We start from the raw sequence: 53,735 nt of genomic DNA, 5'->3' as shown, positions 1-53,735 counted from the left end.
GGCAGGAGCCAGCTCCCTCACCTCCTCTGTCTCCCAGAACTGGAAAGCAGTTATGGCTTATTAATTTTCAACGTTCACCAAAGACCCAATATCACCGGAACAAGCAGGTGACTGAAGGTGGTATATCTCGTGCTCTGGCTGTTTGCAATCGATGTGGTGGAGGGAAGGTGGACTCACAGGGCTGGGTTAGGTCTTTCAGGAGACTACTTTAAGAATTCTTATTGTGAAAATGTAAGGGGAAGCCCAGAAATGAAATGAGGAAGTATTATTCCTTTTTTTGTGTGTGGTCTTTTTATCTGTACTTGTTTTCTTTAATAAAATAGAGGGGGGGGGGGGGGAAGTATTGTTGATAGACTAGATGAGTTTGATCCTTGAAGGGTTTGGGGTCCAGTTCAATTCAATATGGTGAGGGAGGACTACCTCTTGGCTGATAATCTCTGCCACATGGTTCCACCCGCAGCTCCCAAGTGGGATCAGATGCGCATGCAGACCTGGGGCCCCCACCCCAATTTGCTTCTACTTCCACCCCAAAGGACAGCTCTGCCAGTCCCTGTCTTTCTAAGACTTTTCAGCTGATAGTAATTGCAGCCAAAGGAAATGAATTTTGGTGTTTTCACTGAAAAACTAATTTTAAAAAAGTGTCACAGGAGTCGGAGACTTTCTCTAACTAACAAAGATCACTTTACATACAGACAACTACATCACTATTGGTACAGTTTAGATCAAGAGGCATTGGGCACAAAATTAGGACAAAAACTCAGGAATTCTTAAAAGGGGATGCACATGGTCACGCTTCCATATCTAGTTTGCACCGGGCCCTGCTGTCGCTCTGTCCACCCCGAAACTATGGAGCACTCATAGAGGCTTGGAGCAAAGACCTGGGATTTGAATTGAAGGGAGTAAATTTTGCAAAATTGATAAAAGATATCCCCAGGCAAGTTAGCGGGGCAGAGCTACAGGAAAGCCAGTATAGGATATTACATAGGGGATACATGGCACAAACACAGGCAGCAAGAGCTGGCTGTGCACCGGATGCTCAGTGTGTAAAGTGTAGACGAGAGAGAAATACACTTCTGCATGCATTTTGGAGTTGTATCAAAGTGAAAATATTCTGGAAAAGGATCCATAATTACCTTGAGACTCTCATAGGCCACAGACTAATTCCCTCGTGGAGAGGGGTGTTATTAAACAAAAGGGGGGGCTATGAGCTATCAGACAAGAACATGGATCTATTACTGGGTAAGGCATATGCAGTGGGGAAAAAGTGTATACTGAGGCATTGGATGCAAGAGGAACCACCCACCATCTGGTTTTGGAGGAATACATTTCATGAGTTGATGTTATGGGAAGCTAGAGCGGCATGTGGCACCCCGAAGAAAAGAAAAGCCTTTATTTCAATTTGGAACAGATATTTACACAGTATCTCACATAAAGCGAGAAGCGCAATGCTCAATAATCTGCCCCTATTATAAGAGGAGCACAGTGCCAAAAGAAGCAAGACCAATATTTTACACTCTGGTAGGAATAGCATGTGCAGAGGTAGAGGTAACTAACCATGATGTGTAGAGAACATTTTATGTGAGTAGAGGGGAAGGGAGGTTGGGGGGGAGGGGGGTTTAGGCGTGGGAAGGGTGATGTTCAATGCATAATAGATGGACATGTGTATTATTAGATAGGAAAATAATCCTTTGAAGGAGCACATCAAGAGGACCCACCAGTAAATATTGTTGGGATAATACACTGAGTAAAACACGAGTCATAAATATTGGAGTTTCATATAAAAGTTATTATTATTATTATTATTTATTGCATTTGTACCCCACATTTTCCCACCTATTTGCAGGCTCAATGTGGCTTACAGAGTATTGTTATGACAAAGTCATGACAGGATATTGGATACAATCAAAAGTAAGCAGAAGATGGATGAGGAGTTAGAGAAGATGGTGTTGGATTGGATAGTTTAGGAGGTGATTTGTGTCTTTATGGGTTCTTTTTGTAGGCTCTATTGAAGAGATGTGTCTTCAGAGATTTGAGAAAGTTGCTTAGGTTGTCTATAGTTTTTAGGGCTGGGGGTAACCCATTCCATAACTGTGTACTTCTGTAGGAGAAGGTAGTGGCGTATGCCTGCTTATATTTAAGTCCTTTGCAGCTGGGGAAGTTCAGATTAAGGAATTTGTGGGCTGATCTCTTGGCATTTCTGGGCGGTAGGTCCACGAGATTAAACATGTACAGTGAGGCATCTGCGTGAATGATCTTGTGTACGATCGTGCAGATTTTGAATTCGATACGTTCCTTGAATGGAAGCCAGTGAAGTTTCTCTCTTAAGGGTTTCGCACTTTCGTATTTGGACTTTCCAAATATGAGTCTGGCTGCGGTATTTTGGGTTGTTTGGAGTTTCTTAATAGTCTGTTCTTTGCAGCCAGTGTACAGAGTGTTACAGTAATCCAGGTGACTAATCTACACCTCTTCCCTGGGCTCCCTGATCTCATCTCATGGTTTCCAGTATCATCTCTATGCTGATGACACCCAACTGTATCTCTCCACACCAGACATCACCGCGGAGACCCAGGCAAAGGTATCGGCCTGCTTATCCGACATTGCTGCCTGGATGTCCAACCGCCACCTGAAACTGAACATGTCCAAGACCGAGCTTATCGTCTTTCCACCAAAACCCACTTCTCCTCTTCCTCCACTTTCTATCTCAGTTGATAACACCCTCATCCTCCCCGTCTCATCTGCCCGCAACCTCGGAGTCATCTTTGACTCCTCTCTCTCCTTCTCTGCACATATCCAGCAGATAGCCAAGACCTGTCGCTTCTTCCTCTTTAACATCAGCAAAATTCGCCCTTTCCTCTCTGAACACACCACCCGAACTCTCGTCCACGCTCTCATTACCTCTCGCCTGGACTACTGCAACTTACTCCTCACCGGCCTCCCACTTAGCCATCTATCCCCCCTTCAGTCTGTTCAGAACTCTGCTGCACGTCTCATATTCCGCCAGAACCGATATACTCATATCACCCCTCTCCTCAGGTCACTTCACTGGCTTCCGATCAGATACCGCATTCAATTCAAGCTTCTCCTTCTTACCTACAAATGCACTCAGTCTGCTGCCCCTCACTACCTCTCTACCCTCATCTCCCCTTACGTTCCCGCCCGTAACCTCCGTTCACAGGATAAATCCCTCCTCTCAGTACCCTTCTCCACCACCGCCAATTCCAGGCTCCGCTCATTCTGCCTCGCCTCACCCTATGCTTGGAACAACCTTCCTGAACCCTTACGCCAAGCCCCCTCCCTGCCCGTCTTCAAGTCTTTGCTTAAAGCCCACCTCTTCAATGCTGCGTTCGGCACCTAACCCTTACCGTTCAGTGAATCCAGACTGCCCCAATTTGACTGCCCCTATCGGACCGACCGTTCACTTGTCTATTAGATTGTAAGCTCTTTGAGCAGGGACTGTCTCTCTTTGTTAAATTGTACAGCGCTGCGTAACCCTAGTAGCGCTCTAGAAATGTTAAGTAGTAGTAGTAGTAGTAGTAATTACCATAGATTGTACCAAGGTACGGAAAATGTTTCTCGGGAAGAAAGACTTAACTCTTTTGAGTTTCCACATCGAGTAGAACATCTTTTTTGTCATGTTCTTCACGTGGGTATCGAGAGTGAGGTTTCGGTTGATGGTAACTCCAAGAATCTTCAGGTTTTCTGATATAGGAAGGGTGCAGTATGGTGTGGTTATAGTGGAGTAATTGTTTGTGTTGTATTGAGAAGTGAGTACTAGGCATTGAGTTTTTTCTGCGTTGAGTTTTAGTTGGAATGAATCTGCCCAACTATGCATGGTTCTGAAGCTTTTGTTGATCTCGGTGATTTCGTTTAGATTGTGTTTGAACGGGATGTAGATCGTGACATCGTCTGCATATATGTAAGGGTTAAGGTTTTGGTCGGCTAAAAGTTTGGCTAAAGGTAATATCATTAGGTTGAAGATGGTTGGTGAGAGGGGGGATCCTTGAGGAACTCCGCATTCTGGTATCCATGGGGGTGATCTTTCGGCGTCTGTTATTACTTGGTAGGATCTGGTGGTAAGGAACCCCTCTTAATACTGTTACTGTTAATAGTTATGCAACTGCACAGTAATTATACATGTACACATTATAAATATAGGAGAAGACAAGAAGGAAGGGATAGGGGTAAAAAAGTTTGGAAAACATTGATGGGCATTTCAGGTTTACTAATGTGTACTAGACTTCGATGTTATATGATTTATATTGACTAAGATGGAATTGTATACCATGTGACCTCATCAATAAAAAAATTGTTGAAAAAAAAGTGTCACAGGAGTGAATCCACACAGATTAAGAGTCCTCAGGATCTAAGGTGGTCGACAGACTTAATTCTGTTATGGTTTTTGTATCTTGCAATGTATTATCCTTAGTGATCACTGGGGCAGCTGTGCTTCTCTCCAAAAGAAAAATATTCTTAAAGCAGTCATTTACACAATATGTCAATGTCTTTTATTTAAACTTAAGTAAGTCTTTAAGGCTGCATGCATCTGTGTGGCTCCATACATCCCTGGTCCCACATAAACCAGTGACTCTTCCCAGCAGGGTAAAGTTGCCCCCCCCTTTGAATATGTTTCTCCAGTTTCAATGTGGGCCTGTATTTTGCCTGTAGGAGGATTGAATTCTCCGCCTCTTGAGCTGTGACTAGGATTATTGGAGTTTAGGAGATGCTAGAGAAGTATCATTTGATTTGAATTTGATTCTCCAGGACATCCTTTTGGTTTTGTATAGAACGTATTTATCTGATCTTACTGTGTTCTTGATTATTACAAATGTGTTATTTTAATCTGCCTAGAAGGTTCAATTGGTGAACTATAAATTTTGTTAATAAATATTGTAGGACAATTTAAGCTGTCCTGTGAGTTTTCATCTCTTCTGTGTTCTTTTCCTAATGATGTGTATTTCCATTTCATGGGGGCAGTATCTCCAAATAGGTTCATTCCTGTCATGGGATGTACAAGGCTCACTCTTAAACCAGGGCATGTGGAACATAATGTCAGTCTCTCAAATTTACCGCTAACACCCACCATAGTACTTGCATCGTACAAGAGAACTTCCCTCTGGAGTTCATAAGATGTAATATGTATAGGCCACTTATGCAGATGTGCTTAGAAGTTCTTTTTGATGAAGCCTGTGGCACCCAAAACGATGGGAAATATTTCTGTATCTTTCTGCCGGAGTGAAGGTCATCTGTTTCAATGTGTACGTCAATTTGATTTCTAAAATTTAGCTGAGCCTCCTGTTATAACATAGTGCGCTCTTGTACATTCCCAGGGACTGTTTAGCTGCATCATCTACATCGCCGCCCTTGTGGGCTGCTTTGGTAATTCTCACGTTCAGAAGGGCATGGGAGGACAACAGGGATTAGTTGAGGTTACCTGCATTGGTTAGCTCTCTGGAACCACTGCAGAGGAGTGACCCCTCTCCCACCCCTTCATATTGTACCTTTTCTGTTTTCTTGACTCATTTAACAAGGGGGAGGGGCTAGTTCCACCTTTTCACTGGAGTTTATTTTTACTATTCACAGCATTGGTTGGTAGACCCTGGCTGGTGTGTGTTCTAAGTGGGGGTCCCAGAGGGGTCTGCATAAATCCCATTTGTCAGTCATACTGTAAGAGAATCATGGAAATAGAACCCCATTTTGTGGGGTATCATATGTTCCTCTTTAGCTCTTATTATCATTTTCTAGGCAACACAGAACCAAACTTCACACTAAGTGAGACCATGCAACACAGTAGTGCTAACATTTTAAGTTTTTTTCTTTTAATACAATTATTTTTTGTCTATTTCTAGATTCAGAACACAGCTTTTCCCATTATGCTGTTGTGCAGGGTAGAAGTGGAATTAGAATCTGGATCTGCAGGAATCACAGGCTGACAAACACTGAGACCCAATGGGAGAAGCGGGATTGGAGCTCAAGTGTGCAGGTGGGACAGCAGTGGGATTGGCACCTGGAGGTGCAAGTGTCACAGTAGTGGGATTAGAACCTGGATCTGTAGGTGTCCCAGTGGTGAAATTAGAACCCAGATCTGTAGATATCAAACTGAAAGTTATCAGTAACTTTGGGCTTTAAGCCAGGGTCTATGGTTGTCACAGCTTTCTGCATTAGACTGTCACACTGAATTTGTGGTGTCAGTGGGACTTCAACCAGAATCTACTAGCTCTGTGCTCTCATCGCTGACTGCCATGTTAACAGCAATAAGACATGAAAACAAAATGTAATGGTTCGACCATTCAGTTTATTCCTTCAAGCATGGATACAGCTTGCTGCACCTGAATACAGTCATATTTAACCATGTCAGGAGTTCTGTTTTATTGCTTCCACTGTGGGCACATGGATTTGAGGATACAGTGCTGCATCCTTACCCTCCCAAGCCTCAGCTTCTCTCTATAGTTTTTCCTCCTTGTATTTGTGCAATAATTCGCTGACATCATCCTTACTGACCTTGATCCAACCGTCTTCCTTCATGTGGTACACTACAAAGGAGGAGAGAAAGTTTCAGCAACAGTCACAGATAACTTTTCATACAGAGCATAGACAGTAACTAAGAGACACTTTTCAGGTGCAGCTGTGACCTAAGGGAAATGGAAACAGGTTGGAGGTGGGAGAATCTGCAGAACCCTTTCCAGCTGCAATTTTGACCTCCAGACACTAGGGGCAGAGCATAGTCAGTACAAGCTGTGGTGATCCATCTTAATAGTTGTTTTGAACTCTGGATATTAATTAATGATTGATTAATATTTCTTCATAATTGAAGTTAATAAAGTCCAATCAAAGGCAAGAAATGTGTGACCCTTCTCAGATGCAGTTCTGACCTCCTGACACTAGGAGCAGCACACAGGTAGAACTTTTCTATGCTTGGAATTAATGCCCTACCATAAAATACAAAAGAGCTCCTGTAGATGGTATTAAGGCATCTATTAATCAGGTTACTCACGGTTCACTACACCACCAGAGTATGAGTCACGATGAGTGGCATAGGCGATTGCCCGACGTCCTAGTGCATACGCCTCTTCTATGGACAGGTCGTGCCGGTAGCCGCTGTCCATCACTCCATAGGCATAACTGTTTCCAGAGCCTGTGGAAAACATGTTACCAGAAAGGCGGGTTCCATTATCATCAATATAGTAAAGTCCTGGACCCTGGGAAAGACAGCAAAAGAGAAACAACTTCAGCACTATGCTAAATACAGAGCTGTGAGGTTACCCAGTTCCAGGAGGGAGACTTTGTGGCCATTCGTGGATGGAGACAGAACCCATGGAGACGGGGTGGAAACAGGGACAAATTCTGTCACTGTGTCATTAGTACATAAGTATTGCCATACTAGGACAGACCAAACGTCCATCAAGCCCAGCATCCTGTTTCCAACAGTGGTCAACCCAGGTCACAAATACCTGGCAAGATCCCAAAAAAGTACAAAACATTTTATGCTGCTTATCCCAGAAATAGTGGATTTTCCACAAGTCCAATTTAATAATGGTCTATGGACTTTTCCTTTAGAAAGCTGGCCAAACCTTTTTTAAACTCTGCTAAGCTAACCACCTTTACCACATTTTCTGGAAACGAATTCCAGAGCTGAATTACACGTTGAATGAAGAAAACTTTTCTCAGATTCGTTTCAAATTTACTACTTTGTAGCTTTACCGTATGCCCCCTTGTCCTAGTATTTTTGGAAAACGTAAACAGACGCTTCACTTCATTTTCTGACTGGTATTTACACCATTTTACTTGGTGAAAATGGACACGCCTAGATTTTGGCGCTGGCATGGCCACTAGGGGTCTTCTATAAACTGTGCCTAAATCTAGTTTATGGAATATGCTTAGGAGGAAATTTTTTTTGGCACCGATTTTTCTGGCACCATAAGTAGAATCTAGTCCTATACCGAAACAGTACTAGTTACTCTCATGAATAAGTTCAAACAAACGATTGCAACTGGCAAGAACATACTACTTCTACAATTTGACATGTCTAGCGCCTTCGACATTGTTGATCATGGAATACTATTACATATCCTCGAGTACTTCGGAATTGGAGGCAGCATTCTCAGTTGGTTTAAGGGGTTCCTAACCTCACGATCATACCAAGTGACATCTAACGACTACATCAGCCACATGGATACCTGAATGCGGAGTTCCACAGGGATCCCCCCTCTCACCGACTTTATTCAACCTAATGATGATACCTTGGCCAAATTACTTTCAAACAAAAACCTCAACCCATATATATATGCAGACGATGTAACGATTTACATCCCATTTAAACAAGATTTAAAGGAAATTTCCAATGATATCAACCAAAGCCTACATATTATGCATTCATGGGCAGATGCATTTCAACTGAAACTCAATGCAGAAAAAACCCAATGCCTAATCCTCACCTCTCAACACAACACGAACAAATTCACCACCATTTCCACATCAGAACTGAACCTTCCAATTTTGGATACCCTAAAAATTCTTGGAGTTACCATTGATCGACACCTAACTCTTGAGAGTCACGCGAAGAACACAACCAAGAAGATGTTCCACTCAATGTGGAAACTAAAAGAGTAAGACCTTTCTTCCCAAGGACTGTCTTCCGCAATCTGGTACAGTCAATGGTACTCAGTCAGACTACTGCAACGCACTCTACGCTGGCTGCAAAGAGCAAATAATCAAGAAACTTCAAACAGCTCAGAACACAGCAGCTAGACTCATATTCGGCAAAACAAAATATGAAAGTGTGAAACCCGTACGAGAAAAGTGACATTAGCTCCCACTTAAAGAATGCATTGCGTTCAAAATATGTACCCTAGTTCACAAAATCATTCACGGAGATGCCCCAGCCTACATGTCAGACCTGATAGACCTACCACCCAGGAATGCTAAAACATCATCCCGCACATTCCTCAATCTTCACTTCCCCAACTGTAAAGGTCTAAAATACAAACTAACGCACGCCTCTACCTTTTCCTACTTGAGCACACAGTTCTGGAACGCGCTGCCGCACAGCCTGAAAACGATCTATGAACTAACTTCTGCAAACTACTGAAGACCCATCTCTTTAACAAGGCATACCATAAAGATCAACAAATGTGAACTCCTACAAATATACCCAGAATTGTCTTACAGCATTTGCTTGTCACTCTACTATCTTATTTCATCATTATCATGTTAAACAAGATCCTTATGTAATACTAAATGTATATTCTCTTATACATTTCCAACATTCATGGTGTATTGTTAGCCACATTGAGCCTGCAAAGAGGTGGGAAAATGTGGGATACAAATGCAATAAATAAAATAATAAATAAAGAAATGTCAATTCCAAAACACCTTAAAAACTCTACCCTCTATCTACTGAGACTGAAATGTGAGATAATTATGAAACATCACCCCCAGTATTTTCATTTTAGACTCCAAAAAAGTCATTCCATCAATATTAAGATCTTTATCATTAATGGGGTTAAAAGAACTAAAAACGTACACCCCTCTTTACAAAGCCGCACTGCAATGCCGAAGCAGCCCATTCAAAGTGACTAGGCTGTGTCAGCATTAGTGCACCAGCAGCTGCCAGCGTGGCTTTGTAAACAGGGGGGGGGGGGGGGGGGTGTAAGTTTTCTCATTCCCTTTGCTTAAAAATATAGGGATTGATATTCAATCACTTGTATGGTCAGGCTCCATAAGTTATGGGTTATGAATGAATTGGAAGTTTGAGAATGAGTTTTTAATCTTTATACTTTATAAACCACTGTGAATGACTTTTATCCAGCTTGGTGATATACAAGTGTCAAATCAATGAGATCAGGCTGGGGTTTCCAGAAACCCAGGAGTGGCCCACAGTCTCCCTCCTGGAACTGGGAAACCTGGCAGCTATGTAAATGAAGGACAATCTCATGGGGCACATGGAAAGCCACTGTGTCACCTACCTTCTTGTCCCAGCCGCAGATCATGCTGCCCACGGACAGCCCCATCCCTCGGTATTCCAGCATCATGTTGGCGAGTAGCTTGGAGGCTGCGGATACTGAGATCCGTTCGTTGTTCCTCAGCCTGTACAGCCTGAAGGGGACACAAAGAGAACCCCTGGGTTTATGTCTTTTCATAGGGTTTAGTTTCAGGCCTCTGGGAACAGAAAAATACCTGATGTACCTAAATGTACATCACTTCAATAGCTTTTGGGCTTGCAGAGATAACATTTAAAATAAAAAAATAGCAGACTTCAATAAAATTCATTTAACGTTCACTTCAAATCTCCTCTCTCAATCTATCCAGTCAATAAAACCAATTTAATTCCATCTTGTTACACATATGACAAGCTGTGTGTGCAAGAGGCTGTTCCACACAGGTCATTAACACCTCAGAACATGGTGTACCTGCACTCCTTAGCTAAGACCCGCTCCCAGTACTGGCAGTCCCCAGCACTCCCTGACATGGTGCCCAGCAGGTAGGGGTTAATCTCATTCACTTTGTTGAACTCCAGCGTAGCTGCAAGAGGCAGAAACAGATAATGAAAAAAGAAAGTCACACATTCAGAAATGTCTGGTCAGTGTTTACAGCACAGAATTAAACATGTACACGATTATCAGTTGGCCAATGCAACATTTGGTTATAAAAAAAATCCAGTTAGGAATGTAACCACTGCCCTGAGGGGCTGGAGGAATGGAAATCTTCCAGTTCATACAGACATTTTAGCTTGCCATCAACAATCAGCTATAGACAAAAAAACACATCCTGTGCTTTGTCTTCTAGTGTCACTCTGCAGTAACTTATAGACTGTAGCTAGATCTCAGCCAGAGTCCCAGGGGTAGTTGTACACCCACACAAGCAGCACCCAAAGGAATTATTTATGTATAGGAATATCAGCTACAGAAAAAAAATACATATCTCAGGAACACAGCCCTATCCCTGGAGTAAGAGGAGATGCTCTTACATATATAAGTCCCAGATGATGCCCGAGAATCCACCGCCACCACCACACCATGCTGGAACTTGAAGGCTAAAGTGGTGGTTCCATGCCAGAACTGGATTTTCACTCCAGTGCTGCCATCCACATATGGTTTCAGGAACTCAGAGGGCTGGAATGGAAGAACATGAGAACATGAGACAGGAATATCCAGAAATAAACCACACAGGCCATGCGGTGCTCCATTCCCTGAGCGCCTCCTATCTGTCCCTCATCCAGGCACATCTTTCTGTCAGTCTTCAATAAACTTACATATAAAGCAAAGACAGATTGTTAATAGTTTTAGTTCTGCTGCCCTGCAGTTATTCACATTAATAGAAAGATTCCTTCAATGTACCAGGATTCAAGGCCAGACCCTACCATTCAGGAATCATGTTTGCACATGGTCCCACTTTTGAGCTCCAATACACTTTTGCAAATGAGATGAGACCCCCAGTGAGTCTGTTTACAGGGCCCCTGCATTGCCCAGGGCTGCCCCCAAGGGTTTTAGTCTGTTAAAACACTGAAAGAAAATGAGTACTGTAACCCCCCCCCCCCCCCATGGAGTAACCCAGCAGGGAATGAGCTTGGGTGCATGTCTGGTTCCAAAAGCTAAAAACTGAAATTTGTCCTTGAAAAATCTCCACTTAAACTCCCTTTTTCCTCTCAGTGTGCTCATCTCCCAATATATACCTCATCAGATGGGGCAGGAGAGCAGATCTGCTCTTTGAATGCTCCTGCTCGTGTCACATGTACCTTAGATTCTAAACTCTTCCTTTCAACCTGTAAGCTCTCTGGGACAGGGTCCAAATAAGCAGGAGAATGATTCTGTGCCACTTTGTGTGCACTGATGGTACTTGGGGTTCTCCCCATTCACCCTAGTCCTAGATTCTGCCAACAGACTGGCAGTCTATGACTGGTTCTGCTGTCTGCACTGCCCTGGTTATACTTATTGTTTGTTTGCTTATGTATTTATTTTTCTAAGTTATTCCTCATGTTTTGCATCCTGCAGGGTTCACTGGCCATCCCCAGACAGAGAGTTGAGCTCTGTCCAGGACAGAACGGGAGGTGGGGGTGAGGTCACACTAGCCTTTTAAATACATTACTGTTTAATATTCCTTAGAGGGGGAGGGGAATCTTTAGGCACAGAAATCTCTGATTCTGAGTATACAGGGTACAGAAGATGATGGAGAGAAAAACAATGTACCAGAATTCAAGAAAGCGTGGACGAGGGGCAGAGAATCCTTAGCTGTGCAGAGGTGAGGGGAAAACCAGAACCTAACTGGGGCATGTGTCACCGCACCAGGAAGCAAACTGGGCAGAGATGAGATGCAGGACAGTTCCTAGCAAAATGGCATCCCAGGCAAAGTTTGCTTTTGTTTCCCCTCCCCCTTACATGCTCACACAGCCTCACCAGCTTAGCACCCACCTTCATGCCCTTTTTGCCCATCCCTGCTGATGGCTCTGGCTTTAAGAACCGTATCTGTCTTCAGATTCTAGGTGTCTGTGTTACAGAATCTGTGTCACCCAATAGCACATGCTCATATCTTCCCTGACCCTGGGGTGTAATATAATGAATCCCTCCTCCCCAACTATTCTTGGCCTGTAACATGTTTGTTGGAACAGCATCAGATTTGAACAGAGAAGGAGAAACAGCTTGTCTGCATCATGTGGTCTGAAACGAAAACTGGAGGGGTGGAAATGATCACAAATGAAATGCAGTGCTGGCGGCCAAGCCCTCTCTGTCAGAGAGACAATGCAAACGTAATTTTCTATCCCCCCTGGCCCCACTCTGTGCCCATTTCCAATGCCCGATGACCTTCACATGTCCCCAGTGCCTCTTCTGCCCTCTTTCCAAGTCCCAGGGCTCCTTACCTGAATCCCCTTGGGCAGTGCAAGTCCAGGCTTCTGAATACAAAAGGAAAAGTGGCCGATCCCATCGCCCCTCTGTGCTGGGTCTGGTGCCCCCAGGGGCAGTGCCCAGTCTTGGGATCCCTCACACACATCAAGCAGTGCCATGTCCAAGGACCGAGGAGGTGGGGGTGGGGGGCTCACACAGACACAGGAAGAGCCAGCGCTGGGATTCTGCCTCTCCTCAGATCACTTGCAGGGGCAGCGTTCCCAGAACAGTCTCCTCGGGTCACTTGCAGCGTCTCTCTCGCTTCTCTGACGGCCCTGAGCCTGTCTCAGGCTGCAACAGAAAGTGAAAGCAGAGAGGCAGAACAGGATTTCTCCTCCCTTTTCCTGTCCTTCCAGTGTAGTCTCAAAACTTTTAAACACAAATAATGAGAGCAATGTCCAAAGTAATCTATCCCTTATTTGAAAATTGTCCATTCATTTTGTTGAATATTTTGACACCCAACAAACAGGACTTAATAAGGATCTGGGTTTTCTAACCCATTATAAACCATAAAGCTGTATTTCTCTCTGTTTATTTATTACCCTCCTGTCATCTACCAACACCCATCCTGTTAGAATATCAATGAAATGCTTTGATGTCCCCATGCTTACCCCCACCCTCCCACTCTGTCAGACTGTCAAGGTAATGCTTTGATGTTTCTCTTATATATACTATCTGCTACCACATTTGCTTATTTCTGATCTGACAAAGAAACCTTCGAAAGCTAATCAAGAAATGTATTAAGTTATGTCCAATAAAAAAGGTATCATCTTATTTTCTTTTCCATGTTTTATTTTGTTTGATTTCTATTGATAACCATTTTGTTGATAAAAACATTAATTGTTTGTCTGGATGGTCCTATTGTTTTACTTAAACTGGTTGCTTTTTGCTGCCCCCAAGAAGCTTCTGCCCTTGGCGACTGTCTAGTCTTGCCTAATGGTGGACTGGCCTTTTTGGGATCCTGCCAGTCAAGTATTTATAACCTCAGTTGACAACTGTTGGAAACAAATGTTGGGCTAAATGAAATGGTCTGACTCTACCAGGGGTGGACTGACCATTCGGGCAACTGGGTAACAGGGCCGCCGAGAGGGGGGGCAGGGGGGACAAAATTCCCCGGGCCTCCAAGGGGGGCCTGGCGCTGCAGTCTCTGGTCTCACCCACCCGCCCTCGGCTCCATCGACAGCCCCCCTCCGTCCACCACCGGGCCCCCTGCATTCAAATTGGCAGCGCCTCACCTCCGTGTGAAGGTGCAGCAGTGGCAGATCGCCTCCCTTCGGGCCTTCCCTCCCTGTGTCCCGTCCGAGGGAAGGCCTGAAGGGGGGCGATCTGCCGGCGCTGCGCTTTCACACGGTGAGGCGCTGCCGATTTGAATGCAGCGGGCCCAGTGGCAGATGGAGGGGGCTGGGGGTGGGCGGGTGTAGACTGGGGACTGTGGCGCTGCTGCCGCTGGCGGGGGCCCCAGGGGCAGCCTTGTCCCAGGCCCGGCTCAGTCTCTCGGCGGCCCTGCTGGGCAGTGCCCGAAGGCCAAGAGGCTCTGCCCAGATGTCTGCCGCACACTACAGCCCTTCCCAGTCCTACCATTAAAGGCACACTGCTGGTGATCTAGTGGTCTCTGCGAGAGGGAACATTTACTTTCCTGCCCACTGTGCTGCCACTATTCCCACTGCCTGGCACCGCCGAACTTTACAAATGGCAGCCGAGATTCTCCGAGGAAGTCTCACAAGACTATCGAGACCTGCAAGACTACTGCAGGAAGTCTCAGCCACCATTTTGAAAACAGGCAGGAAAGAACATGCTCCCCCCCCCCCCCCCCACACACACAAAGACCACTAGACTACCAGGACCCTTCAGGTAAGACCGGGCAGTGAGGGCATCGGTGGAGGTGTCGGGCAGCAGCTGGGCGGGTGGTCCAGACCACTCCCAGTGCCCAAGGACTCACTCTGTCTGCCCCAGACTCTACATCCAAAAAAGGGTAGTTTAAGTTTGTCTTTGCCCGTGGTAATTGGAAGTACTAAGAGCTGATACCCCCTACCAAGTTCTCAAGGGTAAAGGAAGGACACTTAATCACAGACTAAGGAGACTGACTAGCAATTTTCGTTTCAACTGTGTCTTTAAGCATTAATTTATCACACATTATCCAAGGGGCTGCCTGCTCCTCAATACAGCCGCTGCTTGGGATTATTCCATTAGCTCCCTGATTTATCACACAACCCCTCTGAGCACAGTGGCACTGGGAATGGATCGGTCAGGTGAGACGTTTTAAAGAAATAACCCCACACCCTTCCCTGAAGTTCCCTCCCTCCTTCTCCCGCGCCACCCCAATCCCCAAGCTGGGCTGCTTTCCACCCCGCCCACTCCTTGTTTGGTTGGCCAATGGAAATGTGGAAGACTGGTGCGTCACGTGTTGCTGAGCAGACAGCATCCGGCGTGCAGGTTGTGCTTGCATATTCCAATAAATTAGTGGCTCCATGACTGAGGACTACTAGCACCTCTGCTGCTCGTTACCTTGTTGCCAGACATGTTTTAGGTTTTGTATGCTGCACCAGCGCCGCCTGCTGGCCAACGGTGGAGCGGCCGGGCAAGCGGTCACGTATTGCATTTGCCAGGCGTATAGTGCGGCTGGCAGTCCTGTAGTCCGGGAACGTTCATAGTCTCATAGAGCAGCTCCTCCAACGTTGGAGAGCGCAGGATCGTGGTGTGGTGACGAGCTGCGGGACAAGGACAAGGCACGGAGCCACACTGCTTTCCTTCATCTGTTCACGCATTTATTTACTCCAAAAGGGGGGGCAGAGAAATCATGTCCGGCGTGGGAGATCCGACAGCGGCTGAAGTGCACACAGGGGTAAGACGACGAACAACTCCGTACAGATCGTATCTAAAATCCGAGACGGCTACGGACAAACTGACTACCCTTAAATGTGAACATCAATATTCCGTTTGCACAGAGTGGCCTTAAATAACTTAAAATAGTTAAAAATTAGAATACTTAAAAATCAGATACAAGCGCACGCTGTAGCTCAGTTTATACGTATATAACATATAGTACACGTGTATCATACTGATGGGAGTACATAAAAATCAATTTTGTTGCTAAAATGTGTAGATTTTAAGTTTTGCTCCTTTCACTTTCGCTTTTATCGAAGTCTGCCAAACAAAAAGATGGGGTGGGGTGTTATATGCAGCAGGTGCCTACCCCACCCTCACCTTACTTTTCTGTGTGATGTACAAGACAGATCTTGAGCCCCCACCCAGAGGGCAGAGGCAGATGCTGTAAAATATCGACTCACGGAAGCAGATATCGCACTGAGAAGGCAGAATCGGTGGGGGGGGGGGGGGGGGACTTATTTTACATACTTTTATTGTGACCTGTTAATGGCATGAATCCCCTGTTCCTAAATGCCAGCAGAAGTGCCCCCTATCTTTTAATTATGGTATCTTTAGTGCTGGAATGAGGGGATTTCCATGTTTGTGGTTACACATCAGCATTTTGCTATTCATTATGCCTGGCATAACATTGAGCCAGGTATATAGACCAGGGGTGGGCATCCTTTATACAGTGAGGGCTGCATGAATGTCATAACTATCCCTAGCAGGTCGCAGTATTATGTACTGTTAGAACCAGAAATGTGCAGAACTCCATGGACCTTCTGTGATAGATAGATAGATAGATAAATAAACACGAAAACAAACTGCTACTGAGGCAGCCATAGGCATAATATATATAAGAAATCATATGAAGGGTTAATTCTGTTAAAAGCTTGGTATTTGAATTGAATTTTTATTTCAAATTTCAACTCTTTACTTTGCAACTGAAGTGAAGGTATGCCAGATGTTTCATATTGTTTCAATGTCTAGCTGCCGAGCTAAGGTTAGGAAAGGTCAGTGAGAAATGCAACTCTGTCCCTTGTGAATTGCCAATGCTAGCTGGCACAGCTGTAAACTATTATGAATGAACAAAGCCAGACATGCTGAAGTTTAAAAGGCTGAAATACTATTTCAGAAGTTCTTGATATGTAGATTTTGTTATAAGGAAATAGTTAGATTCTAAATAATTCTAGATATTCCTGATGTTTAGATATGTCTTATAAGAATGCTTACTTTAGAATATGTTGTATTCTGTGTAAATTAATAATTCTGTGTAGGATGTTTGTTCAACTCTGTGTTACTTTTAAAATGATCCTTTGTCTGCTGTTTAAGACTGCAGTTGAGGAGATCAACATGTGGTTTGACTTAGCCATAGTTCTGGCTGGTTCAATGTATAAGCTGAAGGTGAAAAAGGTCAGAACTAGCCAGCTCTCTTCTCCTTGATTAATTATAGGTAACTGTAGGAATAGTTTTGAAAGTATATCTGTATGCTATTAAGTAAGCCTGGCTTTTGACCTCTTTAATGAATGCCAGAGTTTAGTTAGCAGTTAGTATGAACCAGACTAGGAATATGAGAATAACCAATGTTAGATGGGGCCTCTTGGTCTCTAAGGGAATCCAGTTTAAGCTATAGATGAGACATCAATCATAATGAGAAATGTAAGAGTTCTGGAGACCAAATGTCTGGCTTGAGGGGCCCCAGGTCACAGGTCAGTTTAGGATGTCTGGAACCTATGTAACTGATATTTCAAAAGTAATGATTGGTTGAGGCAAGGTAGCCAATCAGTTTCTTAACCAATTGGGAGTAAAGGGGGCTAGGCTAGGAGGAGGGCTTAGGACCCTATTTAAGTAGGAGCAGAAGCAGTTTACGTCAGAAAGAAAGGAAGGAGCTCAGAAGAAAGAGAAGGACAGAAGGAACAGACAGAAGAAGGAGAAGACAGCATAAGAAGAGAAGCAGCTGAGACAAAGACACAGAGAGCTGAGAGAAAGACCCAGCGAGCTGAGAGAGAGAGAAGAGAGCTAGAACTGATGTCCTGCTTTGTTTGCTGGCAAATAAAGAAGATTTCTCTCTCATTCTGGTGTGTGCTGTCTGACTCCTGAAGTATCACAAATTCCTATCTCAATTCCTGCAACAATTCTTGGTGGCAGCGGTGGGATCCTGAATCCTGCATTAATCCCAGCACCCAACTGACTGGAGAACATTCGCCGGGTATGTATTCTGTATTTTGTATTGTAATTCTAGCTAGAAAATTGTAAACCAGCCCCTCAAGAAGGAGGGAAGGAGAATCTGATCAATTCTCAGCGAAGGCCCTAGTACCTTCTAGTCGCGGGGACTAGAAGCGAAAACGCTTGAGCTTATCTGTATTTGAGAAATCTGAAATTGTTGGGTGGGATTTTCTGTATGGAATGTGTGATGCTTGAATGTTAGAAGAGTGGAGACTCCTTACTGCACTTTCAAAAACTCCCTCCCTTTTTGTGTGTTGTAACTGTAAGCATTATGGGTGGGACATCATCTAGACAAATTGTTACCCCCCTAGACTGTATGCTTAGAAATTTTAAAAAAGGTTTTTTAATTAATGACTATGGACGTACTTTAAGAACCTTGTGTGAAGTTGAGTGGCCATCTATGGGAGTGGGGTGGCCCCCTAGTGGCAGCTTAGATATTGAAGTAATCCGGAAGGTCTACAGCATAGTTGTAGGAGAATCAGAATATTCTGAACAACTCCCTTATATAGATTCCTGGGACAGCCTTGTGACTGACCCTCCCTCTTGGTTGAAAACTTATATGGGATCCCCAGTAAAATTCATGTTAGGCCGTGTTCAAAGAAAGATTAGAAAATCTAAACTAGAAGAGGGAAAGAGCCCCAGGAAGCTTACCACCCAATCGGTGGCTTCCGCCCCTACCCTGTCTGAGAAACCCATACTCTCTGATGATCCCTCAGATCTTGAGCCACCACCTTATGGCCCATTGTTGGGGTTCCGTGCCACCCCTAGAGATCCACGCCGCCCAGCCCAAGCCTCTCCAGCACAGGCTTCTCCGGATAGTTCTTCCCCTCCTGTGCCAAACCTGCCACACCCTAGGTTGGACTTTTCACCTGGCCTCTACCCTTCTGTGCCAAATCCTCTCCTGTTAACCTCTGTAGACCCACTTTGGGCTCCACTCCCTGACTCCTCAACTCCTGACAGCCCAGCCTCTCCCTCTAGCACCCCTACCCACTCATTAGGGGCCCGGCATCCCTTTCAATGGACTGAATCACCTGTGACCACCTCTCAGTCTATGAGTACCCCTCCCCATCCCTCAGGATTTCAACCTACCTCTACTGAATGGGTTAGACCCGCTGCAATTACCTTTGAGCATGATAGGAGGGTAGCTCCTAGCTCTACCTCAGGTTCCATTCCCACCTCCTCGAGAGTTCTGCCACTCCGACAGGTAACTACCACTCGACCGGATCCTAATAATCAGGGTCAGGTTATACAGGCACAGGCCTATCAGTATGTACCCTTCACAACCACTGATCTCCTGAATTGGAAGACGCATTACCCCTCTTATACTGAAAAGCCTCAGGCAGTGGTGGACCTAGTGACTAGCATTATGGCCACCCATAACCCAACCTGGACTGATTGTCAACAACTTCTCCTGACCCTCTTCACAACTGAGGAGAGGCGGAAGATTTTGCAAAATGCTGAGGCCATCACGCGAGAGCGTGTTCCCGACGGGACACAGGATCCAGAGGGATGGGTTAGAGCTCGGTTTCCTCGCGCAGCTCCAGCTTGGGATCCAAATGATGGGCAGCACTATGAACTGTTGTCTGGCTATTGCCGGGACTTACTGGAAGGTATGAGGAAAGGCATAAAGAGGCCCATTAATCTGGCAAAGGTCTCTGAAATTCTCCAAGGGGCAACTGAATCCCCTGGGGCCTTTCTAGAGCGACTAATTGAAGCCTACAGAACATACACCCCATTTGACCCTGAAGCCCAAGAAAACCAGAGAATGGTGAATAGCGCATTGGTGGCCCAGAGTATGCCAGATATCCGGAAGAAGTTGCAGCGTCAGGAGGGATTCGCAGGGATGAATACCACCCAGCTAATTGAGATCGCAACCAAGGTTTTCATTAATAGAGATCAGGAGGTGCGCCGAGAGGCTGACCGGAAGATGCAGAAGAAGGCCGACCTTTTAGCGGCAGCCATTACTAATTCCACCCTTAACCGAGGTCGACTTCTAGCTAATGGGAAGCCAAAGTGGGACCCCGGACCACCAGCCAGGGCCCGAGATTCCTTCAATCAATCCCGGCCAAGGGGGGAGAATCCCAGACCAAGATTGGAGAGGGATCAGTGTGCCTATTGTAAGGAAAGAGGGCACTGGAAAGATGAATGCCCCCAGAGGCACCAGGGACTGAGAAGGGGACCAGGAGATCGAGGAAGCCGAGGCCGAGTTCGAGAGGGAAGATATGAGCCTGCTGAATCTGACATCATCGGGATAGCCGAGATGGCAGAATGGGACGAATAGGACAGACCGGGTTCCTATAAACTGGGCTCCCAGGAACCTATGGTCAAGTTAACTATAGGGAGCCGCTCAATTCCATTCATGATTGATACAGGAGCTGAACATTCTGTTGTGACGGAGCGATTAGCGCCTGTGTCTGGAAAAACTGTCCGAGTGGTGGGAGCCACGGGGGTGCAGAACCGGAGGCCCTTCCTGACAACCCGTAGATGCCAATTAGGCTCACACATAGTCACTCATGAATTCCTGTATATGCCAGACTGTCCAATCCCTTTGTTAGGTCGAGACCTGCTGTCCAAGCTTAGGGCCCAAATTTCTTTTGACTCTGATGGCCAGACTTCAGTCTCCTTTCGGCCTCCGACATCCAGCCCTAAGGGTATATTGAGTTTCTGCTGCCCTCTTGAAGAAGAATGGCGGCTGCATCAGTCGCATGGCCAAGTTGACCTACCCCTGGCAGACAGCTTTCAGGTCAGTGGGGTATGGGCAGAAGATAATCCCCCAGGGTTGGCCCGAAATATTCCTCCTGTACATGTAGACTTACTTCCAAGTGCCCGGCCAATCCATCTTCGCCAATACCCAATTCCCAGAAAGGCTCTGGAAGGGATTCAAGCACATTTGAATCGTCTGTTATCCCATGGAATTATTCGACCTTGCCAGTCTCCATGGAATACGCCACTATTGCCAGTTCAGAAGCCAGGGACTGAGGACTACCGGCCAGTCCAAGACTTACGAGTGGTCAATAAATCCACTATCTCATTACACCCTGTAGTGCCTAATCCATATGTCCTGTTAGGATTGATACCTTCTGGAGCTACCCATTTCACAACACTAGACCTAAAAGATGCCTTCTTTTGTATTCGGGTGGCCCCCGCCAGTCAATTGCTTTTTGCCTTTCAATGGGAAAACCCAGTAACAGGAAGGAAGCTTCAGTATACATGGACCCGCCTGCCACAGGGGTTCAAGAATTCCCCCACCATTTTTGGGACAGCCCTAGGACAAGACCTTAAGACTTTTAAATCTGAGCCTTCCAGGCGAGTTTTACTCCAGTATGTAGATGACCTCCTGATTGCAGCAGTGACCCAGGAAGAGTGTTTTGAGGCTACCAGAGAATTGCTGGAGCTACTCTTGGATGCAGGCTATAAGGTCTCACGCTCAAAGGCCCAACTTTGTCAGTCAGAAGTGAAGTATCTGGGCTTTTGCATTTCCCAGGGAAGTAGGAGACTGGATGCTAGTAGGAAGCAAGCGGTAGCTGCAATTCCCCAACCCAAGTCCAGAAGAGAAGTTAGGGAATTCCTGGGAGCAGCTGGATTCTGCAGAATTTGGATTCCAAATTTTGCATTGATGGCGAAACCCCTTTACTAAGCCACAAAGGGGGGTGAAAAGGAACCATTTGAATGGGGACCTACTGCTCAACAATCCTTCATTGCCATAAAGAAAGCCCTACTCCAAGCCCCTGCGTTAGGCCTTCCTGATGTGGAGAAACCTTTCTCACTGTATGTCCATGAGCGACAGGGGGTTGCTCTGGGTGTGCTGACCCAGATGATGGGATCCTGGCAGAGGCCTGTTGCATACCTGTCTAAACAGCTGGATGGAGTGGCTAAAGGATGGCCAGCCTGCATGAGGGCCATTGCAGCAACAGCCTTACTGGTCCAGGAAGCTGATAAGTTGACCTTGGGGCAAGAACTGGTTGTTAAAGTCCCCCATGCAGTTCTCACCCTCATGGAGTATAAGGGCAACCACTGGTTTACAAATAACCGCATGGTTAAGTACCAAGCTAGTTTGTGTGAGAATCCACGGATACACCTGGAAACAGTGGCTACATTCAATCCTGCCACTCTTTTGCCAGCATCTGAGGGACCACCGGATCATGACTGTATCCAAACCATGGATGAAGTGTACTCCAGTCGACCAGATCTTAAAGATGTTCCATGGAGGGACCCAGATGTAATTTATTTCACAGATGGAAGCAGTTATGTGGAGAACTCCAAGCGACTGGCAGGCTATGCTGTGGTGACAGAGGACAAGGTGATAGAAGCAAGAGCCCTGCCCCAAGGAACTTCAGCCCAGAAAGCAGAACTTGTGGCCCTCATACGAGCTCTGGAGCTAGCAGCAGGACTGGTGACCAACATTTATACTGATTCTAAGTATGCTTTCACAACCCTACATGCTCATGGAGCTTTGTATAAGGAAAAGGGACTTATAAATGCTGCAGGCCAACCTGTTAAGTATGGACCTGAAATACTTCAGCTGCTAGAGGCTGTGTGGGCCCCTAAGAAGGTAGCTGTCATTCACTGTAGGGGACACCAAAGAATAGATACTCCAGTGGCCCGAGGGAACCGCCATGCTGATCGGGTGGCCAAGGAAGCTGCTCGAGGACCCCCAGCAAGTACTGTGACTCCCCTGTTCCAAATTCGACTGCAAGAATGGACGCCTATGTATACCCAAATGGAAGAGAAATGGGCTCAAGAAGAAGGTGCAGTAAGGAGACCTGATGGCTGGTTACATCTCCCTGATACCAGAGTTCTGGTGCCACGCCACCTAGCTTGGCCTGTAGTGTCTCAAGCTCATGACCTATCACACTTAGGGAAAACAGCACTAGCCCGTCTACTCAGTCGAGTAGTGGTGCTGGAAGGATTGGATAGTCTGGTTGCCACTGCCTCTGCCCGATGTACTCTCTGTGCCCAGAATAATGCTCGTCAGGGACCCCGTATTCCACCAGGAGTTCAGTCTAGAGGACTAACACCCTTTGAGTCCCTAGTTATAGACTTCACAGAAATGCCCAGGAGTGGTAGGTTCCGATACCTCTTAGTCATGGTCTGTACCTTTTCTGGGTGGGTGGAAGCATATCCTACAGTCACTGAGAAAGCCACAGAAGTAGCTCGAGCTCTCCTTAGGGATGTCATCCCCAGGTATGGACTGCCCCTTGCCATAGGTTCAGATAATGGTCCCGCCTTTGTTGAAGCTACACTTCAGGCCCTGTCCCGCGCATTGCGCATTACCTGGAAATTGCATTGTGCCTATCGTCCCCAGAGTTCAGGGCAGGTTGAGCGAGCAAATAGAACCTTGAAAAATAGCCTAGCAAAGATTTGTCAGGAAACCCAATTGAAATGGCCACAGGCATTGCCACTAGCCCTCTTCCGCCTCCGATGCACCCCAACTAAAGGAACAGCCCTCTCTCCCTTTGAAATTGTGTATGGGAAGCCCCCAGCCATTTTACAGGGAATTAAGGGAGACATAGGGATTTTAGGGTCTACCCAGGTGCAGGAGCAGGTAGCCCTCCTGGGTAAGGTAATTTCTGAGCTTCAGTCTTATGTGAGAGAAATAAACCCTGTCCCCTTCCAGGCTCAGGTACATTCCTTTCTGCCAGGGGATAGAGTTTGGGTGAAAGACTGGAAGCTTCAGCCTTTGGGGCCCCGATGGAAAGGACCTTTTACTGTTTTGCTTTCTACCCCTGCAGCTGTGAAGGTCGCAGGGATTACTCCATGGGTCCATTGGTCTCGAATTAAGTCTGCTGACCAGACTGAGCCCAGCACGGATCAGACGGAGCCTAGACAGTGGAGAGCAGAAAGAGATCCAGCGGAGCCATTGAAGTTGCGCCTGACCCGAACCAAAGAATCTACTAGCTGAAAAGAAGGGTCAACTGCATACTGCAGGAGCGGCTGAACTTCGGCTTCACACTGAGACTCTTTCTTGCCTGATTCTGGCTTTTTTTGGAATTTGAAAGCTTGATCCTTGTCAGTTGAGGGTCTATCCCAACTGGTATAAGAACTCAAAGACTGAGAACATTATATGAGAGTAATCTGTGATTAGCACAGACTGTTGAAATATAATTGCTTAATTAGTTGCTGTATTTGTTTTAGATTAGGAAGAAAGAAAATGTTAGTAGTTTGGATGCTTTTGTTGTTTTCTACTCCTTGCCTCCTTGTTCCTAATACCCCAACTCGCTCCAACCTTTGGTTACACTCAGTCCAGGAACTAATTAGCCAGGCAAAGATTACTTCCCCTTGTATTGTGTGTTCCCGATTTTCTCCTTATACTACAGATGTCCCAGCCGTTCCTGTCCCTGTGCAACTCCCAGCTCTTATACCTCCCTACTTTTCGAGTTCAGGCCCTTGGAGCCAGGATTATACTTGGTGGTCCTTTTATAATGCTACTTCCCCCTCTGACTCTTCTCTAAGGCCAGTTTTTACGTCCCCCTATCCAGCCTCTGGAGTGTTTTGTTTAACAAGAAGCATCTCAACTGTTCTTCCCATTCCCTGTAACTATACTAATGTTCTCCCAGAGAAGGAGGAACCTGTGTGGGTAGTTTCTCCAGGTACTCCTATGTGCCCTACTACCATACCTGTAGATTATGACCAAGGTGATTATCTGGCTCCTAACTATACTACTGAGAAGACTATAGTGTCCCATCCTATTTTCTACTTTCATAAGTCCCCGGGGGATGAAGGGGTTGCATCATATGAGCGGTCTGTTACAATTGGGGATTGGCACCTATGGTGTACAAAGTCTCCATTTCTTCTTCGTTCCCCCTGGGATAGGGGCTCGCATTATGGGCATCCTAATCTCCATCCTGTGCCTACATTTATTGGGAACTTTCGTCGCCCTCTCCTTGGTCATTACTGGCTCTGTGATAATGTCCTCCACATGATTCTTCCCTCCACATATGATTTTTGTGTATTGGTAACCTTGAATTATTTTCCTAAAGTTATTCCTCTTAAGCCACTATCCCCGCACCGCTCTAAGCGAGAGGCTTTGTCCTTACCCTCCTCCGTTGCCACAGAGGATGAGGCGATTGAATTAGCCCTCCAGTATATTAATTCTACTTATCCTCTGACTAAAAAGAGACTTGTAGCCCTTTCTGCCACAGCCTGGATTCCAATTGGAGGCCCGGTAGCGGGTATTACTGAACTAGGTATGGCTACCCGGAGACTTCAATCCCTACTTCATGTTTTAGTTCATGAGCTGAACGTAGTAGTCAATGCATTGCAGGATCAAATTAATGAATTAAGTATAGTTTCTAGATATAATCGTATGGGCCTTGACTATCTCTTTGCAGCCCAGGGTGGTCTCTGCACAGTGTTAAATTCTTCAGAGTGCTGTACTATTGTCATAAATAGGACGCATGTAGTTAGGCATGCCATGGATAAAGTCCTACAGTTGGCTAGCCTTAATGTGGAGGATTACCGAGGAGGGTTAGATCTTACCTCCTGGTGGTGGTCATTGACCTCCTGGATACATCCCTTGTTCATTTCCCTAATAGTCTTAGTTTTAGCAGGGTTTTTGTTTTGTTTCCTGGCCTCATGTGCTTCGGCAGTATGCCGTCGGACCTTAACAAGTAGGGTAATGGTGGTTCATAAGTCTATTCCCAGTTAGGATCACTATAATCTCCAGAGTTGTGAGACTTATTTCTGCATAAGCTGATTTTAGTCTCAAAGGGGGGAATGAGGCAGCCATAGGCATAATATATATAAGAAATCATATGAAGGGTTAATTCTGTTAAAAGCTTGGTATTTGAATTGAATTTTTATTTCAAATTTCAACTCTTTACTTTGCAACTGAAGTGAAGGTATGCCAGATGTTTCATATTGTTTCAATGTCTAGCTGCCGAGCTAAGGTTAGGAAAGGTCAGTGAGAAATGCAACTCTGTCCCTTGTGAATTGCCAATGCTAGCTGGCACAGCTGTAAACTATTATGAATGAACAAAGCCAGACATGCTGAAGTTTAAAAGGCTGAAATACTATTTCAGAAGTTCTTGATATGTAGATTTTGTTATAAGGAAATAGTTAGATTCTAAATAATTCTAGATATTCCTGATGTTTAGATATGTCTTATAAGAATGCTTACTTTAGAATATGTTGTATTCTGTGTAAATTAATAATTCTGTGTAGGATGTTTGTTCAACTCTGTGTTACTTTTAAAATGATCCTTTGTCTGCTGTTTAAGACTGCAGTTGAGGAGATCAACATGTGGTTTGACTTAGCCATAGTTCTGGCTGGTTCAATGTATAAGCTGAAGGTGAAAAAGGTCAGAACTAGCCAGCTCTCTTCTCCTTGATTAATTATAGGTAACTGTAGGAATAGTTTTGAAAGTATATCTGTATGCTATTAAGTAAGCCTGGCTTTTGACCTCTTTAATGAATGCCAGAGTTTAGTTAGCAGTTAGTATGAACCAGACTAGGAATATGAGAATAACCAATGTTAGATGGGGCCTCTTGGTCTCTAAGGGAATCCAGTTTAAGCTATAGATGAGACATCAATCATAATGAGAAATGTAAGAGTTCTGGAGACCAAATGTCTGGCTTGAGGGGCCCCAGGTCACAGGTCAGTTTAGGATGTCTGGAACCTATGTAACTGATATTTCAAAAGTAATGATTGGTTGAGGCAAGGTAGCCAATCAGTTTCTTAACCAATTGGGAGTAAAGGGGGCTAGGCTAGGAGGAGGGCTTAGGACCCTATTTAAGTAGGAGCAGAAGCAGTTTACGTCAGAAAGAAAGGAAGGAGCTCAGAAGAAAGAGAAGGACAGAAGGAACAGACAGAAGAAGGAGAAGACAGCATAAGAAGAGAAGCAGCTGAGACAAAGACACAGAGAGCTGAGAGAAAGACCCAGCGAGCTGAGAGAGAGAGAAGAGAGCTAGAACTGATGTCCTGCTTTGTTTGCTGGCAAATAAAGAAGATTTCTCTCTCATTCTGGTGTGTGCTGTCTGACTCCTGAAGTATCACAAATTCCTATCTCAATTCCTGCAACACTACAGTGGCTATTCTGAAAATATTTGGAAAATACAGTATTTAAAATTGCCAAAACTCTGGTTAATGTTGTTTTCTGTGTATACCTGTACTACTTCCCTTGGTCTCCCGGCAGCTTAAAATTCAATGGCAGAGGTTGCCCACCCCTGCTCTAGACAAATGGCAAAAAGTGAGAGCTATCCAAGTTTAGAAAAGAAATCTTAAATAATATTATAAAACTAGTGAAAAAGGCCCGTTTCTGTTAGAAATGAAACGGGCGCTAGCAAGGTTTTCCTTGGAGTGTATGTTTCAGAAAGAGCGTGTGTGAGAGATGGAGCGTGTGTGTCAGAGAGAGACAGAGTGTATGTGTTTGTGCGAGAGAGAGTGTGTGAGAGACAGTGTTTGTGTTTCTGTGTGACACTGTGTGAGAGAGAGGGACAAAGACAGTGAGTGTGTGAGTGAGAGTGTATGTGGCAGACAGAGAATGAGTGACTGCGTGTGTGGTATGAGGAACCCCCTCCCTCTCCCCTGCCCCCTTGCAGCCAGGCATGTGCAGCGACCCTCCTCTCCCCGTGTTCCCCCTGCAGCCACCCATGCCCATCAACCCTCCTCTCCCCCTGCTGCGTCCTTCCTGTCTCCCCTACTCCCCCTGCAGCCACCCATGTGGTCTCAGGCCCCCCCCCCAGCATCCCTCCTGTCCCCCTACAGGCACGCATGTGCAGCGTCCCTCCTCTCTCCCCTGCCCCCCCTGCAGCTACCCATGTCCAGCGACCCTCCTCTCCTGTGCAGCCACCCATGTCTGAGGACACTCCTCTCCTTTTTCCCTGTTCCTCCCCTGTGGCCAGCCATGTCCATCGACCCACCTGTCCCCCCTGATGACCACCAACCCTTCTGTCTCCCTGCCCGCCCTGCAGTGTCCGTCCTGTATCCCCTGTCCCCCTTGCAGGCACCCATGTGGTGTGTGGAGCCCCATCCCTATCTCCCTGTTCCCTGCCCCCCCTGCAGCCACCTATGTGCAACAACCCTCCCCTCCCCCTGCTTCCTTCCAGCCACCCATGTCCAGCGAGACCCCCCTCCCCCCAGCCGGCGCAGCACCCAAAGAAAGCCCCTTGTCCCCCCTCTTCGCGCATCACCCGACCCCCCCACCATGGCACATCACCAAGCCCCTCCCCCCCCTCATCAACCCCCTCACCACCCGCAACCGCTAATACAAACTGTGTCTGGCGGCTGCTGCTTCTGCTATTCAGCAGCAGCAGCCCGTACATAAAACCAAAAAAAAAAAAAAATCCTCCTAAAACGCACCTCTGTTGAGAACCATCTCACATTGGCTGACGTCTCTGCAGCCGCTCCTCCTCTCCCCTCTGACGTCTCGGCGTTTCTCCGGGGTCTTCCAGCAGGGGCACTGACATTGAGGGGAGAGGAGGAGCGGCTGCAGAGACGTCAGCCAATGTGAGATGGTTCTCCACGGAGGTGCGTTTTAGGAGGTTGTTTTTTTTTGTTTGTTTTCTTTATGTACGGGCTGCTGCTGCTGAACAGAAGCAGCAGCAGCCGTCGGACAGAGTTTGTATTAGCGGTCGCGGGTGGCGAGGTGGTCGATGTGGGGAGGAGGGGCTTGGTGAAGCGGCAGGGGAGGGGGTTGGGTGATGCGGCAAGGGGGGGTAGGGGCTTTCTGATGCCCCGTTGCACGGGTTGTTGTGGCGATGCGGCGGGGGGGCACTTAGAGGTGCACCGTCGAGACTGTGTTTGCGTTTGTGTGTGTTTGCGTTTGTGTGTGTTTGTGTTTGTGTGTGTTTGTGTTTGTGTGTGTTTGTGTTTACGTGTGTGTATTGCGTTTGTGTGTTTGCGTTTGTGTGTGTGAGTGTATATGTGTGTGTGTGTGTGTTTGTGGGGGTTGCGGGTGGCTTTTGTGGTCTTGTGGTTGGGGAGTTTGCCAGCAGTCTGTAGTGATTCCTAGGCAGGGGGAGGAGTACGGAAACACTCCCCCTGCCTGGGTCGTTGTTTGTTGGAGGGGGTTGCCAGTTGGTAGGGGTGCCTTTATGGATCCCTTTACTCTCTGTGTTCCGCCCTTGAGGGCGGGGCAGAGAGACATGGTGAGTTGGATGGCTTCACCACCATGAACTTACGAACTGTTTAGGGATTTTGCGGATGGCTTCACCACCATGAACTTACGAACTGTTTAGGGATTTTGCGGATGGCTTCACCACCATGAACTTACGAACTGTTTAGGGATTTTGCAGATGGCTTCAGCAGGTTGTCTTCAGAATGTTGAGGTAGCGTTTTATGTACAGATGGGGCGTGGCTGAGGGCGGGTCTATGAGTGAGGGTGACTGGTCCTAGCCTATGAAGACTACAGGATTTTTGTGCTTCTCTGCCTTGGAGTGAGCTTCAGAATGTTCAAGGTGGGATTTATTAATATAGAAGATGTGCTGACCTAGACCCCTCTCTCCCCAGACCACCATCATCGCTGTAGAGTTTGATGGAGGGGTGATCGTGGGCTCTGATTCCCGGGTGTCTGCAGGGTGAGGACTGTGATAGACCCATCATTTTCCTATTGCCCCCCTCTCTGGTATTTTCAGCCCATGCGCTCTGTGCATTTTGCTGGTCTCTCCTTTGCTATTTGCAGTCCCTTCCGCTATCTGTATTTTGCTAGTCTTCTCTGGTATTTTCAGCTCTTGTACTCTCTGCACTTTATTAGTCTCAACTGGTATTTTCAGCCTGTTATTTTCACCTTTCCACACTCTCCATTTTGTTGGTTTCTCCCCTGGTATTTTCAGCCCCTACACTCTGCATTTTCCTACAGTTTTCTGTGGTATTTTCAGTCCCTATGCCAAGTGTATTTTGCCAGAATCAGGCATTTTCAGTTCCCAGACTCTGCATTTAGCTGGTTTCTTCCTCTGCTATTTTCAGCTCCACTGCTCTCCACATTTTGCTGGCATCTCCTCTGGATTTTTCATCCCCCTCCATTTTCTTGGAATTTCCCTTGGAAATTTATTTTCAGCCCCTGCCCTCTCTGCTGGAGTCTACTGTCAGTGTAAAACACCTTCATGTCCATGATCTGGCCTGTCTGTCTGTTTTCCCTCTAGTGAGGCTGTATCGAATCGTATCTTTAATAAGCTGGCTCCATTGCACGATCAGATCTACTGTGCACTCTCAGGCTCAGCAGCGGATTGCCAGGCTGTGGCTGACATGGTGAACTATTACCTGGACCTGCACAGGTACGGAAACAAGGAGCAACAGTCCCTAACTCACCCTGTAGAGACATAATGTTAATTACAGTACAGCTGTGCAATAATCTGTATTTTATTTATTTATTGCATTTGTAGCCCACATTTTCCCACCTATTTGCATCTATTTGCTTGTTGGTTCAGTGAAAAGTTGTAGGTCTTATACATGTCATGGCTGTGGCCATGGTGGGAAAGGTTGTAGGTCCTGTACATGGCACAGCTGGAAAAGCTGTAGGTCCTATACTCAACCTGGCTGTTGGGGGTGGGGTGGGGGGAGGGAGGTAAGGTTGTAGGCTCTGTATGTGACACGGCTGTAGCCACAGTGGGAAAAGTTGTAGGTCCTGTCCAGGGGTGTGCTGGTAAATTGTTAACAGTGGGCTCGCTCTCTCGCCAGCAAAGTAAAAGAGAATTCAGGAGGGGCCCAAGCCCACATTTTGGGATCCATTTGTTAAAGTAGCCATGGAGAACCGGCTCCCAAAATTCTTAAAAACTTAACAAACGGCTCTCGAGAGCCTGTGAGAGCCTGCTCCAGCACACCACTGGTCCTGTCCATGACACAACTGTGGCAACGGTGGGAAAGGTTGAGGGCCCTTGAATGTGACATACTTTTTGCTTGGTGTCTTTAGTCTGGATATGGAAGAGGCTCCTTTAGTCATCGCTGCAGCCAACCTGGTGAAGGGCGTCGCCTATAAGTACAAGGAGGAGCTTATGGCCCACTTGATAGTGGCCGGCTGGGACAAGAAGAAGGGTGGACAGGTGAGTTTGGCCCCCAGGCGATGACTTTCATTGAGTCTGCCTACTCATCTGTCCATCTATCTGGTTAGCTGTCTGTCTGTCATGTATCTGTTTACAGTGTTAACCTGTTTGCCTGTCAGTCTGCTGTTCACCTGTTTATACTCTTGATAAGACGTGCTAATATGCATAAATTATAGGAACAATTCTGTTGTTCCCATGCTGGGTTAATCTGACAGACTGACGGAGGATGTGTGTGTTTCTCTCCCCAGGTGTACGGGACTCTGGGGGGTTTATTAACTCGTCAGCCCTTTGCTATTGGCGGATCAGGCAGCTCTTACATTTATGGCTATGTGGATTCTGCATACAGACGAGGGATGTCCAGAGAGGAGTGTGCGCAGTTTGCCATTAATGGTAAGTCCTGTCCACTGACAGACAGGCAGTGTGTCTGTGTGTAACACAATATGGTGACCTACTGTTGCTGTAAATGTGGTATAGTGTGATATGGAGAAGTGATGTGCATTGCAGAATGTGGTTGTGTGCACGGGGCAGGTCATTTTCAAAGCAAGGTTTTCTGTGCACTAGGAATGTGCATTCATATGAAAACAAGCAGAAAAACTGTTGAAATTTCATGTTTTTTTTATGTGCCGGTGAGAGTATGCACTCTTCAGAAAGAGTGTGCATTCTTAATGACAGAACTAAACATTGGAATGATTGTTGTTACTTTCCTATTGAGCATTGTATTTCCTTTCTTGTTTCTTTGATTGTTGTCTTCTTTTATTTAGATGGTAAACCGTCTAGGTCTACTTGTAAGTGAAGGTGGTGTAGTAATTTGTTGTTAATGAATCAATAAATAATGAACATTCTCTCAAATAACACAAAACAAACATGTTCTGATGGTCTGACTGGCCACCCCTGTTGCATATATGGAGGCATATTTTCAAAGCACTTTGGGAGGCTAAGTTCCATAGGTTCTCCGAGGACAAGCAGGCTGCTTGTTCTCACGACTGGGTTGACGTCCGCGGCAGCCCCCACCAACCGGAAAAAAGCTTCGCGGGACGGTCGGCACGCAGGGCACGCCCACCGCGCATGCGCGGCCGTCTTCCCGCCCGTGCGCGACCGCTCCCGCCAGTTACTTTTTTTCCGCGACTGAGAGAGTTGTGTTTTCCCCTCTCTCTCGTTTCAGCCGCCGGATTTTTTCGACCGCGTTTACGCGGATCGTCGCTTTTGGCCTGTTCGGCCTCTTCTTCTTCTTCTTCTTTCTCTTTTATTAAAAAAAAAAAAAAAAAAAAAAAAAAAAAGAATTTTGCGCGTGTGGAGCACGCGCTCCTTCTTTTCCCTCGCTTTCTAGCGGGGACGCCTCGTTGCGGCCTAGTGGCCGCTCGGTCGGTTTCAGTTTTCGTGGTGTGATTTTAGCCACCATTGCCGACTTTGACTTCGCCGACGCGATTTTTCCGTCGATGTCCTCGAAGGTCCCGAGTGGATTTAAAAAGTGTGGTCGCTGCGGCCGGCCGATCTCGCAGACCGACACCCACGCTTGGTGCCTCCAGTGCCTCGGACCGGAGCACAATCTCAAGTCGTGCGTTTTGTGTCTCGGTCTCCGGAAACGGACTCAGGTTGCGAGGCAAGTTCTGCGGGACCGTCTTTTTGGAACTTGCGCCGGCCCCTCGACGTCGACCTCGACGGCATCGGTATCGAAGACCGGTTCTTCGGTACCGGTATCGATGCCCGAGACATCGGCACCGATGGCAGCGACCCCAGGAGAACAGGTCCCGTCGGCCCGCCGGTCCGCCGGCGAGAGTGGGGTAGAGAGACCGCGTGGGCAGTCGGCCCCGGTCACTCCCTCAACTCGTGAGCCACGGGACCGAACCCTGTCGGACCCGGTACCCCGAGACCGAGGGGGATCGACCTCCTCCTCCTCCATGCCCTCCGGCACCGGTGACGTGCACCGGAAAAAAGACAAGAAGCGCCGTCACCGGGAGCCCTCGGTGCACCCTGAAGAGGAGTCGACGCCGAAGCGTCATCGCAGAGAGGAGAGATCTCCGTCGGTGGTGGAGGTACCGACGCGTCGGGGTTCCGGCACCTCGGTGCCGTCTCCTGGCCCCCAGCAGCTTCCGGCACCGACACCCTTACCGGCCCCACCGCCTTTCCCGGCAGCGGGCCTGGACGAGTGCCTCAGAGCCATCCTTCCGGGGATCCTGGAAGGGCTGATGCGCCAGGCTGTGCCGGCCCCGGGGGTGCTTGCGCCCTCGGCGCCGATGACTGTGGCGCCGGCGAGCTCTAGCCCGGCGCCGGGGCAGTCGACACCGCCGCCGCTTGCGGTGCCGGTCTCGACAGCCACGCAGGTGGAGTCCCCGTCGACGTCGATGGAGGGAGCTCCGTCCCCGCCGGCGCGGGAGTCCACCGCTCGACGACACCGAGACCTCGGTGCCTCGACGTCGAGCCGGGCCCGGTACCGGACGCAGCTACATGAGCTAATGTCCGATACCGAGGATGAGGACTCGTGGGGGGAAGAGGAGGACCCGAGATATTTCTCCTCAGAGGAGTCTACGGGCCTTCCCTCGGACCCCACGCCGTCACCGGAGAGGAAGCTCTCACCTCCTGAGAGTCTCTCCTTTGCCTCCTTTGTGCGGGATATGTCTATAAGCATTCCCTTTCCCGTGGTCTCTGTGGAAGAGCCGAGGGCCGAGATGCTCGAGGTCCTCGACTATCCATCACCACCTAGAGAGTCCTCCACGGTACCGCTGCACAATGTCCTGAAGGAGACGCTGCTCCGGAACTGGGTGCGACCACTAACTAATCCCACCATTCCCAAGAAAGCAGAGTCCCAGTACAGGATCCACTCTGACCCAGAGCTCATGCGGCCCCAGTTGCCCCATGACTCAGCGGTCGTGGATTCTGCTCTCAAGAGGGCACGGAGTTCGAGGGATACCGCCTCGGCGCCCCCGGGGCGGGAGGCTCGCACTCTGGACTCATTTGGGAGGAAGGCCTACCAATCCTCCATGCTCGTGACCCGCATCCAATCTTACCTGCTCTATATGAGCATTCACATGCGGACCAATGTGCAACAGCTGGCGGACCTGGTCGATAAGCTCCCGCCGGAGCAGTCCAGGCCTTATCAGGAGGTGGTCAGGCAGCTGAAGGCGTGCAGAAAGTTCCTGTCCAGGGGGATTTTTGACACCTGTGACGTGGCATCTCGTGCTGCGGCCCAAGGTATAGTGATGCGCAGGCTCTCATGGCTGCGTGCCTCTGACCTGGACAACCGCACCCAGCAGAGACTGGCTGACGTCCCTTGCCGGGGGGATAACATTTTCGGTGAGAAGGTCGAGCAGATGGTGGACCAACTGCATCAGCGGGAAACCGCTCTCGACAAGCTCTCCCACCGGGCGCCTTCAGCACCCGCCCCCACGGGTGGGCGTTTTTCCCGGGCACGGCAGGCTGCACCCTATTCTTTTGCAAAGCGTAGGTACAACCAGCCGGCCCGAAGGCCTCGCCAGGCACAGGGACAGCCCCAGCGCGCTCGTTCTCGTCAACAGCGTGCGCCTAAGCAGCCCCCTGCGCCTCCACAGCAAAAGCCGGGGACGGGCTTTTGACTGGATCCACGGGAACATAGCCGCCCTACAAGTGTCCGTACCGGACGATCTGCCGGTCGGAGGGAGGTTAAAATTTTTTCACCAAAGGTGGCCTCTCATAACCTCCGACCAGTGGGTTCTCCACATAGTGCGGTGCGGATACGCCCTGAATTTGACCTCCCTGCCTCCAAATTGTCCTCCGGGAGCTCAGTCTTTCAGCTCCCATCACAAGCAGGTACTTGCAGAGGAACTCTCCGCCCTTCTCAGCGCCAATGCGGTCGAGCCCGTACCACCCGGGCAGGAAGGGCAGGGATTCTATTCCAGGTACTTCCTTGTGGAAAAGAAAACAGGGGGGATGCGTCCCATCCTAGACCTGAGAGGCCTGAACAAATTCCTGGTCAAAGAAAAGTTCAGGATGCTTTCCCTGGGCACCCTTCTGCCAATGATTCAGAAAAACGATTGGCTATGTTCCCTGGATTTAAAGGACGCATACACTCACATCCCGATACTGCCAGCTCACAGACAGTATCTCAGATTCCGCCTGGGCGCACGGCACTTTCAGTATTGTGTGCTGCCCTTTGGGCTCGCCTCTGCCCCACGAGTGTTTACAAAGTGCCTCGTGGTGGTAGCGGCCTACCTACGCAAGCTGGGAGTGCACGTGTTCCCATATCTCGACGATTGGCTGGTCAAGAACACCTCGGAGGCAGGAGCCCTCCGGTCCATGCAGTGCACTATTCAACTTCTGGAGCTGCTGGGGTTTGTGATAAATTACCCAAAGTCCCATCTCCAGCCAACTCAGTCTCTGGAATTCATAGGAGCGCTGCTGAATTCCCAGACGGCTCAGGCCTACCTTCCCGAAGCGAGGGCCACCAATCTCTTGACCCTGGCCTCGCAGACCAGAGCGTCTCAGCAGATCACAGCTCGGCAGATGTTGAGACTTCTGGGTCATATGGCCTCCACAGTTCATGTGACTCCCATGGCTCGTCTTCACATGAGATCTGCTCAATGGACCCTAGCTTCCCAGTGGTTCCAAGCCACCGGGAATCTAGAAGATGTCATCCGCCTCTCCACCAGTTGCCGCACTTCACTGCTCTGGTGGACCATCCGGACCAATTTGACCCTGGGACGTCCATTCCAAATTCCGCAGCCCATGAAAGTGCTGACGACGGATGCATCTCGCCTGGGGTGGGGAGCCCATGTCGATGGGCTTCACACTCAGGGTCTGTGGTCCCTCCAGGAAAAGGATCTGCAGATCAACCTCCTGGAGCTCCGAGCGATCTGGAACGCACTGAAGGCTTTCAGAGATCGGCTGTCCTGCCAAATTATCCAAATTCGGACAGACAATCAGGTTGCAATGTATTACGTCAACAAGCAGGGGGGCACCGGATCTCGCCCCCTGTGCCAGGAGGCCGTCGGGATGTGGCGTTGGGCGTGTCGGTTTGGCATGCTCCTCCAAGCCACGTACCTGGCAGGCGTAAACAACAGTCTGGCCGACAGACTGAGCAGAGTCATGCAACCGCACGAGTGGTCGCTCCATGCCAGAGTGGTACGCAAGATCTTCCGAGCGTGGGGCACCCCCTCGGTGGACCTTTTCGCCTCTCAGACCAACCACAAGCTGCCTCTGTTCTGTTCCAGACTTCAGGCACACGGCAGGCTAGCGTCGGATGCCTTTCTCCTCCATTGGGGGACCGGCCTCCTGTATGCTTATCCTCCCATACCTTTGGTGGGGAAGACCTTACTGAAGCTCAAGCAAGACCGCGGCACCATGATTCTGATCGCGCCCTTTTGGCCCCGTCAGATCTGGTTCCCTCTTCTTCTGGAGTTGTCCTCCGAAGAACCGTGGAGATTGGAGTGTTTTCCGACTCTCATTTCGCAGAACGACGGAGCGTTGCTGCACCCCAACCTTCAGTCCCTGGCTCTCACGGCCTGGATGTTGAGGGCATAGACTTCACTGCGTTGGGTCTGTCTGAGGGTGTCTCCCGGGTCTTGCTTGCCTCTAGGAAGGATTCCACTAAAAAGAGTTACTTTTTCAAGTGGAGGAGGTTTGTCGTGTGGTGTGAGAGCATGGCCCTAGAACCTCGTTCTTGCCCTGCACAGAACCTGCTTGAATACCTTCTGCACTTATCGGAGTCTGGCCTCAAGACCAACTCAGTAAGGAATCACCTTAGTGCGATTAGTGCTTACCATTACCGTGTGGAAGGTAAAGCCATCTCTGGAGAGCCTTTAGTCGTTCGATTCATGAGAGGCTTGCTTTTGTCAAAGCCCCCTATCAAGCCTCCTGCTGTGTCATGGGATCTCAACGTCGTCCTCACCCAGCTGATGAAACCTCCTTTTGAGCCACTGAATACTTGCCATCTGAAGTATTTGACCTGGAAGGTCATTTTCTTGGTGGCAGTTACTTCAGCTCGTAGGGTCAGTGAGCTTCAAGCCCTAGTAGCTCATGCTCCATATACCAAATTTCATCACAACAGAGTAGTGCTCCGCACCCACCCAAAGTTCCTGCCGAAGGTGGTGTCGGAGTTCCATCTTAACCAGTCAATTGTCTTGCCAACATTCTTCCCCAGGCCGCATACCCGCCCTGCTGAACGTCAGTTGCACACATTGGACTGCAAGAGAGCATTGGCCTTCTACTTGGAGCGGACACAGCCCAACAGACAGTCCGCCCAATTGTTTGTTTCTTTCGACCCTAACAGGCTAGGGGTCGCTGTCGGGAAACGCACCATCTCTAATTGGCTAGCAGATTGCATTTCCTTCACTTACGCCCAGGCTGGGCTGACTCTTGAGGGTCATGTCACGGCTCATAGTGTCAGAGCCATGGCAGCGTCGGTGGCCCACTTGAAGTCAGCCACTATTGAAGAGATCTGCAAGGCTGCGACGTGGTCATCTGTCCACACATTCACATCGCATTACTGCCTCCAGCAGGATACCCGACGCGACAGTCGGTTCGGGCAGTCGGTGCTGCAGAATCTGTTTGGGGTGTAAATCCAACTCCACCCTCCAGGACCCGAATTTATTCTGGTCAGGCTGCACTCTCAGTTAGTTGTTCTTCGTAGGTCAATTTCTGTTGTACCCTCGCCGTTGCGAGGTTCAATTGACCTGGGTTCTTGTTTTGAGTGAGCCTGAGAGCTAGGGATACCCCAGTCGTGAGAACAAGCAGCCTGCTTGTCCTCGGAGAAAGGGTATGATACATACCTGTAGCAGTTGTTCTCCGAGGACAGCAGGCTGATTGTTCTCACCTACCCTCCCTCCTCCCCTTTGGAGTTGTGTGTTTTCATATTTTGCTAGTTATTCAACTGGCGGGAGCGGTCGCGCACGGGCGGGAAGACGGCCGCGCATGCGCGGTGGGCGTGCCCTGCGTGCCGACCGTCCCGCGAAGCTTTTTTCCGGTTGGTGGGGGCTGCCGCGGACGTCAACCCAGTCGTGAGAACAATCAGCCTGCTGTCCTCGGAGAACAACTGCTACAGGTATGTATCATACCCTTTTCTATGGAACTTTGGGAGGCTAAGTGCTTTGAAAATATGCCTCATAGTAACATAGTAGATGACGGCAGAAAAAGACCTGCACGGTCCATCCAGTCTGCCCAACAAGATAACTGATATTTGCTGCTTTTCGTGTACTTTGATTTGTACCTGTGCTCTTCAGGGCACAGACAGTATAAGTCTGCCCCGCACTATCCTCGCCTCCCAATCACCGGCTCTGGCACAGACCGTATAAGTCTGCCCCGCCTCCCGATCTTGACTAAGCTCCTGAGGATCCATTCCTTCGGCACAGGATTCCTTTATGCTTATCCCACGCATGTTTGAATTCCGTTACCGTTTTCATTTCCACCACCTCCCGCGGGAGGGCATTCCAAGCATCCACTACTCTCTCCGTGAAAAAATACTTCCTGACATTTTTCTTGAGTCTGCCCCCCTTCAATCTCATTTCATGTCCTCTCGTTCTACCACCTTCCCATCTCCGGAAAAGGTTCGTTTGCAGAGTAATACCTTTCAAATATTTGAACGTCTGTATCATATCACCCCTGTTTCTCCTTTCCTCCAGAGTATACATGTTTAGTTCAGCAAGTCTCTCCTCATACGTCTTGTAACGCAAATCCCATACCATTCTCGTAGCTTTTCTTTGCACCGCTTCAATTCTTTTTACATCCTTAACAAGATACGGCCTCCAAAACTGAACACAATACTCCAGGTGGGGCCTCACCAACGACTTATACAGGGGCATCAACACCCCCTTTCTTCTGCTGGTCACACCTCTCTTTATACAGCCTAACAACCTTCTAGCTACGGCCACCGCCTTGTCACACTGTTTCATCGCCTTCAAATCCTCAGATACTATCACCCCAAGATCCCTCTCTCCGCCCGTACCTATCAGACTCTCCCCGCCTAACACATACGTCTCCCGTGGATTTCTACTTCCTAAGTGCATCACTTTGCATTTCTTCGCATTGAATTTTAATTGCCAAACCTTAGACCATTCTTCTAGCTTCTGTAGGGCCTTTTTCGTGTTTTCCACTCCATCCGGGGTGTCCACTCTGTTACAGATCTTAGAATCATCCGCAAATAGGCAAACTTTACCTTCTAACCCTTCGGCAATGTCACCCACAAATATATTGAACAGAATCGGCCCCAGCACAAATGCAGACTTTAGAAAGTGCCTGTCCTATAGACAAATATATTTATATGCATCACTCTAATAGGTGCATCAGTTTATCTGCACATTCCTTGTCATCAAGCAGATGAAGCCATTACGTATGGGTTGTGTCCATCAACGAGCAGGGGGAGATAGAGAGCACTCAACTTTTCACAGTGCCTCATGGCCAGCTAGCTCCACTGCCTCTTCAGTATTCTCTGTCTCCCCAAGCAGGGTGGCTGCAGCTTCTTCGAGCTCATCAAAAATCTGCCTGGGGTGGCTCCTGGCTTGCCAGTTGTTAGCCGGGGTGTTAGAGGCTATAGCAGCTTCACTTTGAAGGCACATAGGTTAGCCCTTTCCCTGCCTTACCCTTGCCCCCGTGGATGTGGACATATTAGCTTGCTTTTCCCTGTCCTTTCCCACTCAGTGGATGCAGGCACATTGGTTCGCCTTTCCCACTTATCTGAGCCTCCGGAGTGATTTTATTTACCTCTTTTGCCTCTGCTTTCCTCACAGTGTTTAAAAAAAAAAAAAAAGAGGTTTTTCTTGAGAATCTTCTGCAGGACCAGAGCTGTGATACTCGGTCCAGTGAGGTAAGAGTTTTCTGACTCCGGGTTGGGCCCACGATCGGGATGTTTTTGGCACGAACCGCTATTTTGGATTTTTACCACTGTTTTCGGCAATGGCTGCGGAGACTGTAAAGCGCTGTTCTAAATGTGGCAAGCGCAAATCAGCAGCGGTGCTCTGTAAATCGTGCTGTACAGACGGTAGAGCCAGCCCGAGCTTGGTGAGCGGCGATCTTTCGCGCTCTGAGCTGACAGCGGATGCCATTTTGGATTTTCCACATGGCACGGCCTCCGTTGCGACGGAGAGCCCTGAATCCGGGGGGGGGGGGGGGGGGGGTCCTCTAAGTGAGGCTAATTATAGAGCTGATAGCCCTGGGCAGGATCTGGGCGGTCAGGGAGCAGTCTTCTCCCCTGATTTTGTTTTAATGTTGCATAAGGCATACATGCTTAAAAGAGCTCTTCCACAGGGATCTTCGGACCCTCTGCCTGCTCCTCCAGTGGATCCTGGCCTTTTGGAGTTGGCTTTGCCTGTTTCTTATCCTCCTGATAAACGCAGAAGGGCTAATTCCCCTTCTGAGTGTGGCGCACCCCCCTTTTCCCCCCCGTGGTCGGGCTATGGGGATTCTGAGGGGTCTGGCAGAACTTCTTGGTCTGAGGAGCCAGAGTCGGGTGCAGAATTGCCACAGGATCTTGATGATCCGTCTGCGGTGAGGATTTTCCACCGCGAGGAGCTGCCAGCGCTTATTTCAGATGCCTTTAATCTCCAACTATGCTCCACCTCCCCCACTCATCAAAATGGTCACTGTCTTGATCTCATCTTCTCCTCCAACTGTTCACCCTCTATTTTCCTTGCCTCTGATCTTCCCTCCTCTGATCACCATCTTATAACTTTCACACTTAAATCTCCTCCCTCCCAGTCCCGTCCTATCTTATCTAATTTATCTAGGAATCTTCACGATATTGACCCTTCATCTCTATCCTCCCATGTTTCAAACCTCCTCTCTACTGTGGCACCATCCATGTCTGTCAACGAAGCTGTTTCTTCTTACAACAATACTCTATCCTCTGCCTTAGACACTCTTGCACCTTTGATGACCCGCCCTGTAAGGCGTACAAAACCCCAACCTTGGCTGACTTCTAATATCCGCTACCTACGTTCCTGTACCTGCTCCGCCGAACGCCTTTGGCGGAAATCTCGGGCCCTTGCTGATTTCTTACACTTTAAGTTCATGGATTATTATATCCAACTGACCAACTCTCTTGGCTCTAATCCTCGACTTCTCTTCACCACATTGAACTCTCTCCTCAAGGTGCCCCCTCCCCCAACTCCCCCTTCATTATCTTCTCAGACCCTTGCTGAATTCTTTCACAACAAGGTTCAAAAGATAAACCTTGCTTTCTCTACCTCACCACATCTCCCTCCACTAGTCCGTTCCCCTCTCTCTCCTTCCCCTCATTCCCTTTCCTCCTTTCCTGAAGTTACTATTGAGGAAACTACACTTCTCCTTTCTTCCTCAAAATGTACCACCTGTTCCTCTGATCCCATTCCCACCCAACTTCTTAATGCCATCTCTCCTGCTCTTATTCCTTTTATCTGTCTCATTCTCATCCTCTCACTTTCCACTGCGACTGTCCCTGCTGCCTTTAAACATGCTGTGGTCACACCTCTCCTTAAGAAGCCTTCACTCGACCCTACTTGTCCTTCTAATTACCGACCCATCTCCCTCCTTCCTTTTCTCTCCAAATTACTTGAGCGTGCTGTTCACCGCCGCTGCCTTGATTTTCTCTCCTCACATGCTATTCTTGACCCACTACAATCTGGTTTTCGCCCTCTCCACTCAACCGAAACTGCGCTTACTAAAGTCTCCAATGACATTACTGGCTAAATCCAGAGGTCAATATTCCATCCTCATTCTTCTTGATCTTTCCGCTGCTTTTGACACTGTCGATCACAGCATACTTCTCGATACCCTGTCCTCACTTGGATTCCAGGGCTCTGTCCTTTCCAGGTTCTCTTCCTACTTCTCCCTCCGCACCTTTAGTGTTCACTCTGGTGGATCCTCTTCTACTTCTATCCCTCTGCCTGTCGGCGTACCTCAGGGTTCTGTTCTTGGTCCCCTCCTCTTTTCTATCTACACTTCTTCCCTTGGTTCATTAATCTCATCCCATGGCTTTTCCTACCATCTCTATGCTGATGACTCCCAAATCTACCTTTCTATCCCTGATATCTCACCTTGCATCCAAACCAAAGTTTCAGCGTGCTTGTCTGACATTGCTGTCTGGATGTCTCAACGCCACCTAAAATTAAATATGACCAAAACCAAGCTTCTCATTTTCCCCCCCAGACCCACCTCCCCGCTCCCCCCGTTTTCTATTTCTGTTGATGACTCTCTCATTCTCCCTGTCTCCTCAGTTCGAAACCTTGGGGTCATCTTTGACTCTTCTCTCTCCTTCTCTGCTCATATCCAGCAGATTGCCAAGACCTGTCGTTTCTTTCTTTACAACATCCGTAAAATCCGCCCCTTTCTTTCTGAGCACTCTACCAAAACCCTCATCCACACCCTTGTCACCTCTCGTTTAGACTACTGCAATCTGCTTCTTGCTGGCCTCCCACTTAGTCACCTCTCCCCTCTCCAGTCGGTTCAAAACTCTACTGCCCGTCTCATCTTCCGCCAGGGTCGCTTTACTCATACTACCCCTCTTCTCAAGACCCTTCACTGGCTCCCTATCCGTTTTTGCATCCTGTTCAAACTTCTTCTACTAACCTATAAATGTATTCACTCTGCTGCTCCCCAGTATCTCTCCACACTCGTCCTTCCCTACACCCCTTCCCGTGCACTCCGCTCCATGGATAAATCCTTCTTATCTGTTCCCTTCTCCACTACTGCCAACTCCAGACTTCGCGCCTTCTGTCTCGCTGCACCCTACGCCTGGAATAAACTTCCTGAGCCCCTACGTCTTGCCCCATCCTTGGCCACCTTTAAATCTAGACTGAAAGCCCACCTCTTTAACATTGCTTTTGACTCGTAACCACTCGCCTCCACCTACCCTCCTCTCTTCCTTCCCGTTCACATTAATTGATTTGATTTGCTTTATTTATTTTTTGTCTTAGATTGTAAGCTCTTTGAGCAGGGACTGTCTTTCTTCTATGTTTGTGCAGCGCTGCGTATGCCTTGTAGCGCTATAGAAATGCTAAATAGTAGTAGTAGCCTTGCAAGCCCTCTCGATTGAAGATCCTGGGGGTGGCACAGCCTCCTCTGTTAATCCAAGGATGGCTAGTACCAGAAAGCCTGCTCGAGCCTTTCCTTTGCATGACTCCATCCATGAGCTTATTTTGGCTCAATGGGCTGACCCCGAGGGACCTTTGAAGTTTGCCAGGGCTATGGGGCAATTATACCCTCTGAGTGAGGAACATTTAGCTCATTTTGCAATGCCTAAAGTGGATGCCCTGGTCACGGCTGTGACAAAGAGAACTACCCTCCCTGTTGAAGGAGGTGTTGCCCTGAAGGATATTCAAGACCCCAGGCTTGATTCAGTTCTGAAGCGGTCCTTTGATTTGGCAGGTCTCACTGTTCGGGCATCTGCATGCAGTTGTTATGCTGCTAGAGCCTGCCTGGCTTCGTTACAGCAGGCAGTGGAACAGCCTGGTGATGGAGTGGAGTCCTTATCTGAAGTGGCTCCGCGGATGGAGTCGGCCTTGTCCTTTTTGGCTGACGCCCTTTATGATATGGTCAGAGCTTCGGCTAATCAAATGGCTGTAGCAGTGGTGGCTCGCCGCACTCTTTGGCTACGACATTGGGCGGCGGACATGGCCTCTAAGCAAAGGTTGGTGAAGTTGCCCTTTCAAGGCCTTCTCCTGTTTGGTAAGGAGCTGGAAAACATTGTTAAAGGCCTGGGGGATTCCAGACCTCAGCGCTTGCCTGAAGATAGGCCGAAGCCTTTCTCTAAGGGTAAGGCGGTCCGCTCCTCTTACAGACCTCGCTTCCGTGAAGCTAGAAGGTACCGCCCGGGGCGTTCTGCTGGGTTCACTTCTCATGCCCGCTTTCAGCAGAGAAACTCCTTTCGCTCGGACAAACGTTCCGCAGCTGCCGGTTCAAGGCCTGGAGTTCAGGGGCGACCCTCTCAATGATGGTGCGCCGGCCCCCTCCTCGTTTCCTGTCATCGGAGGAAGACTTTCCCTCTTTTTCGAGGAGTGGGCCAAAATCTCCGCAGATCAGTGGGTCTTGGACCTGATAAAAGACGGATACCGAATAGAATTCTATGCCCCGGTGAGAGACGTGTTTGTGGAGTCCCGATGCAGTTCTGCCACCAAACGGGTGGTGGTAGAGGAGACTTTGCACAGTCTGTGCCAGATAGGGGCTGTGACCCCGGTGCCTCCCGCCGAACAAGGCCTAGGCCGCTACTCCATTTACTTTGTGGTGCCACGAAAAGGTGGGTCTTTTCGCCCGATCCTGGACTTAAAAGAGCTAAACAAGTCCTTAAGAGTGCGGCATTTTCACATGGAAACCCTGCGCTCCGTCATTGCGGCGGTACAGCCAGGAGAGTTTCTCACGTCTCTGGACCTGAAAGAAGCTTACTTGCGCATACCAATTTGGCCCCCGCACCAGACGTTTCTGCGGTTTGCGGTGTTGGGAAAACATTTCCAGTTTTGGGCCTTGCCTTTTGGCCTCGCCACAGCTCCCCGAACCTTTTCCAAGGTAATGGTGGTAGTAGCTGCCTTTCTCAGGCGAGAGGGTATCCGGGTTCACCCGTACCTAGACGACTGGCTCATCAGAGCAGACTCAGAAAAAGAGAGTCATCTAACTACAGCCAGAGTGGTTTCAGTCCTTCAATCTCTGGGTTGGGTCATCAATATGGCCAAAAGTTACCTGACCCCCTCGCAATCTCTAGAATATTTGGGGGCCAGGTTCGACACAGCCTCGGGCTATGTGTTTCTTCCCAAGCAAAGGCGGTGCAAGCTTCAGAATCAGGTCTGTCTGTTCCTGAGGATGCCCCGCCTGCGAGCTTGGGACATTGTCCAGCTGTTGGGATCGATGACGGCCACCTTGGACGTGGTGCCTTGGGCGAGAGCACACCTGAGACCTCTACAGTACTTCAATGATGGTCTCCAGTATCTCAGGATTATCAGTGCAGACTTTCTTGGCTCCCTGCGGCCCGCCTTAGTATGGAGTGGTGGCTCTCGGACAGCATGTTGCGGCGGGGAATGCCGCTGGCGCTCCCCGATTTGGTGCTTAGTGGTGACAGATGCCAGCCTGAAGGGCTGGGGCGCACATTGCCAGGGGAAACATGCCCAGGGTCTGTGGACACCCGACGAGTCGGAGTGGTCTATCAACCACCTGGAGTTGAAAGCGGTGTTTCTGGCTCTTCTGGCCTTTCAAGTGACCCTGGAAGGATTGGTTGTCCGAGTGATGTCGGACAACACGACAGCAGTGGCCTACATAAATCGACAAGGCAGCACTCAGTGCAGAACTCTAGCCGCGCAGGCCGAACAAATTTGCCACTGGGCCGAGCTGCATCTACAGTCCCTGTCAGCAGCTCACATTGCAGGTCAGAACAACGTGCAAGCCGACTATCTAAGCAGGCATCAGATCAATCCAGCGGAGTGGGAACTAGCAGACAATGTATTCCTGCAGATATGTGCCAAATGGGGCAAGCCAGTGATGGATCTTATGGCGACCAGTTCCAATGCCAAAGTCCCGTGCTTCTTCAGCAGACGGAGGGATCCTCGCTCTGCCGGGTTGGATGCCTTGGCTCAACCCTGGCCTTGCTGTATGTCTTCCCTCTGTGGCCCTTGATAGGGCGAGTGCTCCTGCGGATTCGGCTGCATCTAGGAGAAGTGGTGCTCATCGCCCCGGATTGGCCCAGGAGGCCTTGGTATGCGGACCTCCGACAGATGCTGTTGGAGGCTCCCTTTCCGTTACCTCTGGTTCCGCACCTGTTGTCACAGGGTCCGGTGGCCATGGATGGCATGGCGATTGAGAGGACGCAATTGAGAGACAAAGGCTACTCAAATATGGTAATTTCCACTCTCCTGCAGGCCTGTAAGCGCTCCACTTCCGTGGCTTATGCCAGGATTTGGCGCCAGTTTGAAGTCTGGTGTGTTTCAAGAGCACTTTCTCCGTTGCGGGCTCCTGTCTCGCCGATTCTGGACTTTTTGCAGGATGGTGTGCACAAAGGCTTAACCTATAATTCCCTGTGGGTGCAAGTGGCAGCATTGGCCTCCCTGCGTGGCAAGGTTGAAGGCATGTCATTAGCTGCTCATCCAGATGTGGCACGGTTTCTTAGAGGGGTGCTTCGACTCCGTCCTCCCGTGCAGGCACTTTGTCCTGCTTGGAACCTGGGGATAGTTTTGAAGGCCCTTCAGGGTGCTCCCTTTGAACCACTTCGGTGCGCTTCAGAGAAAGATTTGACACTGAAGGCCGTCTTTTTAGTGGCCATTACCTCGGCGAGATGGGTGTCAGAGCTCCAGGCGCTGTCCTGTAGAGACCCTTTTCTGCAATTCTCAGAGTCAGGGGTCACGGTTCGGACCGTGCCTTCCTTCATGCCTAAGGTGGTTTCAACATTTCACCTAAACCAGCCTGTTTTTCTTCCCTCCTTTGTTGAGGAGGAGTTTCCAGGTTCATTTGGGCAGTATCTGCGAATTACAAATTCTTTCAGGACCTCTGATCATCTTTTTGTGCTGTTTGCAGGTCCTCGCAGAGGGTCTTCAGCGTCTAAAGCCACTATTGCCCGTTGGCTCAAAGAAGCTATCTTTTCAGCATATCTGCTGTCTGGCCGGGTTCCGCCTGAAGCCTTTAAGGCACATTCCACAAGAGCGATTTCTTCTTCCTGGGCGGAAACTGGAGCACTATCTCTTCATGAGATTTGCAGTGCTGCAACATGGGCTTCTAAGCTCTCTTTCGCCCAACATTACAGGCTGGATGTGGCTGCCAGGAGGGATGCGCGTTTTGGAGCACAGGTGCTAGCGCATGGTGTGGCTTGTTCCCACCCTATTTAGGGATTGCTTTGTTACATCCCATACGTAATGGCTTCATCTGCTTGATGACAAGGAAGAGAAAATTAGGTTCTTACCACGATAACTTTCTATCCTTTAGTCATAGCAGATGAAGCCATGAGCCCTCCCTGTATGATTGTATTGCAATGATTCTGATTTCAGGTGCTGTTCTTGTTTCCTGAAGTTATATTCCTTCCTTGGGGAGTCGGAAAACAGTCTTCAGGATTCTTGTTAGTTATAGGAGGATGAGTTCATTCCCTCCAGTTCATGTTTTGGGAGGATGAGTTTATTCCCTCCAGGAGGATGGGTTCATTCCCTCCTTTTTTGAGTTCATGCCCTTGTTATGGGGCCATCGTTCGCTGTGAGGAAAGTTCATGTTATTCCCATTGCGGTTTGCCATACTGCTTTGGAAGCTTCAAATACTGAAGAGGCAATGGAGCTGGCTGGCCATGAGGCACTGTGAAAAGTTGAGTGCTCTCTATCTCCCCCTGCTGGTTGATGGACACAACCCATACGTAATGGCTTCATCTGCTATGACTAAAGGAAAGAAAATTATTGTGGTAAGAACCTAATTTTCCCTTTCTGGAAGCAGGATTGGGGGGAGATTAATTCTGCAAAGGTCACCTAAAGTTAGCACACATTATCCCAGTTCCTAAGTGTCATTATAGAACAAATGGCTGCTGTAAATGCTCCCACCTAACTGTAGGGAGTTAAGCACGTAACTGCTAGCATTTTGTAAACCTGTGTGTATAAGTGGTAGACACGCCTCTGACACGCCCAGTTACACACTCTAGAATTTTAGTGCATGACTTACAGAATCCCGACTGAGGGCAGTTATGCACAACTGTCAATTAGTGTCAATACCAATTAGGGACAGTAATTGGTTAAGACCAATTAGCATCTAATTATGAAATTAAGTTGTATGTGCAGCTGACCTGATTCTATGAGTGGCCCATGCAAAGTTGGGCACCTGACTTTCTTGAACTAGGGGGTTACATTTTACTCCCACTAAACCAAACCCCTTCAAAATGTTTCTGAAACATCTAATGGAACCTGGGACACTACTTCTAAGTATTTATTTAACATATTTATAGCCCGCCTAGTAACTAGGCAGGTTACAAAAAACAATCACAATAATAATAGAATATTAGCAAAAATCTGCATTGGTGCAACGAGATAAATTTCAGGTATAAATGGGCCATGCAACACAATATTCTATAAGTCTGCATGTAAGTTGGAGACACGCCCACATATACACCCCTACACACTAAGGGGGTCTTTCTAAGGTGCTCTAGTGTTTTTAGCTCATGCTAAAAATGAGCTGGTGCTAATTGCTGAGACGTCCATAGGAATGTAATGGGTGTCAGAGCAGTTGGCACCAACTAAAAACACTAGTGCACCTTACTAAAAAAAAAAAAACCCTCCTAAAGGGGGATTCAGTAAATAGCACTCAAAATTTATTTATTTATTTGTTACATTTGTGTCCTACATTTCCCACCTATTTGCAGGCTCAATGTGGTTTACATAGTACCGTAAAGGTGATCGCCAGTTCCGGTATGAACAAATACAAAGTGGTGCTGTGGTACAGTAAAGATCATGTGTAATAGATACATTAGGGAATTGTAGGGAGGAAGAGTTAAGTTATGTCCAGTACGAGCTTTGGTTTCGTTGTGTTGCAGGGTTCAGGCATTTAAGTTGGATCGGTAGGGTTTGCCTTTTTGAACAGGTTAGTTTTTAGTGATTTCTGGATGTTTAGGTGGTCATACGTTGTTTTCACGGCATTTGGTAATGTATTCCATAGTTGAGTGCTTATATAGGAGAAGCTGGATGCAAAAGTTGACTTGTATTTGAGTCCATTGCATCTTGGGTAGTGGAGATTTAGGTATGTTCGTGATGATCCTGTTGTGTTTCTGGTTGGTAGCTCTATGAGTCTGTCAGGTATCCCGAGGCTTCGCCGTAAATAATTTTATGAACCAGGATGCAAATTTTGAACGCAATACGTTCTTTGATTGGGAGCCAGTGTAGTTTTTCTCGTAGGGGTTTGGCGCTTTTGAATTGCGTTTTTCCAAATATAAACCTGGCTGCCGTGTTTTGAGCAGTTTGAAGTTTCTTTATGATTTGTTGTTTGCATCCCGCATAGATTCCATTGCAGTAGTCTTCATGGCTTAGTACCAGTGATTGTACTAAGGCATGTGGAAGGTCCACACTAAACTAGAATTCTGCAAAGGATGTTCTGCTCGGGGTGCTTTTTGCAGGATACTAGCTTAGCACGGATCTCGCATCTAACTTTGGGTGCGACACTGATGCCTGCAGCAACCTGGTGTAAATGCTGGTGAGCAGTGAATGGTGGTTGGACATGTAAATAACCCTATTCTATAACATCAAACCTAATTTTTTATTTTGTTACATTTGTACCCCGCACTTTCCCATTCATGGCAGGCTCATTGCGGCTTACATGGGGCAATGGAGGGTTAAGTGACTTGCCCAGAGTCACAAAGAGCTGCCTGTGCCTGAAGTGGGAATCGAACTCAGTTCCTCAGTTCCCCAGGACCAAAGTCCACCACCCTAACCACTAGGCCACTCCTCTATTTCTGGGAATGCCCCCTGACCACACCCCCTTTTGAGTTGCACGCTATAAAATTTAGGTGCACATTATAGAATAGGGTGTAGAGTGGATTTTCGCGTAATGACAATTGAGTATAAATTAACACTGATTACTGAGGAACAGCTCAGTAAATAGTTGCCTAACCTCTTTATTTATTTACTAGTAAAAAAGGCCCGTTTCTGACACAAATGAAACGGGCGCTAGCAAGGTTTTCCTCGGAGTGTGTATGTTTGGGAGAGTGTATGTGAGAGTGACTGTTTGAGAGTCAGAGTGAGTCTGGGTGTGAGTGTGTTTGTGAGAGAGTGTGTGTGTGAGAATGAGAGTGTGTGCAAGTGTGTATGTGAGACACAGTGTGAGAGAGAGAGTGTGTGTGTGTGGGCGAGAGAGAGAGTGTGTGTGAGACACAGATTCTCTGTGAGAGTGAGTGTATGAGACCAAGCGAGTGTGAGAGTGACTGTGTGGCACATAGAGAGTGAATGTGATACAGTGTGAGACAGAGTGTGTGAGAGTGAGAAAGACATTGTATATGAGAGAGAGAGTGTGAGCCCTGCCCTCCCAATCCATGCCCATCTGTCCCCTGCCCCCTCCATTCATCCCTTTCCAGCAATTCCCCTCTCTCCCTGAGCCCTGCCCTCCCAATCCATGGCCATCCATGTTACTCTGTCACCTGCCCCCTCCATTCATCCCTATCCAGCATTTCCCCTCTGCCTGAGGCCTGCCCTGCAATTCATATCCATCCATGCCCATCTGTCCCCTCCATTCATCCCTATCCAGCAATTCCCCTCTCCCTGAGTCCTGACCTGCAATCCATATCCATCCATGGCCATCTGTCCCCTCCATTCATCCCTATCCAGCAATTCCCCTCTCCCTGAGTCCTGCCCTTCCAATCCATGCCCATCCATGCTCCTCTGTCCCCTGCCCCCTCCATTCATCCCTTTCCAGCAATTCCCCTCTCTCCCTGAGCCGTGCCCTCCCAATCCATGCCCATCCATGCTCCTCTGTCCCCTGCCGCCTCCATTCATCCTTTTCCAGCAAGTCCCCTCTCTCCCTTCCATGACCCCCCCTCGCATCCATGCTCCTCTTCTCCCCCCCCCCCACCTTCGCATCCATGCCCCCGCCCCTTCGCATCCATGCATCCCTTTTTGTTTTTTTTCTTCTTTTTAAATTTACCTCCGTGGCGGTTCCGGCAGCGAAGCGTCAGGGAAGGAGGCGGCGCTCCCGACGTCTAGCTTTCCCTTCGCTGTGTTCCGCCTTCTTTTGACGTCATCCTTGACGTCAGAAGAAGGCGGAACACAGCGAAGGGAAGGCTAGACGTCGGGAGCGCCGCCTCCTTCCCTGACGCTTCGCTTCCGGATTTGTTTGGGTTTTTTTTTTTCCGCCCTCGACGTCATGACATTTGACGTGAGGACGGGGCTCGCTGCTTTGAAGGCTTCACACCACGAATCCACGAACCCTTCAGCCTGGGAGTGACGTCAGATGGCTTCATAGAACGTTGTCCTCAGAACGTTGAGGGTGCGTTTTATCAAACCTATAAATGGCAAGTGACCGACTCACCTGCAAATGCGCAGTAGAGACTTCCCTCTCTGTCCCGCCCCCGCGTCAAGACGTGATGACGGGAGGGGGAGGGGGCGGGACAGAGAGGGAAACTGCGCGGAAGGGGAGGGAGGGAACCGCTGACGTCGCTACCGCTCCCCCCCCAAGGTAGCCGCTACCGCCCCCCCCCCCCGGAGTCGCCACCACCCCCCCTTCACCCGGCCCGGGCCCTCTCTTCGTTATTCAACTTACAGCAGCGCCGAAACAGCAGCAAGCAGCAGCTCCCGTTGGCCTTCCTTCACTGCCTGTGCCCCGCCCTCGCCGACGTGACGTCACACGAGGGCGAGGCACAGGCAGTGAAGGAAGGCCAACGGGAGCTGCTGCTTGCTGCTGTTTCGGCGCTGCTGTAAGTTGAATAATAAAGAGAGGGGCCGGGTGAAGGGGGGGGTGGTGGCGACTCCGGCGTGGGGGGTTGGGGGCGGTAGCGGCTACCTTGGGGGGGGGAGGGGACATGGGAGGTCTCAGAAAGAGGGGGGCCTTGGAGCTGGGAGGCCTGGAAAGGGGGCCTTCCAGCTGGCTGGGAAGAAGGGGGGGGGGCCTTGGAACTGGGAGGGAGGGAGCTGGGGGGGCCTGGGGCCTTGGAACTGGGAGGGAGGGCGGGGGGCCTTGCAGCTGGGAAGGGGGGAGGACTGGAGCCTTGGAGCTGGGAGGGCAGGGGGGCCCTTACAGTTGTGAAGGAGACCCTTACAGTTGTGAGGGAGAGCAGGGGGCCTTGGAACTGGGAGGGAGGGAGGGAAGGGGGCCTTGGGAGCTGGGGGGGGCCTTGGGAGCTAGGGGGCCTTGGAACTGGGAGGGAGGGCGGGGGGCCTTGCAGCTGGGAAGGGGGGAGGACTGGAGCTGGGAAGGAGGGCAGGGGGGCCCTTACAGTTGTGAGGGAGAGCAGGGGGCCTTGGAACTGGGAGGGAGGGAGGGAAGGGGGCCTTGGGAGCTGGGAGGGCCTGGGGCCTTGGAACTGGGAGGGAGGGCGGGGGGTCTTGCAGCTGGGAAGGGGGGAGGACTGGAGCCTTGGAGCTGGGAGGGAGGGCAGGGGGGCCCTTACAGTTGTGAGGGAGAGCAGGGGGCCTTGGAACTGGGAGGGAGGGAGGGAGGGAAGGGGGCCTTGGGAGCTGGGGGGGAGGGCCTGGGGCCTTGGAACTGGGAGGCAGGGAAGGGCGCCTTGGGAGCTGGGGGGAGGGCCTGGGGCCTTGGAACTGGGAGGGAGGGAGGGAGGGCAGGCAGGGGGCCTTGCAGCTGGGAAGGGGGGAGGACTGGAGCTTTGGAGCTGGGAGGGAGGGCAGGGGGGCCCTTACAGTTGTGAGGGAATGGGGCCCCTTACAGTTGTGAGGGAGAGCAGGGGGCCTTGGAACTGGGAGGGAGGGAAGGGGACCTTGGGAGCTGGGGGGGAGGGCCTGGGGCCTTGGAACTGGGAGGGAGGGAGGGCAGGGGGCCTTGCAGCTGGGAAGGGGGGAGGACTGGAGCCTTGGAGCTGGGAGGGAGGGACAGAGGGGGCCTTGGAGCTGGCAGGGAAGGAGGATGGCAGGGGGCCTTGCAGCTGCAACGGGAGGGGGGCCTTGGGAAAAAAAACATTCCAATACGCGCCCGTTTTAACGGGCTTAACGGCTAGTTATATTAGATTTGATTTATGTCAGCATTTGTACTCCACATTGTCCAAACTAGTTGTAGTTTGTACGTGGCTTACACTTTACTTAAATTAAGCATGTTACAGAGCACTTTAGGATCAGTTCTGCCAGTGCTCACGTATTGTGGTGTGTTGGCCAGTGGTATACTTGACGACGTGGGTTTGCCGACATATAATTTTTTAAAGAAGCTTTCAGGTGTTTTCAAAATGATAGAGAGTTGTTCATGCATTTTAGGTCTTTCACTAGTGTGTTCCAGATTTTGGTGCAAAACATATGTGAAGCTGGTTGCATATGTTGATTTGTATTTTAGCCCTTGTATTCCAGTGCGAGGCTGAAGGTTGTTCTGGAGGTCAGAGAGCATTTGCAAGGTAGCCAACTTCCATTGGCCTATATCAAATCTGGTGGTATAGTTCTTATGCCCTACCTTATAGAATAGGGTATGGTGCACTTACACACACAAGGAGTCCAATTAAACAAATGTCTTGTAAATATGAAAACCTTTTAAAATAGTGATCAACTGTGAGGTCTGAATTGTTAGAACGCTGGTTTCAGGAATCAGACCAACATGTTTCCCTCTTCCTGATGCTTTGTGATCTGATACTAATGCTGGTCTTCCTCTCCCTCTCTAGCCCTGGCCCTAGCCATGAACAGAGACGGCTCCAGCGGCGGCGTTATCTACTTAGTGACCGTCACCAAAACCGGAGCCGAGCAGAAGATCATCTCAGGCAGCAGCTTACCTGTCTTTTTTGATGAATAAAGTAGATCTAGAGTTTATTTTATTGTCTCTTATTTCTATTAAAGTATCCAGGTTCTTCTGTTTGACTGGTCTCTGTATTAAGAAGGCAAGTCTCAAACCTTGCCCTTGTATTCAAAGTTCACACATAGTTCCCCCTTTGAAAGCTCAGTACCTGTAAACATTTGCACCTGTGTTTTGTACTGGTAATATTTTGCTGAAAAATCCCATCCATCGATTGAAAATGCATTATTTTCTAGTCCTACCCACAGTACAGCCCTCTTCCCCAAGTTTGTCTGCACTCTGTGCAATGTTTCCTGGAAGCTGAGTGGGTAGTCCGCCAACCACATTGCTGCCAGGGGGGAGGAGGGGGCGATGCTTCCTGTCTTTTCATTCACTTGGGACAGGCAGGTCCTCTGGAGTCCTGCAGAGCTTACCTGTCCCTCACTACTGAATGATATTGAAACAGTGCCACCTACTGGCAGGAATAGAGATGGAAGACTCC

At 48.8% G+C, this 53,735-nt stretch overlaps 2 protein-coding genes across 2 annotated transcripts; one reads left to right on the top strand and one right to left on the bottom strand.

Moving 5' to 3' along the window:
• Nucleotides 1-6,272: 6,272 nt before the first annotated feature.
• On the bottom strand, nt 6,273-13,188 carry PSMB8 (proteasome subunit beta 8). The gene is made up of 6 exons (XM_030195317.1): nt 12,851-13,188; nt 10,964-11,108; nt 10,407-10,518; nt 9,963-10,092; nt 6,992-7,196; nt 6,273-6,530 (listed from the first exon to the last, which is right to left on the bottom strand). Exons 1-6 carry the CDS (start codon nt 12,992-12,994, stop codon nt 6,442-6,444), a joined length of 825 nt encoding a protein of 274 aa, XP_030051177.1. The 5' UTR covers nt 12,995-13,188; the 3' UTR covers nt 6,273-6,441.
• A 2,350-nt stretch (nt 13,189-15,538) lies between these two features.
• On the top strand, nt 15,539-53,317 carry PSMB9 (proteasome subunit beta 9). The gene is made up of 6 exons (XM_030195316.1): nt 15,539-15,717; nt 29,415-29,482; nt 30,047-30,178; nt 30,814-30,943; nt 31,192-31,333; nt 53,127-53,317. Exons 1-6 carry the CDS (start codon nt 15,673-15,675, stop codon nt 53,252-53,254), a joined length of 645 nt encoding a protein of 214 aa, XP_030051176.1. The 5' UTR covers nt 15,539-15,672; the 3' UTR covers nt 53,255-53,317.
• Nucleotides 53,318-53,735: the final 418 nt, after the last annotated feature.

Source organism: Microcaecilia unicolor, chromosome 3 (genome assembly GCF_901765095.1).
Source record: "Microcaecilia unicolor chromosome 3, aMicUni1.1, whole genome shotgun sequence".
NCBI classification, from domain to species: Eukaryota; Metazoa; Chordata; class Amphibia; order Gymnophiona; family Siphonopidae; genus Microcaecilia; species Microcaecilia unicolor.
This window is presented reverse-complemented; position numbering and strand designations above follow the sequence as displayed.

Excerpts from the sequence above, each read along its gene's own strand:
- PSMB8 (XM_030195317.1), bottom strand. The coding sequence starts at position 12,994 with ATGGCACTGCTTGATGTGTGTGAGGGATCCCAAGACTGGGCACTGCCC. Across the intron at positions 11,109-12,850 it reads CACTGCCCAAGGGGATTCAG|CCCTCTGAGTTCCTGAAACC; the intron begins GTAAGGAGCCCT and ends CTTCCATTCCAG. Across the intron at positions 6,531-6,991 it reads CTCTGGTGGTGTAGTGAACC|TGTACCACATGAAGGAAGAC; the intron begins GTGAGTAACCTG and ends CCTCCTTTGTAG.
- PSMB9 (XM_030195316.1), top strand. The coding sequence starts at position 15,673 with ATGTCCGGCGTGGGAGATCCGACAGCGGCTGAAGTGCACACAGGG. Across the intron at positions 15,718-29,414 it reads CGGCTGAAGTGCACACAGGG|ACCACCATCATCGCTGTAGA; the intron begins GTAAGACGACGA and ends CTCTCTCCCCAG. Across the intron at positions 29,483-30,046 it reads GATTCCCGGGTGTCTGCAGG|TGAGGCTGTATCGAATCGTA; the intron begins GTGAGGACTGTG and ends TTTTCCCTCTAG.